General features: G+C 44.1%; 5 protein-coding genes and 1 long non-coding RNA gene across 9 annotated transcripts in view; 2 read left to right on the forward strand and 4 right to left on the reverse strand.

Moving 5' to 3' along the window:
• Window positions 1-5,609: 5,609 nt before the first annotated feature.
• Window positions 5,610-6,812, reverse strand: gjd6 (gap junction protein delta 6; the record flags this gene model as incomplete). Its single annotated transcript, XM_079662201.1, has 1 exon — window positions 5,610-6,812. The coding sequence occupies one exon, from the start codon at window positions 6,810-6,812 to the stop codon at window positions 5,610-5,612; it is 1,203 nt and encodes a 400-aa protein (XP_079518327.1).
• A 2,089-nt stretch (window positions 6,813-8,901) lies between these two features.
• LOC307027905 (uncharacterized protein) lies at window positions 8,902-10,939 on the reverse strand (the record flags this gene model as incomplete). Its single annotated transcript, XM_079662599.1, has 2 exons — window positions 8,902-10,508; window positions 10,637-10,939. The coding sequence occupies 2 exons, from the start codon at window positions 10,937-10,939 to the stop codon at window positions 8,988-8,990; spliced, it is 1,824 nt and encodes a 607-aa protein (XP_079518725.1). The 3' UTR covers window positions 8,902-8,987.
• A 1,469-nt stretch (window positions 10,940-12,408) lies between these two features.
• tssc4 (tumor suppressing subtransferable candidate 4) lies at window positions 12,409-22,527 on the reverse strand. 2 transcript variants are annotated; one of them, XM_079662260.1, is made up of 3 exons: window positions 22,392-22,527; window positions 19,498-19,576; window positions 12,409-13,885 (listed from the first exon to the last, which is right to left on the reverse strand). In XM_079662260.1, the coding sequence occupies exon 3, from the start codon at window positions 13,852-13,854 to the stop codon at window positions 12,907-12,909; it is 948 nt and encodes a 315-aa protein (XP_079518386.1). In that variant the 5' UTR covers window positions 13,855-13,885; window positions 19,498-19,576; window positions 22,392-22,527; the 3' UTR covers window positions 12,409-12,906. The 2 variants fall into 2 exon arrangements, with proteins under 2 accessions (XP_079518386.1, XP_079518387.1); XM_079662261.1 differs by lacking the exon at window positions 19,498-19,576 and having other exon boundaries at window positions 22,392-22,505.
• A 627-nt stretch (window positions 22,528-23,154) lies between these two features.
• shcbp1 (SHC SH2-domain binding protein 1) lies at window positions 23,155-45,522 on the forward strand. The gene is made up of 13 exons (XM_079662174.1): window positions 23,155-23,490; window positions 25,005-25,205; window positions 25,301-25,416; window positions 33,198-33,406; window positions 33,522-33,614; window positions 33,695-33,925; window positions 36,352-36,529; window positions 37,874-37,994; window positions 39,091-39,222; window positions 39,447-39,565; window positions 43,329-43,415; window positions 44,056-44,194; window positions 44,741-45,522. The coding sequence occupies exons 1-13, from the start codon at window positions 23,322-23,324 to the stop codon at window positions 45,034-45,036; spliced, it is 2,091 nt and encodes a 696-aa protein (XP_079518300.1). The 5' UTR covers window positions 23,155-23,321; the 3' UTR covers window positions 45,037-45,522.
• Window positions 45,523-61,220: 15,698 nt separating this feature from the next.
• LOC307026726 overlaps window positions 61,221-71,439 on the forward strand; it is a 17,934-nt gene continuing 7,715 nt past the window's right edge. The window contains exon 1 of the long non-coding RNA XR_013804442.1: window positions 61,221-61,709. This is a non-coding gene — a long non-coding RNA (uncharacterized lncRNA). The remainder of the gene's footprint in view (window positions 61,710-71,439) is intronic.
• Window positions 64,970-71,439, reverse strand: part of spg21 (SPG21 abhydrolase domain containing, maspardin) — a 19,464-nt gene continuing 12,994 nt past the window's right edge. For 2 of the 3 annotated variants that reach the window (XM_079662239.1, XM_079662238.1), the window contains exons 4-9: window positions 71,239-71,319; window positions 70,434-70,579; window positions 70,248-70,356; window positions 66,596-66,703; window positions 66,367-66,507; window positions 64,970-65,624 (exon numbers count right to left, since the gene is read on the reverse strand). In XM_079662239.1, coding sequence (XP_079518365.1) covers window positions 65,475-65,624; window positions 66,367-66,507; window positions 66,596-66,703; window positions 70,248-70,356; window positions 70,434-70,579; window positions 71,239-71,319 — 735 coding nt within the window. In that variant the 3' untranslated portion in view covers window positions 64,970-65,474. The remainder of the gene's footprint in view (window positions 65,625-66,366; window positions 66,508-66,595; window positions 66,704-70,247; window positions 70,357-70,433; window positions 70,580-71,238; window positions 71,320-71,439) is intronic. The other variant, XM_079662240.1, reaches the window with a different exon arrangement.

Genomic DNA, 71,439 nt, shown 5'->3' on the forward strand with positions numbered 1-71,439 from the left:
TAGCAGCTCAAGCCCCAAGAGCCATGGTTCCGGCTCCAGAACCGGACCTTACAGCCATGTTTCCGGCTCCAGAACCGGACCTTACAGCCATGTTTCCGGCTCCAGAACTGGACCTTACAGCCATGGTCCCGGCTTCAGTGCCGGCTCCAGTAACCATGGTCCCGACTCCGGCTCCTCGTCACCTGCTGACTCATCGGCCGACGCCAGCTCCTCGAGTCCTGTCGGCGTACCGGCCGACTCCAGCACCTCGTCTCCGGTTGGCTGTCTGTCCAACGCCAGCTCCCCGAGTCCTGTCGGCGTATCGGCCGACTCCAGCTCCTCGTCTCCGGTTGGCTGTCCGTCCGACGCCAGCTCCCCGAGTCCTGTCGGCATACCGGCCGACTCCAGCACCTCGTCTCCTGTTGGCTGTCCGTCCGACGCCAGCTCCCCATGTTCTGTTGGCGAAGCAACCCACTCAAGTGTCGTTGGAGGTCCCGCAGACTGCCTTTCTGCCGGAGGTCCTGCCAACTCCATGTCTTGTCCCGTTGGAGGTCCCGCAGACTACTCTTCTGCCGGGGGTCCTGCCAACCCCATGTCCTGAGCCGTTGGAGGTCCCGCAGACTGCTCTTCTGCCGAGGGTCCTGCCAACCCCATGTCCTGTGCCGTTGGAGGTCCCGCAGACTACTCTTCTGCCGGGGGTCCTGCCAACTCCATGTCTTGTCACGTTGGAGGTCCCGCAGACTACTCTTCTGCCGGGGGTCGTGCCAACTCCATGTCTGGTCCCGTTGGAGGTCCCGCAGACTACTTTTCTGCCGGGGGTCCTGCCAACCCCATGTCCTGTCGCGTTGGGGATCCCGCAGACTACTCTTCTGCCGGGGGTCCTGCCAACCCCATGTCCTGAGCCGTTGGAGGTCCCGCAGACTGCTCTTCTGCCGGGGGTCCTGCCAACCCAGGGTCCTGTGCCGTTGGAGGTCCCGCAGACTACTCTTCTGCCGGGGGGCCTGCCAACTCCATGTCGTGTCCCGTTGGAGGTCCCGCAGACTACTCTTCTGCCGGGGGTCCTGCCAACCCCATGTCCTGAGCCGTTGGAGGTCCCGCAGACTGCTCTTCTGCCGGGGGTCCTGCCAACTCCATGTCTTGCCACGTTGGAGGTCCCGCCGACTACTCTTCCGCTGGGGGTCCTGCCAACTCCATGTCCTGTCGCGTTGGGGATTCCGCCGACTGCTCTCCTGCCGGGGGTCCTGCCGGTCCTGTGTCCTCTTCCATGGGGGATCTTGCAGACACCGACTCCTGACCGGCCTCCGGAGCTGTCTGGTCTTCACCCCTCCTCGGACTCTGCCTACGCCCCGGGCCGTCCGCCCGAGATTCCCTCCGTGGACTCTGCCTTGCCCCCGGGCCGTCCGCCCGAATTCCCCTTTTTGAACTCTGCCTTGCCCCCGGGCCGTCCGCCCGAATTCCCCTTTTTTTAACTCTGCCTTGCCCCCGGGCCGTTCGCCCGAGACCCGTCCTCCAGACCCCCTCCACCCACCCTGCTGGATTTTTGTTTTTTTGGGACGTCTGGAATCCGTCCCTTGATGGGGGGGTTATGTCACGATTCTCATGTTATGTCACGTTTATAGTTTTGTAGGTTTGGGTGTTTTTGCTGTTTTCCTTTGGGTTATTGTCTGGTCCTTTTCCCTGTGTTTTCCTCTTGTCATTAGTTTCCCTGGTGTGTCTAATTGTCTGATTATGTTCACCTGGGCCCCTGTGTTTTCTCCTCCCTCCTCACCTGTGTCTTGTTGTGTGATTGAGTCTTGTGTATATTTAAGTTCTGGGTTGTCTGTCTGTCTTGGTCGGTTCGTCTTGTTCCCTGACTAGTTCTGCGGTGAGTGTTCTGTTTGTCATTGTATAGATATATCGTAGCCTTGAAATAAAGGAAGTTTTCAGTTTATATCTGCATTTGGGTCCTGCTTGTTTCACAAACCGTGACACAAAGTGTTCTCTCTCATTGGTTCAGGAGCAAACGAAATGGACTGGAATCTTGCCAAAAGTTTGAACATTGACACCTTACCCCAAACCAGGGGGCCAAGGCCAGCACCCCAGATTATTGTTTCAGGTCACTCACCACACAGCCTGTCCAGGTTATCATAAATCACAACTACACAGAATGAATGACATTTCATGTATTTAACTCTGCCAACACCCTCTCGTTTTAGGCTTCCAATTGTTGATAAGAAATTATCCACACATTGACGCCAGACGCACTTTCTCGTGTTTTTGATCCTGAACTCTTGGCCAAGTAACCAGAACCCATCCTTCTGCTGAACTGTGTGGTGGGAGCGGTAACCTGGCCAATAGAAACAGAGGGGAAACAAGCTAACGTGAGAGCCCGGTACCAAGCGGTTGCCCCCCAAATATAGGCTGTTTGTTCCTGTATCTGTGCATCCTCAGGTCATTCATTGGGCTCACACCCCTCGCTGCTCACCTGCCATCCAGGGGTTAAAAGAACCATGTACTTCATCAAGCAAGGGTTCTAGTGGCCAGCTATGTAAACGTGATGTCAAAGAGTATATGGCCGCCTGCTCCATCTGTGCAGGGAATGAAACCTCTTCCAGGCCCACGAGGGGTCTGCTCAAGCCACTGCCGATCCACAGCTGTCCTTGGTCTTGTGGACTTCGTCACCAGATTGCCACTTATCCTACATACACTTTAATAACGCTATTAAAGTGTATGTAGGTTGCTTTGGATAAAAGCACAATCTAAATGTGTGTGTTATGTTGCCAACAGCAGGTTGGAGAGTTCTGCCCCCGAGTGTCTGAATGAACAACTTAATGAACAAATGCTGCCTTAATCAAGCCAATAGGTTAGCCTCATATTTAAAAATAGAGAAATGAAGGCGAAGGTGATTGTTCTTCCTTCACAGTTTATGGTTTACAGACACATGTTCTGATATAATTGAGACCCACCTTACACAGTTTTTTGTAGAGTCAAGGATCAGAAGCAACGGTTCAGTTTGACGTATCAAAAGTTGTTTAGATAATCTGGATTATGTGTTTACACCCTTCCTGATTGTGTGACGGTTCATGTTTCTTGCCATGTTGGATATCTGATTTATAATATCAGGTAGAGCCTGTGTTCAGTGCAGTCTTTTCTGTCCCCCAACTGACTGCTGTTGTCTGCCTGCTGTGCTCTGATCTAGATTCTCTCTGAATGTACCTCTCTCTGTTTACATGCTCTGATTTACTGTGACACAATGCAAGGACCGTACGGCCCACTCTGTGTCAGGTAGGGGGGCTGCCTTCTCTCACTGAAACGCTGTAGGAAAAGTTGTCTGAATTGAACTGAAGCTTTAGAATTTACCTGCCACACATGTTTATGGACATGCACCTTTTTATATGTTAATATTTTGTTTTTTATTTTCCTTAGTATTACACTTTGTGTATAACAATAGTTTCCATATCAGATATGTCCAAGTCCTAGTGGTAGATTATCAGATTTATATAACCAAAGATATTCTTTTTGGACTATACTATAATGTATCCATCTCAATCATTGTAATGTAGATTTTGTATTGTTTTCATCGCATCTGAAATCAGATATGTGGGGATGCAGATGATCTCAATGTTACATCTGAGGCCTTTTTTTGTCATATCATCAACTTTAGTTCAGCAACAACAAAGAATGTTTCCTCAAAAATGCAACCCTTAAGAATTTTGCTCTGATTAACGTTCAAATAATTACCTAGTAGTCAGAACAAAAAACCTACAGTGAGAAGTGATTGTTTTTACAATATCTGCTTCTGATAAGTTTTGAAACATTTTGCAATAATGTAATCATAGCTTGTGATCATCCAAAGTAAAAGCAGAGGTGATTAGGGTTAAAGTAAATAACACAGCTTGTTTACTACAAAAACAAAAGAGCAGAGTGGTGTGTATGGCAGGAATCAGATGTTGTAGTGATGAACGAGTGCTATGGAAATGTTCATTATGTTCCGTGCTCAAACACAGTGTCTCACCACTATTGCATACTGGCAATTCATCAAACAACTTTTTTTCCCCCTCCAAAGGATGTATGTATGTATTGGGGATTTGTCTAAAGAGTTCTCGATGGAATAAATCCTTTATCTACATTATTTATTGTTTGTGAATTTAGCCAATTGCCAACATGTTTCATACATGATTCTGTTTTCCTAAATATTGTAATTATTGATTTGGATACTGGAAAGCTCTTAGCACGTGATGTCATCTGCAATGTATTCCATCAGCAGGTTGAATCCGGCATGCAGTCTTTTGAAACACTCAAACAATATTTGTCTGTCAACACTGTAGCTCTGTAACTTCGCTGTATTCATTTGACAACGCGCTCCCAGGCAAAGGCTGGGCAGTCTGAGTTTGTCTGTGTCTTTTTTCAGTAGCATCATTCATGCAAAAGGTGCTTTTTAGATGTTGTAAATTAATATATAAATAAATATATTGCAAAAATAAATGTCAAGCAAATATTGATCCTTACTCACATGTGCTTTGCTTTTGTTTTTCTTGTTAAGCACACTGTAGGACCGAAACATTGTCCCCCTTTAACGTTAATGTTACAGCCACAATCTGAGACAAGAGCAAGCTCCTAACTTTGTCAACTGTTCAGGTCAGGGCACAAATCCAGCTTCATAAAGACATCATATTGATTTATTCGTATACATACATATACTGTATACACTCAGGTTAGCATATATTTGGTACACTAGGAGCAGCTAAAAACAGATAACTGCAATCAACTTTACGTCATGAAGAGACTAATGTTCAGTTTTTGCTGGAAATTATTCACAGAGGTGTTGATTCAGCTGATGCTGAAGCTGCTGGTTCTGGAGAATTATGTTGCAATATACTGGGAGCTGCTTCTCCATATCATTTTTTGTTATTTTTGCCTACTTTTAAAGTATTAGTAGAGTTACAGACAGGAACCGAAAGATAGAGAGATGTATGACATTCAACAGGGTCCCCGGCCTGCAGTTATACAGTACGCGTCTTAACCAGCAGGCCATTGGACGACCCAGTCAACCTCACTGATATACACAGACTGGACAACACATTAGAAAACTGTAATAGTCTAATGGCGTAGTCCAGACTCAACAATCACAATATAATTGAACTAACACACTTCTCTTGAACAGTTGTAACCAAACATGAACCCTATTATCTCCATGAAGGCGGATATACTGCAGGGCCTGATAACACTGTATCTGACCTCAGAAGTCTAGCCACTCCGTTTATGTTATCCGTTACCTAGCAATGTTGGTTCATGTTTTTGTGGGCATCCAAAAATGTATTTCTAATAATCCACCAGAACCATATTTATTCTCGAAAGCAATGTGCTGGTTCTAGAAAATATAGACTAGGAAGGTTTTTATTTGAACATCTTTGTGTTAAAGAAAAAGCCTTTATAAAAGTGTTAAAACCCTAACCCTAACCCTAACTGAAATATACCACATCTCTATAATGTGAACATCACAACTTTCATTTTGTATAGCTACTTCAACAAAAAGTAATTAAAGAAATGTGTTTCTTTGTTTTTCGGGTGAACCAATCCTTTAAACTTTTACATTTTGTTCGGTTCTCTAAATTCCAAAGTGAGATCCTCTGTAAAAGAAGTGAAGGCCATCAGATCCAGACCTCGGCACTCATCTGTTTGGACTCTCTGATCACCCTCTTGCTCTTCAGTGGCTTCCTCCCCCCTCTCTTAGAATCCTGTCTCTTTGGGGGTTCCGGTCTGGTCTCTCTGACCCCCTCAGCCTCCCTCATCCTGCCACAGTTCACAGCACAGGTCCAGTCAGGCTGGTGACCCACCACCAAGTCCAAAGTGGGCAGAGAGGCGGTGCTGGTCACGTCTCTGAAGCCTAAAGAAGGTGTGAGAAAGGGGCTGTCAGGAGGGAACGTTTCATAGCCTCTCTTCATACCGGGACAGACCCCCCAGGACCCCCTCTCCCTCAGCTTCACGGCCTGCCTGATCTTTTTCCAGCCCAGGTGGTTGAGCTCTAACACGTTGAGAATTATACAGAAAACTCCCACACAAAACATAAAGAGCAAGAAGATGGTCTTCTCTGTGGGCCTGGACACGTAGCAGTCCACCGCCTGGCTGCAGGGGGGGGATGTACACAGGAAGTGGACAGGCACCTGGAAGCCAAACAGCTTCCACTGGGCCAGGACGAAGCCCACCTCCAGGAGAGCCCGTAAACACACGTGGAAGATGTAACATTTGGACAGAACTCCTCCAGAGACCACTTGAGCCTCCCCACCCCCCTCTCTAAGGGCGCAAGCTTGGGCATGGCTCAAGGGCCCCCTGTTGATTGGGCCCCCCCTTTGAAGGCTCTGGACGTTGATGCCCTCCAGCACATCTGCCAGGCTGTGACCCAGATGCTTATGAGAGCGGATGGAGCAGCTGTCGGAGTCGCAGCTCCGGTCGTACACTTCCTGTCCGCCACGGCACCCTAAGTCCGGGCCCCCCTGACCTGGGACCCCGGCTTGTGCAGGCCCCTGCCTCTGGCTGGCGTGGGGCAACTTGGACAGATTGTGCCAGGTGTAGATGATGAAGCAGAGGGATGGCGTGGACACAGTGATGATGTGGAAGACCCAGAAGCGTGGTTGTGAGATGGGGGCGAAGGCGTCGTAGCAGACGGTGGAGCAGCCCGGCTGCAGCGTGTTGCACACGAACATCTCCTGCTCGTCAGTGTACACGTCCTCAGTCGCCACAGCAACAATGAGAAGACGGAAGATGACCATGACCGTGAGCCACAGGCGACCAATCATGGTGGAGTGCTGGTGGACGGCATCCAGGAGACGTTTGAGTAGGGTCCACTCCGTCATGGTGGCCTGAAAGGAGCCGTTTGATGGGACCGATCCACCTCTGCTCCTCCTGAACCTCTACCCTGTTGGACTCAGAACTTAATCCACCTTGCAGTAAACCTGATCCGAGATACACTCATGATCTACACTGCCTTCTGATGTCTTAGCCTTAAATGATTCTAATATCTGAGGCCCTTGTGTTACCCTGCTTTCCGTCTGAATGTCCTCCAGCACTGCCTGGCTGCCTTCAGAGCCGTGGAGCCATGGCAAGAGGGAGCCACCCCATCTTTCACAGATAGGGATGTCCACTTGACATGAGTCACTTGGCACGCTCAGTTCCCTCTTGTCTTTAGGATCCATTTTAAAACCGTTAGACATCAGCCTTCCTCTGCTGGAGGACCTGCTGATAGTGCCAGCTGATAGAGCGCTCTTAACAAGGCTGTCCTCTGAAAGCACATGGGCTTTTCCTTTAATGGAGAGGCATGTTTTAAATGACGACTGGTACAGGAGAGCAAGTTCTCCTCCGATTCTGGATAGCACATACAGAACGCTGTTAAAGACAGCATGATGTTGGTGTCAGGATACACAGCAAACTCATTAAGAAATCTGATTTGGAAACAATTTGACTTTGTAGACAGTCTGGTGAGGACTTCTGAACCGAGGCTTGTTTTGACTGCTCCTCTCCAGCCACTTGCCAATTCTCTTATCTGTGTTTTAAAAAAAGACCCTTGAAAGGTCTGTTAGCATCAAATCGTCCCCAGATATAACACTGAGTGACCCCCCCTTACTTCAAACAGCCGGATGAGTCTCACAGCTCTGCCCACCTTCTATTCATGAAATGAACAGAATCATTTGGTGCAGCGTTAGCTTCAACCGTTAGACATTTAGAGAACAAAAGTAATAAACTGCTCACCCTGACCAATCACTGCCTGTCATGTTCATGTTTTGTTTTATATCCTAACACATGTTTCGGAGCTTTAACATCAACACTGTGTACTCTATGTCAAACACCCAGGCTGCTAATTCATTTATGTGATAGGGACGAAGCATGTTAATAAACCTCAGTATAAAAATATAACATATTAAAGTGCTATGCAACATTTGTTATCTGCGTAGTCTTTAGAAAAGGTAACACAAACGGAACTTTACGTGTCCCTCAGATACATTTTACACCTACATAATAAATATATTAGGGCTGTCAAACGATTAAAAATGTTAATCAGATTAATCACAGCTTAAAAAATAATTAATCATGATTAATCACCATTCAAACTATTTCCAAAATATGCCATTTCTTTATGTATATTGTTGTGGGAATGGAAAGATGATACAGTATGTATTTTTATGATAACATTGTTCTGTGTGTCAAAATGAAAGACAGCCCTGTAGTGGCAATTTCTTGTGTTACCTTATATGCTAAAACCAAATGCTTCTGAAAGCATTGTCTAACACTACTGTACCATTTCTTCATATTTGCTGTTTCCTCTGCATACTCTGAGGTTTATTATTCTCAAGCGCTTCAAGGCCACAGGTCTGATTTGGCAGACTATGTTGAAACTACTCCTTTTCACACTAAGTTTGAACTTCCATATTTTGATGACTGTTGTACTTTCTATGGCTCAAGGACACAGGTGTCCAAATAGCGATATGAGACCTTGTGAAAGTGGATTTCTGAGGCGTTCCGCCATGCTACACAAAACTTTGTCTGCCCTTCCTATCTTGTATATAAGCTTTGCTATTTTGTGACTATTGCACACACTCCTGCAGACTACTCTGTACTCTGTGAGACATGTAGGGGAGACCAGGGATAGTTGCAACACTTTTGGGGCTTTTCCCCAATAAGTAAAAAACCATTTACAATTGGATAGCCATTTTGCTATATTATGCATTATCAATATGTCAGCTACTGAAACAATGTCTTTAAGATGTTTTTATGGAATAAGTACAGGTTGGAAAATGTATTTTAAAAAAAAAACTCAACTGTTACAACTGTCCTTGTGTACAGGGACAGTTGTAAGTTAACCCATGCAGGCACAGTTGTAACATCTTAATAACGGTTACCCTTTTTCACACTATATGACAAAAAAATAGGGAAAGCTGTCAAGGCAACAAGATTTTAATGGGATTTCACACATCCTCCAACAAACAATGAACAATGAACAGAACTTGAACAGAACTTAAAACAGAACACCAGAATTAATCAGATTCACAGTTGTGGCAGGTGTAAAAGGCACTTCCATCTGTGCAGTCCTTGTGTGCCCAGGCTTTACAGGAGCAACACTGCAGCCAGATCTCCTTGGACCTGGAGTAGCTCTCCAGGCACACAATGCAGTATTGGGCCTCATCTTTATCAGATGAGGCCTGCATCTTCTGCTTCTTGTTGGGTTTGGTTTTTTGGCCGAAATTGATTTTTGTCTTCGCTTTAGACTTCTTTGCGTTAGATCTTTTTTTCTCAGCCTCGAGTTGATCTTTCATCGGAGTGTCTGTGAGGACAGCGGTTTCTCTTCTTTTTCTCCCCTTTGTGGTCTGCTTCCTTGGTCCAGCTTTTGGATGTGGACGGATGGACAAGTGTGAGAAAGGCGTTGCAGAGGATGATGTCCCAGGCTCCACACATGGCCTGACAGGGGAGGAGGCTGCGAGTAGAGGAGAGGAGGCTGTGAGTGGAGGAGAGGAGGCTGCGAGTGGAGGAGAGGAGGCTGCGAGTGTAAGAGAGGAGGCTGCGAGTGGAGGAGAGGATGCCACAGTTGGTGTTGGAGCTGCACTGGTAGAAGGTTCTGGTGGTGGGCGGTCTGTGACTTGGGATGGAGCAAAGTCGATATCATTGAAAATGTCTCTATTAAAAGGCCAAATTCCAGTGCACGCGAACCCTGCCTGGATATTTGATGGCGTTGCAGCCAGAGGAAGGGCACTTTTCACAATGCCCGGCAGATCGTAAATGGTCATTGTGGTTCCTGGATGAGTCTTCATCCAATTGTCACAGCGGCTGTTGATGTGCCTCTTCAGTGGCCCATATACAGTGCGATCTAAGGGCTGTAGTTTGTGAGAACAGTGGGGAGGAAAAGAGAGGAGGATGATCCCATGGCTCCTGCAAAAATTAATCCCCTCCACAGAAAGGTGGGAGGAGTGATTGTCCAGAATCAGCAGCACCTTTGACTCCTGTGAGCTCTTGGTATGGCTCTGGAAGTGCTTGAGGAAGACCAAAAAGTCTTCCTCTTGCATCCACCCAGACCCATTTTCTGTGCCAATACAGCCAGGAGGGCCATTGCTGGTGAAGAAGAGATGAAACTTCTTCCGGGGGAATATCATCATTGGGGGGATGGAATTCCCCAATGCATTTACAGCACATGCAAGTGTGACGAGAGTGCCCCGCTCTGCAGATGTCACACTGCCGACTTGTTTCGTCCCTTTTCTGGCAACAATCTTCCCAGGGTTTTGGACAGTTGTGACTCCGGTTTCGTCCATATTCCAAATTTCCTGTGTGACAAACTCATGCTTCGTCAGGACTGCAGACAGATTGTCAAAACACTTTTTCACATTTGTTTGGTTGAAGCTTGTAGCCCGTGAGAGACTGGTAGCCTGAGGTCTGCGTATGGAGAGGGTAGGGTGCCGCTTCAAAAACGTTGTGAGCCAGTCAGCTCTGGCCATCTCTTTCTCTGCCCAGGTTTGAGGGAAGTTGCAGTTGTAGTTCTTTGCCAATTCATAGGCAAACTTCCGCACCTAAAATGAATATACATTGGAAAATATTTCATTTGTCTGTTCACTATAGGCCTCAATGTATTTGATCACTTACTTTTATTTTGTTCAGTAGCCTATAGATAGCCTATTCTACCTTAATTATGACCTACCTCCTTTGAGCTGAGACCATAATATAGATCAGATGCCTCCATCAGGTAGTCTCTCAATAGCATCTCCTGCTCTGTTGAGAACACCTTCTTTGGAGTCCAGTAGCCTACTCTTGGGGGTGTGTGTGATCCCTGACTCTCCAACCTCAGCCTCTTCTTATGGAACCGGTACAGAGTGACATGGCATATATCCAGGGACTTTGCCACTTCCCTGAATGATTTGCCCTCCTGAAATTCACCTGAGGCCACCTGCAGCAGAGCAAGTGGCACTCCCCTGTCGGTCTTCCTCTGTCTGATACTTGGCATACTGTAAACAAACACACACACTTTATGCCTACTGTACAGTATTTAATTCTGTTTATTTTTACAGGGACAATGCACACCAATCAATGCTTGAATGAACAATTGATCATTCAAGCAAATGAGCCATCATTGTAAATGTGCCATGTTACAACCGTCCCGTTACAACCGTCCCAGAACCACCAGTCTTGCTTCACCCCCTGTGAACCTGCCTGATTGCTGGCTTGACCCATATTTAGCTAGCTATATTTGTAGCTTACAAAACAGTGATTCTAATAATACTAGTTTGGATTCCTAGACATTTTGAACTCAAGACAGTATCCAAAAAATACATCATATCATTTTAGTTAATATTTGACCTCAGAAACACACTTTTGCTGATAATTTAAGTGAGATATTCAAACGTGGCTCCTTTTTATTTCGGCGATCTTACCATCTAACTGCGCATGTGCAGAGTGAGTGTCATCACTCTAGCTTGTTTATGATTGGAGATATTGAGGGTGTTACAACCAACCCGTGTTTCAACTGTACCGGGTCTCCCCTACCTTTGAAGCTTCAAATAAATAACCAGAAGACAACGCTGCCTGCTTTCACCAGTTTATTATTGATTACTCTCATTGTACATCTTTACAGTATTGACGAGTTTAAAATATCCACAACAGCCCACACACCAATCATCAAACCGTGGGGTCTTATTTCATTACGTGTTGGTCGTATCGATGTATTTAGAGAAGCACTACAGCAAAAGCAGCAAAAGTATTCTCCGTCGGGACTTCCTGCAACAACACCACGCCGTTATCTTGATTCTGATTGGCAAGAAGACATTATCAAAGATGTTCTATTGAGAAGACGATCACTACGTGACACAAGTTTTCAAAACTGTTTCTAGTCTTCGGTATTTCCAGACAAGTGGCTACTGAAATCAATCTTACTAACTGCTGTCTGTGCAATTTACTCCGCGCGAGTTGGCGGACTTTATTTAGCTTACTTTAACATCATTTTTCATGGTGGGGCTAAGCCATTTCTTGGAATGGCTGTAGCCTATCCCAGCGTTGCCATTGGTGGGATGTATGGGGCGGGCCATTCTGCACATAGGTTAAATGCGTTAAATATTTTAACGCAATTAATTCCAAAAATTAATTACCGCCGTTAACGCGATAATTTTGACAGCATTAAAATATATATGTTCACTATCCATATTTTGTCAATGTTTGGTATTCTCACCCAAGACTTGTGATAGTCTGTGGACTCTGGCGGAGATAAAGGACGTCACAATGCTGACTGTATGTACTCGATCTACTTATCTAAAGAAACCTCAGTGACACAGTGTCATCCACCCGCAGGATCGAAACAAATTCTAGAGACATGGTCATTCAATATTTCATCACTGAATTTGGGAATAAACATATATTTGTTCTCTCATTTTCAATAAGCAATTTTTTTTGTCAAAACAGGAAAGGATGACAGAAAATATATACAAATTAATATATCTTTTTATTTAAGACTATTCCAAAATACAGAACATGCAACAAGACATTTTAAAACAACACTGAATCTAATTCCCTCCCAGGTTCAGCCCTCAGTTTAAACCCAGCCCCTCTCCATGCTTGTTTTAAAATACTTTTTGTCATCAGTCTTTTATTTTCAGCACATATATAACAGTTAATATGATACAGTCACAATGGCATTTTGATGTCAGACAGACACTGTTAACGCTCCGCTGTGGCTCATTGAGCTGATACTAACACCACGTCTGACTCTTGAACAGACAACACTTTACATTGGAACACAACAACATGAAGCCAGGAAATGAAAGAAACACTCCTCAGCCATGGGTGTAAAACTAGCCTACTTTACTGAGTGGTAAGCTAGGCCTGATGACATGGAAACAGATAGTTCACTCCAGAGCTCAGCGTTGGCTGAAGCTGGTCTGAGAACAGTAAGGTCAACACATTGAAATGAACCATGAACAGTCAGTTGTCCTCCTGTCCTGCGCTTGTCCTGTAGTTCTTACGCTTGGTCTTCCTGAAGGAAGGGACGTCCTCCCCTTCCTGCACACCTTTCTGAAATTTCTTCTTCTCCTCTGCCCCCCCCACAGCTGCCCTTGTGTCTTTTTCCTCAGCATTTCCTCCCCTCTGTTCGGTTCTCCTTGCTTCAGCCATTTCTTTCTCTTCTACGTCATCCTCTTCCTCCAGATGACTGAGGCGTGTGTCCTTCTTCCTGCACTCCTCCTCCTCCTCTTCCTCCAGGAGCCGGAGGCGGGCCTCCTTATCTCTGCCTGTAGCAGCTGTGGGTGCATCTGCAGGTTGTTCCTTTAGCCCGCTGGGTCTGGAGAAGATCATCTTGTGTTGGAGGTTTGAGTCCCCAGCACTCTCCTGCGGCTCCTTGCTCTGCTGCAGGCTGGACAGGAAGTTGTGGGCGGCCCTGGTGTTGCCCTGCTCGCTGGTCTCCGTCACATCCTCCAGGCTGTAGCGGGTCCAGCGCTCAGGGTGCACCAGGTAGTCGGGGACTCCTCTCTTCTTCGCTGGTGTTGGGGAGCTGGGCGCAGGCTGGCTCGTCTTCCTGCTGGGAGGTGGAGGCAGAGGACGGGCGAACACTCCGTCTGAAACGGGGCGGTGGTTCTGAGAGGAGGAAGAGGCGGAGGAGGAGGAGGAGGCGAGGCGGGCCACACTGTCCAGACATTCAAAGATGCTGTGGCTGCGGTTTGAGAACGCTGAGCCCCCTCCTCTCAGGCTGAATGGATTCTGAACAAAGCGTCCAGCAGGAGGAGCAGAGAGCACAACCTCCCCCCCATCTTCATCATCGTCCAGCTCGGGGTCAAATGGAGCACTGCTGAGTCCACCTTCAGGCTCAGATTCATCACTGGCAGACAGCTCGTCTAAGTCATCCTCGTGGTCACCGCCATTTTTCTGATCACTCATCTCAACTGCAAGGCTCGACTACATCAAAGACCTGCGGAGAGGGGAAGAGGTCAAACTCGAGCAGCAACCATAGGTGAGGAGTGGTGCGTTCACAGTGAAGTAGGGTCATTAACAGCACACATCTAAGCCAACTCCGTTTGTAATACGCAAAAAGACTGCAAAAGTGCATCTAAGATTATTTTTTGTATTCACACACACACACACACACACACACACACACACACACACACACACACACACACACACACACACACACACACACACACACACACACACACACACACACACACACACACACACACACACACACACACACACACACACACACACACACACACACACACACACACACACACACACACACACACACACACACACACACACACACACACACACACACACACACACACACACACACACACACACACACACAGTGTGGTTAAACTTTACCCGTCTCGATGTGGAAAATGCTCGTTGCCTAAAGTGCAATAAGAGTTTAGCATGTAGGGGCTGTAACACGAGCAATATGTCTGAACATTTAGCAAAAGTGCACCACATTCAGACGGAGAAATGCACCGGGTTCAGTGTTTCCCCTAGGATGGAGTCATAGCAACGGTGCTAAGGCACGTGGGACCATAATGTGAGCGCGGACCACGCAACATTTTTTTGTGTGTGCGCGTGCGAAGTGCGCCGCGCCAATTTGTTTCTATGGTTGCGTTCGAATAGTCCATTTAGTTTAGGAACCTTCCTAACTGAGTGAAATGACCCGGAAGTCCCTCAGTAGCAGCCATGATAAGTGCCGTTCGAATTCTCTAGAATGATAGGAAAGGAGGTTTCAAACTTCCTTTATAACCTCCTTTAGCTTAGGAACCACTGGACTTCCCTAACCGAAAGGAGAGGAGAAAATGCTGCCCCACAATGCCTTGCAGCCGCAGCATTTGACGTCACACAACAGTCGGCCATTCACGGACACAAACGATTATGACGGAGAAATTATATCATGAAAGTTACGGTGCTTATGAAGCATTTTAAAACATATGTGGTAAGTTGCCAAAGTGCTTTGTTTTGAACGTTCATCAGTATTATAATCAAAAAGAGAAATATGAACGTTAGTTTTTACTGAAATGATCAAATAAAGTCAACATTTCACTGAGCTGTGTGGGGTTTGTTCAACTTTTAAAATATGTTGGAATGTTGATATACACAGTGATAGGTGTTAAAGACTAACGTTTATAATAAATAGATTTGTATTGATTTTAAGATATTTTCATAGTTCATACAATCATAAGTATTGGGATCATTTGTATTAATGTGGACCGGAGGGAGAGGGTGACGAGCATAAGTTTCACTTTCATTTTTTATTTCAATTCCAACTTTGGTCATGAAGAATATGTTTCTCTGTTGTTCATAAAGCATAAAGCAACAGCATCAGAGCACGGTACAGAGTCTCTAGATGAGTCCGTCGTTCTTATGAAACATCCATGTTGTAGTCCATTGTATAGAAAAATGTAGTTTCCATAGTTTCCCCACAGCAGCAGACGCACACAATGACGTCCACTGGCGCATCATAAACACATCGGATAGTGAAAGTGCATTCGGATTCTCTAAAGTACCGCAGTCTCTTCTCCTAAGTCCTTTTGAATTGTCCTATCCACTATCCCTTAACCCCTTGACATTTCACTCAGAGGTCAAGAGCCGCGTTCACACCGGAGTACTTTTCCCACTTTAGTTCCGATATAGTTCCGAAATGTCGCGTTCACACCAAAAAGAGCCGGAACTAAAATGAGTTCATGAGAACCTTTTTACCCCCTTTTCCGTCCCTGGTAGAGAGCAGGGACTCTCATGCGGCTCTCTTGTGAGAAAAGAGCTATATTTCTGATTGGCTGGGCGGATTGCAAACCACGCCGCGTAAAACTCAAAAAAAGTGTTGTGAAGCCACCATTTTATTATCCTCGCATTAGCATTATTAGCATTAGCCCAGCGCAGAAACACAGAGAGACTAACTTATGGCAACACAAAATAAAACATGGGAGCGCTGGAGATGAGGAGGTGTCGGCGTTCTGGCGATTTACTCGGAAGGCTTCAGTAGAAGCTGCTGGGAGTCCCAGCAGCTTCTACTGAAGCCAGTCCCCAACTCTGGGGACTTCCGGCCGGGGATTTTGGGCGGCCGTATACGCCGTGAAGTTGTTTGCGGCCTGCCAGTAAACCCAAAGCAGAAGAAGAAGAAGTGACGTCAGCGGCTTCATTTCCCTAATCCAACCCCAGGGACTTATTCCGGTGTGAATGCGATCTGTATTTAGTTCATCAGAACTAAAGAGTTCTGATGAACTAAGTCCTCATGAACCTTTGTGGTAAAAGTACTGCGGTGTGAATGCGCCTAAGGAATAGGAGAAAGGGTTAGAACCAGTGCTTGAATTGGGCTGGTACTCACCGGTACGCAGTACCGGCACTTCTGATTTTTACCCATGTGGTACCGGCACTTCTTACTGAGTACCGGCAAGGTGCCGGTACTCAGTAAAATGCCGGTACTCAGCCGCCGGCAATATACGTATATATTGTAAACGCAACGTAGCGCAAATGTGGGTCTGACTCTGCCTCACAGAGGGTGACTGGCTGTCTACATGACGTGGCCTGCCGACATTGCCACTTTCATACAGATCATACTAATGCCCTCGATTGGTCTCTGTGTGTCATTCAAGCTCGGGAGGGTGTGTGTTGGTGTATGTGTGGCGCGAGCGAGCGAGAAAGCGCGCGCACCGGTTACGTGTATTGTTGTTAGCATCTGGTGCTAGCTAGCTGCGCTAACGGATATAAGGAGCTGTTTCAACAACAAGGTGGAGGGAGAGTCCTTTGCTGTCAGACTGAGAGGCTGAAACTACAGCTCTGGTGATGTAAATTACTCTCTGAGTCTTTAGATAGTTAACTTAGTTTAAGTTATCTCAGTGGGTCTCAAACGGTTCGGTCACCATTTATGTAAACACATATTTCCATTTGAGGGGGTAGTGATTAGTAAAAATGCATGAATAATACAAACAAAATGTTAACTAGGTGAAAAAAGGTAAGATAAACTTGTTGAGAGCTAAAACTAGTCTTTGCTGTTGCCTCAAAGAGGAGCAGGGGGGAGAGGAGGGAGACAGGAGAGGCCGATTCAGGAGCCCAGACACACTCACAACTATAAATGAACCAAAAACAAATAAATAAACAAGTTTCAATGTTTTTTCATATTGGATATTGTATGTTATTGGCCATGTACTTATGATTTTATGATTATTTAAATGTATACATTTTTGTTTCATATGGGTGTAGTCTCTTTATTTCCCCCTCAAAATGCATCAGATTGATGCATTTAAGTCCAACATTTAAAAATAAATCTTACCGGGGGAGCATGCCCCCGGACCAACCTATAGGATTTGAGGCCCGGCCCCACTGTTCCCAAATAGATTTGCAATTTTTTTTTAAATAGTAACCCATCTCCATATGTTTCTTTTTGGGTAGTAGATTTAAACAAGAGGGCTATCACTTTGTGCAGCAACGCTATTGACAAATAAATCCAGCAAAATGGCACAAAAAACTGGTAGTGGCCTCAGGGACGAGGAGTCATTTAACCAGCCAGTAGGAGTCAAGCTTTACTTTCTTTTATATCCATAAAGAAAAAGTAAATCTGTTTACAGTTGTTTCATTATGGATGTTGAGAGGTATATATCTCTTCATTTTGCTCTCAAAGTGCACCAGATTGATGCATCTAACTTCAATATTTTTTTTTAAAAATTCAGCACTTTACCACTGCACCCCCTCTAATCTCAGATGCACCCTGAGTCATTTTGTTTAAGTACAGTGAGCCTTTCTAAAATATACAGTAAAGAGACACACCCACCAGCATTATAGGATATACTATGACTTTGTGCCAAATACTTGTTTGCTGATTTAGAGTACTGGCACCTTTTTTATTCCAATTCAAGCACTGGTTAGAACGTAGGAGCTGATTTTTAAACTATCCGAACGCAAGCTATGTGTCTGCCAGCACAAGAAAGGCTCTTGGGGCCTAGTACCAGGGCCGGTTCTAGACAATTTGCTGCCCTAGGAGAGATTTTATATATAAAGAATTCAGGAAAAATCTCTACAAAAGACAAAGACACTACAAAAACAGAAACTTATTGACATAGGTAATATACGTCAAAATGGCTTCAAATGTATTCAGTATTGTATGAACATGTTTGAATTGGGGGGTGGACGTCACATCCTCTGGGGGGTCCGGGGGTATGCCCCCCCCCCGCGGAGATTTTTTTGAACATTTTAAAGTAAAATGCTTCAATTTGGTGCACTTTGAGCACACAATTACTAGAGACCTGATCTAGGGGGTACAACTCCGAAACACCCATATGAAAAAGATCGGTTTACATTTTAATAATCAAATAAGTATATGAACATAACCAATAACCTACCATAGCTACTAACAAATAAATGTAGGTTATTTTATTTTTGTTCATATCTTATTTTACCTAGTTAACATTGATTTATTCATGCATATTTTTGTATCTCTCCAACTTTAAACGATATTTTTGATTACTGTCCTATAGTATACATTGGAATGATTTCAAACCTGTTTTTATTTATTCTAATAATCATAAAGGAGTGCCTTGGAAATATGTATTTACATAATTTGTGGTCAAAACGTTTGAGACCCACTGAGATAACTTAGACTAAAATTAACTTATCTAAACACTCAGAGTCCTTTACCTTACTGAGCCTCTCAGTCTGACAGGAGAGCTCTCCTCCACCCTGGTTGTAGAAACATCTACTTCTTATATCCGTTAGCGCAGCTAGCACCAGATTCTAATAACAACAGCGCCGGTACCGGTGCGCCCTCTCCCTCGCTCGCTCTCTAACTCCCACGCTCGCACTTTGGCTGTAGGCTGCGGGCGCCTGATAAGCCAACATCCCCCACTTTCATCACTCACAGCGCCCATTGTACAGGGCAAATGAAAAAAGTGTAACCGGGGTGAAAAGGGTGTTACTTAATTATGAATGTTGTTACATCAAGACCAAAAATTTGGATTGGAACGGTCAAAAATGTTTTTTCCCTCCCACAGCTAACAGCGCAGCGCCCCCCAGATCTGGCGCCCTAGGCGACCGCCTGTGTCGCCTATGCCAAAAATCGGCCCTGCCTAGTACATACAGTGGCAATGTCTCAACGTTTAGCAAAAATACACCTTTATTGAACATACAGTAACACAAATACTACAAATCCACATAACAAACAATCAAAAATGAAAAAGGGTCGCCACTTATTATTTTAATAAAAAGTAAAAAAAATTATATATTTTTTAGATTAGAGGTAACCGAGTTATTTATTTTGTTAAAGTGTCAGCTATTCTGTTTACAGTTCTGTCATCATATTATTTAATACGATTTGTTAAAACACTTGTTTCTTTTGATGTGAAATATTATGTATTTAATTTAAATAAAAAGCAATGTTAGTTTTGTTCACAATTTGTTTAGTTAGTTTACCTTATTTTTTCCCTCCAAAAGAACCGATAAAAGTACCGTTAAAAGACCGGATCGATAAAAGTAGTAGTACCGTTAAAAACTTAACGATGCCCATCCCTAGCCTGGAGTACTGTGAAGAGTGTGTGTGCATCATACCATGCTGGTGCTGCTGTTGTAGTGTCCATGTTGTCACTGGCTCTTTATGAAACACACTGCCACTCTGTGTCTGATCAATCTGAGATTCAAAGCAAGAACATGAGAAGCCTTCAATAAACAACACACAATGAAATCAATATTCCCCCTTCACACTGCATCAGTGGCGAGCCGTGACTTTTATACCTAGGCCCTCTGACCCCCACCCCTTCCCTCAAGTTATTATGTCACAGCGTATACTTCAGCGGAATATCCAAACAACGGCCCGGGGCGCAAAACGCATCAATGAAAGCGACCCTTTACCACACAAAACAACACCTGTAAATAACCCTATTTGTGTTCTTTGAAATTGAAAAGAATATTGCATTGTGTTTGTTACTTTCGTTGCAGTTTTATGTCTTAAGTGTAATTTGGCATGCTTTTATTTTGAAGGCGAGTTAACGCTGTTGACAGGAAGTTATTGTTGCTATGGAAACAAGAAAAGTTTCACAGCGGGTGGAACTTGTCATAAAGTCCGCGATAATAACACCCACCCATTTAGAGGGAAGATATGATTGGTCAATTGACCTTTCGCAAAGCCACGCCCCTAAATGCCCATTGTCCAATCATATTCGATCACGTGCGCGGCTCCCTGTGGAAATCCGACAAGCTTAGCGTTCAAATTCATTGCGAAAATGGTGAAGCGTTGTGTTTATGGTCTTTGGAAATCGGATAGCAGATATCCCTAAGCTTAGAGGGGGGGGGTAATATTTTACCCGTTTCCTAAACCCAAAACCCGAGAGGAGAGATGCCGCCAGTGGATAAAGAAATGCGGCAGGCCCCATGCAAAGCTGAATATGGCGAATATCAACAAACACAAATACGTTTGCTCCAAGGTAAATACGTGCTAACGTAGCTAGCTAGCAAGCAAAGATTACATTCACGAATTAACTAACTCATTTAATTAACTAATTTCACTAACTAACTTTAGCTAAAGTCACACGACTACAGCTGTAAGCTGTGTGCTTCTCGGTCGTTTTGACCATGTATATCACTTGATGCATAATAATGTCTGAACAGCTGAGCTCCGTTATTAGTCTACCTGTGGTCAAAGTACAAACAAGAAAGCCAACAGGCAATCATTCATTTATATTTTGCTTTAATCTTTGTAGCATTTTGTTAATGGAAAGCCTACTGCCGACTTCCCTAATCCTGCTGCACAAGTGGGCACCCCGACCCCCACAAAGGAACAACAAGGTGGATGCAGAAAGCCACCAAGGAAACGGTAGTTAACTTTAGACAAACTACAACATTTAATGCCTCTTGTGATTGTATTGTTTTATTCCAAAATAATAATAATAATTCCGTCGAATTTGACATACAGCTCATGTGGTTTTTCACTCTTGCACTGCGACCTGTATGCAAGTGCCTCTATTGATGTTGTGCCTCCCTCTTTTCTAATGTTTATACTGTGGATATAACCCTCCATAGCGTATTGTAGCCCCTTTTTGTCGGGACCTGGAGGATATTGCTGCGTTATTGCTCCAAAATGAGTCTGTTAAGGCGACTCCGACGTTACGGAGACCCTCCATTATGGCTTTGTTTAACGCATCTGGCTCTCAGCTTGTCGGACTAGCAACAGTAACCAAGGGGGGGCGTGGCTCTGTGAAAGGTCAATTGTACTGTAATTTGACATTACTCTCTCGTTCAGTTACTATAGCCGGGCCCTCTGTGAATTCGTAGCTGGACCGCCTGGACGTCCAACAACTCCTCTCGTCACAGTAACGGCGCAGAGACGAGCTTCTTTCATTTAACCCTTCACATTCCAAAAGAAACTGAGTAGGCAGATTCGAAGGATTTATTTCTTTGGAAATGTTATTTTAAATACAATTAAATCAAGTTATTTTGGTCAAACTAATGAAAAATATAACTAAAAAATTGTATTTAAAAAAAGAAATATATATTTTTAATGTTTTTAAATATTATTTTGTAGAATATCTTAGGCCCTCACAGAGGGCCCTGACGGCTCGCCACTGCACTGCATTATAGACAGGAAAACACCTGCAAATAAGTAAGTAAGGATCCACCACCCCCCCAACTTTTTTTAGCTGATTTGAAATGTTCTTCAAAGACATATTTGGGTTATACATTTATATACACGATTCAAAGGTTTTATTGATACATGCGCTACAGTGTAGTTATGGAAATGAAAATCATCCCAGGCTCCTCCAACAATGCAACATAAATATATATAAGAATAAACCATAGAACAACACAAATACAATACAATTCAAACTGAAATAGAGTGGGTTTGTGTATCCTTCTGTATGCATTCAGTAGGAGACGCATATGACCCCATAGTGAATAGGCGTCCCTGCGTCTGATGACCTTACAGGACTTAAGATAAACAGGAAGCATCGTTCCTTTGTGTCGATGGCTGAACGAAATTCACCGATGCAAACAAGCCACACATGAAAACAGTTACGTACAAGACATTACGTGAGATGTATTTGTTTGGAAGTGTTTTCCATTCGTTTTTTACTTCAACCCGAGGAGAGACTGAAGTATGGAGACTGAGCTCCTGCAGCCGCGTGTGGTCCATCCGGAGAGACACGGGCTCTGGGGGCTAACGGTTAGCTTCAACATGTACACACCATTTTAGTGCCACCATTAATGAAATGTATAAATGATGGGTGCAATATCCAAGAATACAAAGTGAAACTGGGAAACGGATATGGCTTATTTGATACGGCGTGTGACATTAACGTTGGTTGAACGAACAACGACTCGTTAGCATGCTAATGCTAACAGATGTGGTAGGTTCCCTTTAGGCGCGTGGCTTGGCAGCAACTCCACATTTTGTTCTCAGAGACGTATTCTTTACACCAACATAAATCTGGGTTAATTTATTGATTTACCTCACTGCTGTTGTCACGAGAAACCGGTAGTGTTTCGTGCTTCTTATTTTTTTTTTCTTCCTTCTTCTTCTTCTTCTTCTTCTTTGGTGTTTTTTAACGGCAGCCGGTATCTGGTATGTTGCACTGCTGCCACCTTCTGGAACAAATGTATGTTGCAACTGACTGCCAATCAAATAAAGAAAGTACAATTCAAAAAGAACAATATGTATTGTCAATTAACATTGAACTATACAGATATACAGTAAAATACTGTGGATGTGTAATGTTCCTCTCGGGCTGCATTTAAAAATAAAATAGAGAAAATAAATAAAAATAGCTTTTGAAAATGTGTGCATCTTAAAATTGCTTAATTTTAGATAAATAAAATAAAGTATAGCAAGACATTATTATGATTACCCCTACTCTTGAAGAGTGTTATCAATGTTTATAATATTATTTTCTCTTTTTTTGAAATTATTAATGTAATGCTCTATATAATTATGGTTACTATTTTTATAAAACGTGAATTATTTTCCTATGTAATGTGTTTAAAAAGTGTATTGTCGGCAAGGTACTTGCAAAAGAATCATCTCCAATAAAGGAGAACTCAAATATACATAAAATGGCCAAGGCATGATGACCCGCCTCACTCCGATGACCCGCCTCACTCTCACTCTCATTGGCCAGTAGTCGTTGCCTTGGTTTATTGGATTGGTTATGCGGGTCATACCAAATACGCCCCTGTCAGGCCCTTGTCGTCAAATTCTCTTAGGGGTGGGACATCCTGCAGTTGTACGATTCTGGATTGGCTGATGCTCTTCAGACCGGGAACATTTTAAAAGTAACTGGGTGTGTGCAGTTTATGGATGTGTTAAGAGAACGGGTGCGCCAACGTTCGTCAAACTTCGAAGCCGATTCAAAATAAGTATTTACCTGGCAAAGTAATTCTTCATGGAGCAAGACGCACTGGAAACTCCCTCAGCTGGAACAAGCAACACTGGAAGCGACATGACGGACATCATGGTGGTGGATTTGGAGTCATTTGTTCACGTTGAACTCGACATGGAAAACAACAACGGGATTTCTGAAGTGGGAAATAATTTGTCCGGTTTGAATGAAGGTCAGTCAGTGTCCTGTTGTGTTCCAATCATCGTTTAAAACACACCAACGGTGGCTAATGTCCGTGTGTTAGCTAACTCTGTTGGCCTGGCTAGTTCTCCTGTGCTGTTCTGAAACGTCCAGGCGGACGGTGGCTTCACTTCAGATGAGATGTCCTGATGTTAGACTAACATCTACTATGAAGGTTACTTTACTGGTCGATGTGCAATACAACCAGCCGCTGATCAGTCTGGTGTTTTTGTTAACCTTTGCCATAATGTAGTTAACATTTCATGAGACACTGCGTATGGTATCCATCCCACAAAATCAAAACAGCTGGTGCATCTGGAAAGTGAGGCTGATGAAACGAACATTTTCCGCCCCTATTTTAGGTGGTTTCGGTGAGGGCTAAAACTAATCATTTCATTATAGAGGAGTCGGTGGTTTTGGTTTATATCATGTACAGTAATAGCTCAATGGGTTTTGTATGATTTGCTATGTATTATTATATTATAAGTTTTTCCTCGGAAAATGATATCAAACAGAAAACAAAAACTCATGTGTATTCTGATTCTGATATATAATGGGGAAGCAATACACAACCTAAATGATTGATATATATATCTCTCTGAGGCCCCCGATATTTAAGGCCGTAGTATATCATCTGGGATAAGGCAAGCTACTACAGCTGGAACTGGTTCCCCCTGTTAGCAGAACAACATTCTAACGCTGCTTGTGCATTTGAACTATGCAACTTCTGTTCCAAGTGCTCCTTTTATAATAAGCTCCTAAAGGCTGCTCACACACACACACACACACACACACACACACACACACACACACACACACACACACACACACACACACACACACACACACACACACACATGGGACGTGTGCATTGTTTGGTCGTGCAGAACTGATTCACTGAAAGAAATCGACCTAGTTCTGACCAAAATATCAGGCACATGAATCTGTGGATAGTTACTATGATTTAGCAGCTGATTTGATTGGCTTTTTACAAGAAACACCCTCCTGCCCCAGGAGGAGAACAAATAGAACGCGCATTTCACTTTCAGAGACAGAAACCACACACTTTGATACTGTAAACAGGGGAGATGTTAGCATCAGGGCCACAGGATCTTTAATGTCTCAAATATCTTATCTTTAGTACTCTCTACAGTGCACTGTTATGTTTGATATATTTTAGACTGGTCTACTACAAAATGGCTTTTCTATTCTTACCTGAGAAGGCAGTTCTATAAGAAGGCAATTCATCCAACAAGCGGAATTCAGTTTTCACATTAGCTTATGTTGGCTAGTGTGCAATTCATATTTTCTTTATTTGAATAATGATTAATACTGTTTTGTAGATTTCCTTCAGTCACAGTAAGGTTATTATTTTTTCCCTTTTTTTTTCTTAAAATGATTTAAGTGTTACCTTAAAGAATTAGCAAATTACTTGACTAGCATGCATAGCTGGTTTATTCAGGGGATGTAAATATTACAAAATTGAACTAAGATATCTCCCAACAGCTCTGTTTTTGAATGAAGAGGAGGATGAAGATGAGAGTGACGATGACAGCGGCACTGACCATTTTAACTCTGAGAAGTCGGGCACTCGGCTGCAGAGGAGTGAGCGTCCTGCAGGAGGGAACTCTAATGTGCCCGACACCTTCCAGACCAGCCACCTGCTGTTCTACGAGAGGTTCAGGGCCTACCAGGACTACATGCTGGGTAACCACACCCTCTGACACATCCCACTCAAACACAATACAAGAATAACTGTTCCTGATCTCAGTGCTCATTGATTTATACATGTCTGTGTGTAGGAGACTGTAAGCCATCGGAGGTGAAGGTGTTCACAGCAGACTACCTGGAGAAGGTGGTGGAGCCGTGTGATTGGTTGGCTCTTTGGTCTACTGATGTCTTTGACGTCCTGGTGGAGGTGAGTCCCTCTTTCAGAAATGTATCCGTTAATATCATGAAATAATTGCACTATTTTTCACCCCATGTGACCCTGATGTCCCTCTTGAGTGAGAGCAGAGATTTGGATGAGCTTGTGTAAGTTATATATAAGGCTGTTCCTAATGACTCGTTTCTAGGGATGGGTACCGAGAACCGGTACTAAGTAAATACCGGTACCTGATTAGACGGTATCGGTATACCGTTAAGTAGTGATGGCAGTTTGACACTGAAGCTTCGAACGGAGCTTCAACCCTGGACTTCCTATTCCATAGAAGCAGTGCTTCGAAGCTTGCTTCAAATCACGTGACAAGTGACGTCCGAAGCAGCAACTGCTTCAAATCACGTGACATGTGACGTCCGAACCAGCAACTGCTTCATTTCCTGAATGAATCAACTCACTGGTTCGCCGTCCAATCAGGTGATTCAATGCACTGCCTCGTCTCGATTCTGACAGGTGACAGGTTGAAACAGTTTCAAATTTGAGCGTTTCAACACTTTATAACCGCTCTAAACAATACGCAATGTGTGGGTTGTTGTCGTAGTTTGCATTGTTGCTTTTGAGTTGTTGTTGGCATTGCATTTGAATTGGATCATTATAGAGCAAGCCAGGAAGAAAAATAGGTCGTTCTGGCTTGTGAAACACTTCGAAATGTGGAGAAGTTGTGAACAAAAAGACAATGAGTAATATAAAAACACTCTGATGGTCTAAGGCAGTGGTTCCCAAACTTTTTGGGCCCAAGGCACACCAAAGGACAAGTAAAAATCTCAAGGCACACCTACCCTAAAATAGCCCTTATAACACGTGTTATCACTCATATCATGTAAAATATCTGTAAATGTGCATACTTATTTACTAATGGCAAATAAAATGTGACAAAGACAACTATATTACTCATGAAATATTTATTTACGAAACATTTTTAAAATTAATTTATAAATATAAATATATATATATATATATTATATATATATATATATTATATAATTTATTAAACTTTAGCAAATTAGGCTTCATCAAAGCAGCAACACACTCATTTAAACCAGACAGGTCACAAAATTAAAAATGAGGCAACGGAAACTCAGCAGAAACTCAGCACAGAGAACTGTCAATGCAAGGAAACATGGTCCTGAACTACAAATTATGAATATAACATTTCACCAATCAGCATTGAAACATGTGCTATTTTAAAATTTGCCTATTTACAGATTAATGGGATACATGTGCCTGTCGGGGCGCGCAGATTTTTTTAATCCTCGGTGGCACTGAAGAGAGGGCAACTCGCAAGTCCTGTTCAACAGACAGCCGTGACCTGCTGTTGTTCTTCATATAAGTCAGAGTAGAGAACGCCAGCTCACACAGGTAGGTAGTGGGAAAATGAAGTAGTTGCTCAATCGCGTGGTGGGAGATGCTTGGGTACTCCGATGCAGAAGCCAACCAAAACTGATCCAGTGGGAGCTCACTGAATTTGAGTTTCAGTGTGCGGTCCACACGGAGCTCTGCGCACTCCTCTCTCTCTTTCATGGAGAGCTTCTCTGTGGAGGATTCCTGGTGGAATGGGTCTTGGATCCAGTCATAGTCCTCGATGTCAGCCACACGTGGAAAATACTGCTCAAACCTCTCTTTTAAGGTCTGAAGGTGTTCCGCATACACAGCGCGCTCCTTAGCTGCCTGCGGCGCAGCTGATGTCAGCGGGAACATGTCCATGGAGCCCTGCTCCAAAGCCTCCTGCCACAGGAGAAGTTTGCCCATAAACCCCCGAATCTTATCTGTGGACGATAAAATGTTTTCATTCCTTCCCTGAAGCTTGGCGTTTAACTCGTTCAGATGCCCAAATATGTCTGCGAGGTAAGCCAGCCTGGCGCACCACCTCTCATCCGCGAGCTTATCTTTATGTGGGACAGCGTTTTCACCTGAAAACTCCAAAAGCTGTTCCCGAAGCTCATAAAGACGGGATAGGACTTTCCCCCGTGACAGCCAACGTACCTCTGTGTGCAGGATCAGGCTTTGGTGGTCGGCTCCCATCTCGGCGCACAGCTGGGAGAAGAGGCGAGATTTCAGGGGCCTTGATTTTATGTAATTCACCATCTGCACGGCCTGATTCAGCACCTCAGTCAACTCCGGGGGCATGGTTTTGGCAACCAATGCCTCTCGGTGCAGAATGCAGTGGTTTGTCACGATATGTGGGTTTTGTGCCCTCACCTTAGCAATGAATCCTTTCACTCTCCCCGTCATGCTCGCCGCACCATCTGTGCAAAGACCGACGCACATATTCCAGGTCAGACTGTTCTCTTTAAAATAGTCATTAGTTACCCTGAATATTTCCTCTCCCGTGGTGTGGCTTTCCATTTCTTTGCAGAATAAAAATGTCTCTTTGATGGAGTCAGCATCAACATATCTGACGTTTGCCAGAAGTTGGGCAGCCCCACTGATGTCCGTAGATTCATCTATTTGGAGGGAAAATCTGCCGCTCGCCTGCAGTTTCTCTGCCAAATGTTCCTCAATGTCTTCGGACATGTCGTCGATTCTTCTTTTGATCGTATTATCAGACGACGGCACTTTCGATAGCTCATTTGCGGCATCTGGACCCAGCATGACACCTGCAAGTATTTTGCAAGCAGGGAGGATGAGTGTCTCCGCTATTGTGTGAGGCTTCTTCTGCTTTGCAATGAGCTCCGCTAGCATGTAACTCGCCTCCATTGCCTTATCAGACACTTTCACAGAATCCAACAAACGTCCTTGCTGCCTCTGGTTCAGATCCCGCGCTCTTCTGAAGTAGTCCAAGTTACTGTGAACATGGGCGGGATGTTTGGTTTCCAAGTGCCTCTTCAGCTTGCTTGGAACCATGTTAGCATTAGCTAACTTCTCCCGACAGACGACGCACTCGGGCTGAGGATTGTTCACATCCCCGGTCCAAATGAAGCCATAAGACAGATAACTGTCATGGTACTGTCTGCTGACAGTTTTTTTCCTCTTCTCTTTCGGTGGTGGGTTGTCTGCATTATTGCAATAATAACGTATGTTTGTCACAAAATCCCACGGCACACCTGGACATGCCTCACGGCACACCAGTGTGCCGCGGCACACCGTTTGGGAACCACTGGTCTAAGGAATTGATAGCCCAATGGATAGAGCCGGCGGCCAGGATGCGGCGATATCCTCCGCGCAGCTGGTTCAAAGCTCGGAATAGTTAAACTTTTAATCATTGCTTTTCAACTTTAATACTTTAATAACTGATAAAAGGCCATCTCCGCCCCAAAAAATGCCAAGCACTCTCTAATCTCTTCTCAATAACCCAATACACACTATTATCAATCTTTAATTGCAAATAGAACATGATATTCAGTCTTTGTGTGTGTGTATCAAATATTTTTCAAGGCAAAGATACGTTAAACCCACTGCAGCCTTGCACTTCGCCAGGAGAGGTCGCTGTACATGAAGTTTCGAGAAATTAACCTATTTCCGACACAATTGTCCAAGTGGTTCGACGCTTCATTCAAAGCTTCATTTTGCCATCACTACCGTTAAGCCACTGGACAAACGGTGCTGCTATCGGTATATGTGTTACGTCTACTTCCTTAGTTTAACTTTAAACCATTCTGGTTGGTTGGGAACCCTCATCCCGTGTGATGTATCCGGTTTGAGACCCCTCTGATTGGCCACTGTAAATGCCACTCGTCATCTCTCTCAACAGCACTCTTATTATTGTTGAGACTAGTGATGGGAATTCCGGCTCTTCTTGGTGAGCCGGATCATTTGACTCGGCTCACCAAGAAGAGCCGGCTCTTTCGGCTCCCAAACGGCTCTTCAGTGTACCACATATTATAACTTTTATAATTAAATCAAATGTAGCCCTGTTTTGATGTGTATAGGCCTATGTGTACACATATATCACTTAAATTAATCAATACATCCTTTATACTGAAGTATTCAAAAGTAAAAATTACATAAATACGTAAATGATTTGCTGTGGCCAAATGTTTTCATTGCATTTACAGACTCTTGTAACTCTCTGATACCACCCCATGAATGCACTGACTTGCTTGTAGAACCACGCTACACAAATCAGATAGCAACACCTATAAAAACTATTTAAAAAAGGGGCTACTGTATCCAGTGCTTGAATTGGGCCGGTACTCACCGGTACGCAGTACCGGCACTTCTGATTTTTACCCATGTGGTACCGGCACTTCTTGCCGGTACTCAGTAAAATGCCGGTACTCAGCCGCCGGCAATATACGTATATATTGTAAACGCAACGCAGCGCAAATGTGGGTCTGACTCTGCCTCACAGAGGGTGACTGGCTGTCTACATGACGTCGCCTGCCGACATTGCCACTTTCATACAGATCATACTAATGCCCTCGATTGGTCTCTGTGTGTCATTCAAGCTCGGGAGGGTGTGTGTTGGTGTATGTGTGGCGCGAGCGAGCGAGAAAGCGCGCGCACCGGTTACGTGTATTGTTGTTAGCATCTGGTGCTAGCTAGCTGCGCTAACGGATATAAGGAGCTTTTTCAACAACAAGGTGGAGGGAGGGTCCTTTGCTGTCAGACTGAGAGGCTGAAACTACAGCTCTGATGAGGTAAATTACTCTCTGAGTCTTTAGATAGTTAACTTAGTTTAAGTTATCTCAGTGGGTCTCAAACGGTTCGGTCACCATTTATGTAAACACATATTTCCATTTGAGGGGGTAGTGATTAGTAAAATATGCATGAATAATACAAACAAAATGTTAACTAGGTGAAAAAAGGTAGGATAAACTTGTTGAGAGCTAAAACTAGTCTTTGCTGTTGCCTCAAAGAGGAGCAGGGGGGAGAGGAGGGAGACAGGAGAGGCCGATTCAGGAGCCCAGACACACTCACAACTATAAATGAACCAAAAACAAATAAATAAACAAGTTTCAATGTTTTTTCATATTGGATATTGTATGTTATTGGTTATGGCCATGTACTTATGATTTTATGATTATTTAAATGTAACATTTTTGTTTCATATGGGTGTAGTCTCTTTATTTCCCCCTCAAAATGCACCAGATTGATGCATTTAAGTCCAACATTTAAAAAAAAATCTTACCGGGGGAGCATGCCCCCGGACCCCCCTATAGGATTTGAGGCCCGGCCCCACTGTTCCCAAATAGATTTGCAATTTTTTTTAAATAGTAGCCCATCTCCATATGTTTCTTTTTGGGTAGTAGATTTAAACTAGAGGACTATCACTTTGTGCATCAACGCTATTGACAAATAAATCCAGCAAAATGGCACAAAAAACTGGTAGTGGCCTCAGGGACGAGGAGTAATTTAACCAGCCAGTAGGAGTCAAGCTTTACTTTCTTTTATATCCATAAAGAAAAAGTAAATCTGTTTACAGTTGTTTCATTATGGATGTTGAGAGGTATCCATATATCTCTTCATTTTGCTCTCAAAGTGCACCAGATTGATGCATCTAACTTCAATATTTAAAAGAAAATGTTCCCGGGGGAGCATGCCCCCGGACCCCCCTAGACTAGAGGGTGTCAGGTCCACTCCCCACTTATAAAAATAGCACTTTACCACTGCACCCCCTCTAATCTCAGATGCACCCTGAGTCATTTTGTTTAAGTACAGTGAGCCTTTCTAAAATATACAGTAAAGAGACAAACCCACCAGCATTATAGGATATACTATGACTTTGTGCAAAATACTTGTTGCTGATTTAGAGTACTGGCACCTTTTTTATTCCAATTCAAGCACTGACTGTATCGACATTTTAAAATTATATTTAAAGAAAAGGCCGATTCTGTGAGCTGCAGCTGACCACGCCCCCCTGCAGGAGAGGGGAGCGTGCTCTGAGATCAGCTGCTGGGCTCTCAGAACAGGGGGAGAAAAAGAGATCTCCCTCCTCCGTGTTTTATTCTTTGAAGTAAGAGAAGCAACGGAGCAGAAACCCTCCTTTTTACGCAGCGGTCCAGACATAGACATCAAACGGCGACTCAGTTGATATTTACTTTGACATTAGGGCAGGGATATCTAGATACTTTCCAAGGTTTGACATAATGAATTGTGCTACTTTTAAAGCAAGCAATGATGTTTTCAAATCTGTAATCAAAAAGCTCCTCAAAAACACTATTGAAGCAGTTCCTGCCGTTGCTACGTTAGTTCAAACGGTAACAACAGACTATTTGTCTTTAGCAATCAATAAAGTAATCTTCTAAATCCATAAAAGCATTTCAATTAATATTGGGAGTCATGCCGTTACTTTGTTGAGAATGTGGCCATGTAATACGCGGGATAATGTGCACATTGCACATTGCATAATGTGCCTTCATACCGATCTAGATCCCTCCGCAAAAAAAAAGAAGAACCGGCTCGTTCGCGGGCGCGAACCGGCTCCCGTCGTTCACTTAAAAGAGCCGGCTCTTGGAGCCGGCTCGTTCGCGACCGACACATCACTAGTTGAGACTCCCGCAGGCATGGCGGACAGAGCGAAGCGATCGAAGGTCTGGGTGCACTTTTAAAAAATGTAGTGGCGATAGTGCAAGGTGCAATCTACGTACTCAATTAGTTGCTTGTCAAGGAGGTAACACAAGCAAATTAACGAGACCTTCATTGAATCTAAAACGGTGCTAGCGATGCTGCTAGTGCTAGCGGGCTTCAGCCGCGCCGTGTGTAAATGTGACCTAAGCGAAGGCTCGCAGCTGTGTTCGTTAGCTGCTGTGCACGGGTAATATGTTTTGTTTACCTGAGTGAAGTCTTGCAGGCACATCGCCTTGTCTTTTTTTAGTTTATTAACACTGACAGTGTATTAATGTGAGCTCCTCAACCTATAATAATTTGGGATTTCATTGAATGCTTTATAAACCAGTTAAACTTACAGATGTCATTGTGAATTGGAAAACTGCATTTAAATGTTGTTAAAGGTCAACGTTTCAATGTATGGTTCAGCAATTGTTTGTCGTTTACTAGGAGTTGACATATTTTAAGCTCAAATACGTTGTTCTTTGTTTAAACCTTCAGACACATTTTGACGGGTTTCAGTTCAGCACATAATTTATTTTGTGATTTAAAAGTACAATCCAGAATAATATACGTACTCGCCTTTATCTTTTTGCCATCTTAGCCTTTTGACCAATTTCTTCGTATCACAGTTTTGCATGATGTCACTGTAGGACAATGTTTTAAGGATCTCTTGTCGAGCTAGGTTGTCAGTTTGAAATGTCTGGATAAAGATGTAAATGATTTACAAATGTTAAAAAATGTTTTAAAAAATGCCTCTTTTCATCCTCTGTCTGAGGGAAAACCCCAAAAAGCATGATAGGGCGAGCCAGGCACCTTTAAGTTATCTTATTTATTTGTGTCTGCTTCGGAGAAGCCAATGTATAAGTTATACAGTTATTTCTGCAAGAAAATTACAATAAAATTACTGTTTAATCTTCACATCTTGTATTCATGTCTATAATTTTGAGCACCAAATTATTTAAAAGTATCGAAAAATACCGATGAGTAGTACCGGTATCGATAAAATCCTAACCATACCCATCCCTACTCGTTTCCTTTTAGTTTAAACTTAGTTTAGTTTTTCTAAATGTAAGAAAACCATTAGGGCCGTAACGTGAAACTGCACCACTTAAAGCTGTGAATGCAAACACAATGCAGAGAGTATCATGAGGTGGTTCTAAATCGTTTCCAACAGCTCATTGATTCGACACACAGTTGAGCAGCTGCCTGTACCCACAGAGAAAGTGGATCCAAACATGTTTACAGAGAACGGCTGTTCGTGGTTTCAGGTGTGTGACGTGGACTTCAAGGATCTGAAGGCCTGTGTGCGGCTGGTGCTGCCTCTGCAGTGCGACACCCGGGGCTGTGACCTCACTGAGGAGGCCATGAAGGTCCTGCTGGGTGCCTCCGGAGACAAAGTCCCCCTGCAGCAGCTGCAGGTGGTCTACGAGCTCTCTGGGGACTTTGATCAGACCGCCCTCGCTGTGGAGCACCTCAGGTGGGACTTCTGACTTCATCCTCGGTCCCAGTTCACATATTATTCTTTGTCCAGTTCTAAATGGTTTGACACTTTACTGAGTAGTTGTGCAATCCTCTTCCTCTTCTTCCTGCAGGTTTTTCTACGAACACATCTGGAGGCAGTGGGATGAGGAAGACGAAGATGACTTTGACTACTTTGTTCGTTGTGTGGAGCCTCGTCTCAGGCTGTAAGTAAACTTTGTGTCTGGGTGATGACTTCATATTTTATTCCCACAAATTGTTCTTTTGAAAATGTGTATACTTTCAGATATTACGACATCTTGGAGGACAGAGTGCCAGCCGGCCTGGTGGCAGAGTACCAGTCCTTGCTGCAGAGCTGCTCCCAGTGCTTCCAGCAGTTCACCGTGCTGCGCAGCGGCCTCAGCACCGACTCGGACTCAGAGCTGGACAACGTGTCCATGGTGGAGGGCCTGCAGCTTTACGACCAGCTCGAGACGCTCAGACGCAAGCTGCACATCTTCGAGAACCCCCTGCTGAGGTGAGACGTGGTGTCTCATACAGTGTGTGAAAATCACACACAGTTTTTTTTAACTCAACCAAAACATGATTGTTTTTATTGTACCAGGCTGTACACATGTTTATTTATGTTTTAAAGTTGGGCGTGTTAACAAGGGGATCTTTTAGAGTGGTGCAGTGATGGAGTTCCGGCTGACCCAGAAGTTGGCTTTGCTCAGGCTCCCTCATGAAAAGTGTTGACGTATTGTTGTGGCCATTTAGCACTCACAACAGGAAAGAATGAAACGGAGAGGAATCAATAAAACATAGATATAGTTGATCAATTATTATTTCGTTGTACAACAATCAATAATAATGAGGAAACATTACCTTTGCTCTCAAGCAGTCTACAGTAATGCTCCAACCCAGTAGAATTGTACAGAGACCAGGGTGTCCGCGGGGTCTTAAAAAGTATTAAAAGTTGATAAATCAATTTAGCGAAAATTAAGGCTATTAAAAAGTATTAAACGGCATTTTCAAAGGTATTAAGAAGGTCCACAGCAACGACAACATGAAACAGTGAAACACCCTTTAATTTACTGAAACGACATGTCGGGAAACCCCCAAAGGCGGCCTCATGCATAGCGCGCCGTAAAATGCTGCTTATTATTTTAAGTTTCGTTGCCTTGCTCCGCTCTGTGGGGGGGGGGAACTAAGCGACTACAGTAACGGGTCCCAAGGTGGGTAGACCGGCATACGCAACGCTCTGGGGGTCCAACGGCTCCGTGTGTAAGCCCTATATCATCATTTTCTGATAACGATGAAATAGCCCGCCTCCCTCTCCCCGCGTCTCCTGCTGCTGCTGGGCTGTCAGAAGAGGGGGAGGAAAAGAGGCAGGCACCGTTTATTAAATATTATTATATTATTATACAGAGAACAGAGTCGTTATCAATTTGTTTGAAAGCTCAATAAATAACATAGAAGACCTCTGACCGGCACTTTTCTAATTTTGAAAGGAAGATTTAAACTTTAACGGACATGTTGACCGGCGCAACATTTTTTTTACGGAAACTGCCGCACGGTCCCCTCGTTCCTTGGAAGAGGCGGTGAGGTGGGTGTTTTTCATCTGCTGTGGACTACCGGAGAGATATACAGCAGGAGAACACGCCGTCCACCGCGGAGAATAAACAGAAGGGCAACCATGCTCCGGGGTCTTCTTCACTGCTTTTGGTGTATTTCGGGAGGCAGCAGCGCCACTTACAGGCCTCGTTTCCAGCATTTCCAGCGGTCTAGTGTGAACGGACACGTTAATGAATCGAATGCGTGTGAACGGAAGCCTTTTTTGCGCTTGCGTATGCGTTTTACCGTATGCGTCCTCGTGGGGCCGGGGTCTAAGCCAAACTATATCCGGTCACAGAGATCTGCTATTTTAAAGTAAAGTCAACACATATCGACCCTAAATATAGTCTATATTAAGAACGAAAAAAATCATAACATATACATCCTTTTTTGTAAACATATGACAAATGTGTGAGGGGGATGACGTCAGAGCATCTTCCTATGTGACAGGGCTTAGCCCCGGACAGCCCCAGCCCAATTTAACCCCTGGGTATTTGAGAGGGAGCTCCTATATGGCATTACCCCGCTGAAGCTCACCAAAGTTTAACATATTTCATAGTTCAACGTTTTGTCAATTGTTTTGTTTATTGGTCAAATACTGGTTTCTAATGGTTTCTGAGGAGTTTTACTGGAATGAAAGAACACAGTCTACAGAAGCAAAAAAGCAGCATACTGCATTAAACCTGACCTTCACAGAGAGGTTGAAGTTCATGTGGAAAAGAGGCTTCAGTAGTCTGTCTGCACTCTGTTTAGTTTTGCTATCTTACTATCAATATAGTAAACGTGAGGTAAAGTGTGTTGCCAATGTAACCGGTTAGAACTCAAAGTTGGAATGAGGTCTTAAAATGTATGGAAAGGGTCTTAAAAAAGGTCTTAAAAGGTATTAAATTTGACTTCAGGATTCCTGCATATACCCTGAGAGACATATATATATATATATATATATATATATATATAGGACGTCTAAAATGACGCACACACATTTCCTTTACATGAACTAACACACGACATCGCATGTTTTTCCCTCTGAATGCCACACTAGTATATCAGAAGGTCATCATCTCATGACATCTTTAGGAGTCATTCATTAACAAAGACTTAACTATATTATCATCTTTAGAGCCTCTTCGCACTTCCTCCAACCTCGGCATCAGCTCACTTGAATTTGTATACATCTACTGATAATTAGCAAACTAATTCTGGAAACCAAACTCAATAACACATTTGTATAGCTTATCATGTGACCAGACATAAGACTGATACAACAGTATTTCTATGTTTTAAGCAAAACTTCAGCTATATCACCTTTTTGTTATAGCCTTCAACTAAAGCTCCACCCCTCCTCTCCAGGTACGTGCTGGGCTACAAAGGGAACGTCCCCCAGCAGTGTGTGCAGAGCCGGGGGCCGCGGGCCTCAGGAGTGAAAGGGGTGCATGTGGTCACAGCCTCCTGCAGCAGCATGCAGCTGCAGAGCCTCCTCTCTGACAGACTGCTGCCTCTGTGCTGCTCTGAGGACACAGAGATCCAGGTCAGTACACACACACACACCAGTCTTTGTACTGGCACAGATTCACAATACATTTAGATCACTGCTCTTAACTCTAAACCTAACCCATACTTACCCGATCTTACCCAACTTTAAAAGACTTAAAAGTGAGCGCTGAAGAACCAGCTCATTCTTTGGGTCAAAGTGTGTGTGTGTGTGTGTGTGTGTGTGTGTGTGTGTGTGTGTGTGTGTGTGTGTGTGTGTGTGTGTGTGTGTGTGTGTGTGTGTGTGTGTGTGTGTGTGTGTGTGTGTGTGTGTGTGTGTGTGTGTGTGTGTGTGTGTGTGTGTGTGTGTGTGTGTGTGTGTGTGTGTGTGTGTGTGTGTGTGTGTGTGTGTGTGTGTGTGTGGACTAATTTGATAATCGATTAATGAATCGATTATTCGGATCGTTAAGGTTTTAACTGTACTACTACTTATATCAATACTGCTTATCGATCCGGTCCTTTTAACGATAGTATTAACTGTTCTTTTGACAAGAAATAAGGTAAACTAACTAAACAAATTGTGAACAAAACTAACATTGCTTTTTATTTAAATTAAATGCATAATATTTCACATCAAAAGAAACAACAATGTTTTAACAAATCATATTAAATAATGTGATGACAGAACTGTAAACAGAATAGCTGAAACTTTAACAAAATAACTCAGTTACCTCTAATCATTAACCTATGTTTTTATAACTGAGTTAACTCTGTGTTGCTGCTAGCATACATAACACCTGACGTGGAAACGTTACTCGTGGACGGCGCTACAGAGCTACTAGAAAGACTGTGGAACCCGGTGCATTCCTCCGTCTGAATGTGGTGCACTTTTGCTAAATGTTTAGACAAATTGCTCGTTTTACCGCCTTTATATGATAAACTGTTATTGCACTTTTGGTAACGAGCATTGTCCACATCGAGACGGCTAAAGTTTAACCACACCTCGGAGCGCGTTCTCTCCGCCATCTCCTGCGTGTGTGTGTAAACTGCCCCGCCCCCTCGCAAGCAGGCGGGGGAGAGATCTCTCGTCTGAATTGGGAAGATCGAAAATACATTATAGACGCATTTTGTAGTCATATTGCATATTAGAAACTGAGTTGGCGACACTAAGACTGCGATATAATGTTTATGTAGCAATAATACATATGACATATGTTTTTAAATCTCTCCTGTACCGATAAAAAAGAGCGATAACGTTGGAGCTTAACGGGGTGTAGAACACATTTGATGACGTCACCAACGAATCGACGACTGAATTAGTTGCCAACTAATTTGGTAATCGATTAAGTCGATTAGTTGTTACACCCCTAGTGTGTGTGTGTGTGTGTGTGTGTGTGTGTAGTTCCATAGAGACCCCCTGTCAGCGGTGGAGGTGTGCCATGAGGGGGACGTGGTCATTGTTCTGCCAGGGGTGTACACTGTCAGCTGCTCCATCTTCCTGCCAGACTCCATCACTATAGAAGGTAAAAGTGAGCACCTCATCTTACATGTTTCTTACACTAAAGAAATGATCCTCTAAAAGACACAGATTGACTTCACACATTCATTAACATGTGCAGACTCATACACAGCCCCTTGGATGCATTTCCTATTTAAGCTCATTATGACATTCAAAGATTCCTCTGTATGATAAAACCTGATGTGTGTGGAGTAGGGCTGTCCCTTTCTTTTTTTTTTATACAGAAGCGCAGAAAGAGCATACTATTACGATTTATATTTATTTATTGTCTCAGTACTCGCATACATTAAAACTAAATGTGTCCTCTGCATTTAACGCAGCCGCAGTGCAGCGGCCGGGGACCAAATCTGGTTCCAAGTTCCGTCTAATGTTTTACAACCTGAAGATACAAAACACATATTTCTGTTTATAAAAACAATACTTTTAATAACATAGCCGTAACAGTAGGCCTAACAGTGTAACACTTGTTACCGATCCAGTAAACAGTATTTAAATAAATGAAGAACGAAAAATAAATGAACGAACTGTATGCCAATAATTGCCTCCACCATGAGATGCTGCTGCTACAGCCCCGGCCACCGTGCCAGGAGATTCCACTAAAGTAGGCAGACTCAAAACCTCCTGTTCAACTAGTCCAGTTAGCAAAGTAGCCTTGAGTTCACTTTTAACAAGAGCAGAGGCGACAGAAATGTGATAATGGTCAGCAACTAACTGCAAATCAACCTTCCTGCACCCGACTGAGTGCCTGGAGGAAGGACTGATTCAGCCCAGCTAGACACTCCCCTATCTAAACTGAGGAAGCTTTTAAACCACAAGGATTTTTTTAATTTTTTTTAAATTTTAACAGCCAATGCTACCAAACACAATATCAACGCTAAACCGCAAACAGATACTCACTTTGTCTCAAATTATCCCGGACGAGCCCCCATTTTTTCTTTTGTGTGAAAAAAACGAATATCCGAATAATGAAATTGAAACCCGAATAGTTGGCCAACTAACGAATAGTCGAATATTCGGGTACAGCCCTAGTGTGCAGTTCCATCTAACAACACAAACCTCCCCTCATTGTGCTGACTGCCGGTTGTTGTGTGCTGTGCCAGGCTTCGGGCTCCCTGATGAGGTGGTGATTGAGAAGAGAAACAAGGGCGACTCCTTTGTGGAGTCCACAGGCGCTAACGTGAGCCTGTCCAACATCAAGTTCATCCAACACGACGCTATTGAGGGAATTCTGTGTGAGTACATGACAGGGCCCCCCTGTACATCTCTGTACCCCCCCCCCCCCCCCCCCTCTAATTTGACTTCATTCAGCAACAAGGTTTCTCAGATTAGAGCTGTCTGTCCCTTCTGAGTCACCCCACAATAACTATTCTCATCATAACCATAATTATAATTATTCCAATGTCTCCTTGCACTCATGTTGCTGTGAGGCTGCCTGCTGACTCCTATTGTGTATCAGGTGTGCGTCAGGGCACAGTTCACATGGAGAACTGTGTGCTGCAGTGTGAGACCACCGGAGTGATCGTGCGGAACTCTGCCCGCCTCACCATGAACATGTGTGACCTCTACGGCTCCAAGGTCAGTACCACGCATGCAATAAATGCACAAACACATTGTTTGTTTATGAATCCTCCTAAGATATTCCATGCTTGCAAGAATGGCGTCCTCCTAGTGAGTGAGCATGTGATGAGCATCATCATGTAAGGGATAATGTGCAGCGACTTGGTCATTATGGGGAAAAGAACACCGACAGGCTGATCAGGAGCCCGACGCAAAGCGGAGGGATCTTGAACGGCATCAAGGTGTTATTTTCCCCATAATGACCAAGTCGCTGCACATTATCCCGCTTATTACATGGCCACATTCTCAACAAAGTAACGATATGACTCCCAATATTAATTGAAATGCTTTTATGGATTTAGATTTTTTTTTTTTATTGATTTAAAAAAAATAGTAGGCTATTATTGATTTAAATTGACATGCATCCGCTAAGAAAAATAGTCCGTTGTTACTGTTTGAACTAACGTAGCAACGGCAGGTACTGCTTCGTTAGCGTTTTTGAGGAGCTTTTTGATTACAGATTTTAAAACATCATTGCTTGCTTTAAAAGTAGCACAACATTTTTTTTGAGAATGTGAACAACTTTTTGGAAGTAATCTCAGCTGCTGCGTCGCAGCATTCAGAGTAATTTGCTCACATTGGGTTCAACGCGTCATGGATGAGAGGAATACTACGAGAGCTGGTCACAGGGATGCGTTCAAATTTAGTCAGTAATTTGAGGAACTGTCGAAATGGCGAACGCAGATAAAGTTGAGCTAGAAAATCCTCCAGCATCATTGAAGTCTCCAGTTTGGGAACATTTTGGTTTCGCAGTTACGTACAAGGATGACGGACAAAGACAGGTGGACCGAACCAAAGCAGTTTGTCGGCATTGTTCAACTAAAATTGGTTACGCGGCTGGCAATACATCAAACTTGCACACTCATTTGAAAAGGCATCACCCGAACGCGAATATCACCGGTACCAAAAGAAAAAAGACTGAAGTGCAAACCCAACTCCCGCTAGCATTTAAGCCTCCACCACTCGCAAAAAGTTTAGACCGAGCCAAAGCTATTACAAACGCCAAATATCCTTATGTTGCCATGTTAGCAAAGCGCTACCTGGCTGTATCTGCTACCTCTGTTCCTAGCGAGAGGGTGTTCTCCACAGCAGGAGACATTGTTAGTGCCAGCAGATCTGCCCTTTCGGCAAGCAATGTGGACAAGTTCATTTTTCTTTAAAAAAACATGAAAATACAATGAAAAGCCAGTCATAATGTCAAACTGGCTGCTTAGATACTAGTACAGTTCAAATACAGATTATTTCAGTTCATCGAAATGCTGCACCTTAATGTTTCTTTTATTATATTTTGTATTTATTTGAGTGAATATTCACAGTTTAATAATAATTAAAACCCCAAAACGAGTAGTTTGTTTTGTGAGTACTGGTACAGTAAAGTTCAAATACAGAATATTTCAGTTCATCGAAATGCTGCACCTTAATGTTTATGTTATCATATTTTGTATTTATTTGAGTGAATCCATTATTCACAGTTTAATAATAATAAAATAAAAAAATTATGTTTTGTGATAATTTGTTCTGCTGTACCGAAAACGTACCGAACCGTGACCTAAAAACCGAGGTACGTACCGAACCAAAATGTTTGAGCCGTTACACCCCTACTGAATATGTGTCGCCGTTTGATTTCTATGTCTGGACCGCTGCATAAAAAGGAGGGTTTCTGCCCCGTTACTTCTCCACTGTTTTCTTGTCGCTCTTGTCTTGTCAGTTAGAAAAGCTTTTCGGCCAAACTGTACACAGTTAAATCAACCGGACTTCTTTGTGCAGATGTGAGCGTCCTTAAAGAGCAACTTGCAGGTTAGAGAAACCAGTGAATAAATGTGTAGGAAAATGATGAATACACTAGATTTTCAAAAAAATATACAGAAATATACACTACAGTGACATCTGGCGTCGTTTTTGTAAGACATTTTTTCTTCCGCATAAAAAAAGCCTCCGCACGTGACCTCCCGCATGTGACTTAACATGGGGGAGAGCGGCCGGTCTAACGTATGAATAAACATGGATCACAATGCTAGTTTTGACACAGAAGAGGTTGAAAATATATATATTCGAATGCATATGATTATAATTATGAGCCTGCTAGGCGTCCAAGAGACCAGGAGCAGCCAAGGATTAGAAAAAAGAACGGCCATCGGAGAGAAATGGAGCTTTGGTGTGAGGAGAACCAGTGGAGAACAGAGCAGCTGTCTCGGTGAGTGACCGGCGTTAGCTACAGTTAATGTTAGCTTACGCCAGTCACATCACAACATTGTAAAGTTAGCAATCATATATCAGGCTATAACTAAAGTAGTATTGATAATATAGTAACGTTACTGGCAGGACTGTTGATACTGATCCATAACAGAAACTAATGCGCAAGTATCAGCCGTATCTCGCGTTACCTAATGTAACTCCACACTACGTCTTACGATGCTGTGTACCGGAGGAGAGACGCGAGATAAGGCTGATACTTGACGATCTGGCGGAGAAAGGTTGTGGAGCCTCCGTTGATATGCCGTTGTAAATGGCTTGATGGAAAGCAGGTGTGTAGTCAGTGAGGGTGCACAGCTGATTGCAGCAGTTGAGTGGAGGTTGAGCCGGGAGCCAGGAGTGACAGCCACCACGCCCACAAACAACACAGACAGGGGGAAACAAACAAACACAAAGGAGACGGCTGGAGGAGTACAACCACCACAGCGTTACCTAATGCAACTCCACACTACGTCTTACGGTGCTGTGTACCCGAGGGGAGAGAGAGAGAAGAACGAAGGGAGGGAGAGAGATGTAATATGGGTTCCTGATAAACGTTTTGTTTGATAAGCTTCAGCTGTGGAGAGTATGTGCTGCAGGGAGGTGGATGCACAACGCACCCAGGAACGAAAGCTAGCTCCGGTCCTTTTCCCGTGAGGGAAACTGTGGACTCGATGTCATGACAGGCTGGCGTTTGTGCAACCTGCACAAACACAAGCTCACCATGATTAAAAATTGTGAAATGCAATGTAAAAATACCAGCTCACTAAATCACAACCGGTCAAACCAACTACAAACTACTACTGCGGATTGGGCAGAGAACGAGTCCGAGAAAGTTGCTCCCCCATGTGATGTAATATGACGCGTTTGACATAATAAGTTACAAAAAAGCAGTTTTTAGTAGCAGAGCTCAAAACTGCTCCTTTCCCTCTGAATTCCTGCCCTTATGTCTTGTAAAACATATCAAATCCTGCATTAACTTTTTTAATTGTAATTTTCACGCAAGGTTAAGCATAAATGTAGTAAAAAAAAAATAAAAAAAACCTGCAAGTTGCTCTTTAACAACAGTCAATAAGTCCTTGAGAGCGGTTTGTCTGTTCTGGATTAACAACGTGTCACGTGTTCTGAATTGACCAATCAGAATCGACTATTCAACTAAGCCATGTAATAAATGACTTTTAATTATACTTTTTTATCAAACGTCTCCATGCTTGAACAAAGAGGTGTGGGCTCATCAGAGGTTAAGTTGGTATATAATCACAGTTTATCAAAGGATAACACTGATCACCTCATTTTCCAGTATAACAAAATACATAATGTATAAATATAAATTTGCTTGTAACACACACTTTCAAACGCACCAATGGTCTTTCTCTACTAGGAATGATTGATTAGTACTTGAAGTGATCATGTACAGATCAGCAGATACGGTGTTGTCAGTTTACAGGAAGTGTTTATGTTAATATGACTTCCTGTGTGTTCTCTGCAGGGGGCTGGTGTGGAGATTTACCCCGGCAGTGTGTGCAGTCTGGTGGGTAACGGCATCCATCACTGTAAAGACGGGATCCTCATCAAGGTGACAAGCACTGTCCTGACATCCCCTGAGCCTTTATCCTCCTGATCAGTGTTTATGCCAGACCAGGGCTGAGAGGGCGTCCACCCGAGAGCGGGGGGGGGGGGGGGGTTTGTGACGTCACGTGAATTTAATTTTGAATTGAGCCGTCCCTTTTATAGATACTATCTCTTTGCGTATTAGTGATGGGAATTCCAGCTCTTTTTAGTGAGCCGGATCATTTGGCTCGGCTCAATAAGAAGAGCCGGCTCTTTCGGCTCCTAAACGGCTCTTCATGTTACCACAGTTTACCACGGAGCCTCAGTTTTGCCGCTGCGAGGCTCCGGTGCTCGCAGTTCACACGCGTGCTCCACTAGCACCCCCCGTCAATGCTCGCTGGCAGTACACTTTCTGTCACAGGAACACGCTTTGCTGGCGGCGAAAAGAATCCCACCAGACTCCTTTGCCCCACCAACAGAGGGATGTCCTTGTCCTTTTTCCTTTTCCTCATTTCAAGCGATAAAAACTCTCAGTCTTCTCTCAAATTATTTATTTTTGTGGACGCCCTCGGCTCGAGTTCAAAATGACGGCAAGATGCCCCCCTGGCGGAAACGCTGCTCCTGATGTTTGAACACACGTGACAATGTGTGTTTGGTGTGTGCAGGACTTTGCTGATGAGCTCGATGTGATGCCGTCCATCACCATGGAGAACAATGTGATCCACAACAACGAGGGCTACGGGGTGATTCTAGTGAAGGCCAACAGCGGAGAACAGCAGGGAGTCCCTGCGGACCAAAGTGAAGGTCTGTGGAGCTGTCAGTCATTTACATGTTCTATGTTTTCCAAGACGGTAATAACCACACAAACGGTAACACAGTACAAGGAAAACAATTATCGAGGGTGGCGGAGGGGTTGCAGTGTCTATATATTTAATGCATTTAACCCGTAGTGTAACCATAGGAACACATGCATGCAGTATGGCAACAGTACAGGGTTTATTTCCACATATAGAGATACTTTTGGAACATGGACGTAGCTGCCTCCTCCCTGTCTTATCCAGAGAGGGGGGGTGAACAGGTTGTGAGTTACAGTAGGATCATCACCTAATCAAAGACATTATTGGACTCAGAATATTCTCTCTGGGCATCAATACCAACTCCTGGGGTGAGTTTTGTGAATCTAATATGGAGAATCCTACAGGAGTCAGAACAAATGAAGTTATGATAATGAAAGTGTATACACTATATGTTTTGGGGTCAGTAGAACTTTAACAGACGCACATGTGAAGGCAGGTTGTTTGTAAGAAGCTCTCCGCAGCGCAGCTTCAATATCGACAATTTTTTCCCCAGATGAACCCGCTGGCCCTGCAGACTCTCAGCCGGGGGGGTCTGCTGCTCTCCTCTCCTCCAGCTCTTCCGCACAGAGCGAGTCCACTGAGGCTCGGCCCGACTCGGAGAGCAGCGGCACCGAAGCAGCCTCCAGCTCCGGCAGGAAGTGGCACTTCAGCCGGCAGCTGAGCAGGAGCAAGGAGCCGTCGTGCAGCCGGGCCGTGCAGGACCTGATGCAGCACCAGATCTTCGTCTCCATCCAGGGGAACCAGTTCAGGCGCAACGGCATGGGCGACTTCGGAACTTTCTTCTACTGACAGACAGCTTTGTTTTTAAGATTTTTTTTATTTTGTCATGAATTAAATACTGCTGACTCACACTGCCCACGGAGGTGTTCTGCAGAGATGGAGATCATGCTCCTGCGATCCTTCAGAGTTTTTAAAAGCTCTCTGACTTCGGTCTGTTTGTAAATTGATCCCCATGTTTGCACAAATGCTTTTATCTTATTTATTCCTCGGACTAATGACGCCTAATATTTTTAACATTGTTAATGGAAGTTCACTTGTCACTTTGAATGCAGTTGTGTTGGTTTCACCTCAGACCTGATACATGTTGTTACCTTGAGGTGGTGGCTTGGTGAAGGCAGTGCACAGTTTGAGTTAACACAGGTTCCTTATTTTCTTTTGTACACACGTGAGATTTCCACAAAGTGCCTCGCTCTTTTTTTAAACTTTGATGTATTTTATGGTTGTGCGAAGTCCAAAGGATTACAAGCTGTGGTATTAAAAAATCATGTTTTAAAAGAGGCCCTTTATTTTCTGGGAGAACTTAAAACGATTCACAAACTGCATCTCAGCTCTGTTGAAGTAGACTCCTGTCTGTCATCTGAGTTTCAAGTGGTTTTCTGAGCATATATATATATATATATATATATATATATATATATATATATATATATATATATATATATATATATATATATATATATATATATATATATATATCTATCACCTCTGCAGGGGGGTCCGCGGGCATGCTCCCCTGGGAAGATTTTTTTTTTAATATTGAGGTTTAATGCATCAACCTGGTGCATTTTGAGAGCAAAATGAATGTAAGGATACATCTCTCAACACCCATATGAAACAGAACTGTAAACAGATTTTATGGATATTTTACAAATCACTCTCTTTTAAACTGTATTCTTGGTTTACTGTCATAGTATTTCATAACTGTTTTTAATTGTGTGTGTGTACTTTAATACAGCTACACCATTGTTTGGTTTCCATGGTAGCGCGTTGCTTTAGCAGCGCGCGCAACTCAAAGTCTGACAGGGTGAGGAAGATGAAAACTGAACAAGAATCGACAACTCGACCCTCTGATCACTCCTTTCCTGTAAAATACAGGTCCAGCCCACACATATGCTCCATGGTGCCACAGGCATTGCCCTTACAACTACAAAAAGCATGCAAATGTTAATCTACAGCTCCGGCGATCCACTAGCAGCGGAGTCTACACCTGCAGACGCAGCCATCCCCTACTGTAGCTTCACCTTGGATACGAGTCTAAACAACTCACAGGCCAGGGCGCCCTTTGAGCATCAGATCTGACGACGCTGATTGGCTGAAATTATGTTTCGGCGGCATAGTTTACAGATAGCAACAGTCAGCTTGTTGGCTGCAGCTGCTCTGGCTGAGGGCTCTTTTCTACTGCCCGGATGAGAGAGGGTAATGATACACGCTGCGGCCAGGCAGGAAACATGTGACTTATCAGTAACTTTAGACATCGTAAAACAATTTTAAACGAGATTTTATTGTAGATTATACATTTTACTGATACCAACTATATAATATTTACCTTGTTCTTTAAAAATAAAAATAAAAAATATTTATTTTTTTTTGAATTTTTTTTTTTTATATTTATTTTTAATTTTGAATGACAATCAAACATGTGGGAAGAGGGGGGGGTGGCGCCCCTATGGGCCGGCCGCCACTGCTTACCTCACTGACCTGTAGTTATCTCTCTCAGTCTGACAGGACAGAGCTCTCCCTCTCCTTGTTTTAGAAACAGCTTATATCTGTTAGCGCAGCTAGCTAACCAGATGCTAACAACAACAATGCAAATAGTGAGTTTGGTAGAAATATACTGTATTAGTAAAGTTATTGAAGATGATGCCATATTTATTAAAGATTTTACATTATAAATATTCCCCAATATTATTCAAAAGCATATTCTTCCAAACTCCTTGCTGTAGCATGAGACTATTGATCTGTGTAGTGAGTTTGGTAGAAATATACTGTATATAATAGTGAGTATTATTGTAATTCTCTTTTTTCGGAGTTGCACTTTGCAGACGGTCCCTGAGCACTCGTTTCTTCTCCGGCTGCGAATAGAGACCAATGTAATGTGTCCAGCTCGGAGGGCGGCGCGTGTTGGCTTTTTTTGATCAGAATGTGATTGTAGATCGTTGTCAACCTTACCACGGTACTTAGGAGATGTCATTTGTGTCTGAATAACGTTTTGTTCATGAGTTATTGATCCGTGAAATCAGAATCTCCCAATATCGTTCCAACTTTACTGAACTAAGCCAGACCGTCTCATTTCATATCGGTTTGCTGTTCCTTCACTTTATTTTTATATACATTTATTTTGGACGAAAACTTAGCGTGAGGAAAGGCAAGTGTGGCGTGAGTGCGTGAGATATGAGTTAATTGCATGATTCTCACGCTCAATGCGTGAGGGTTGGCAGCGCTGTATGTAGCCTATATATATATTTCACCTGCCCCTCTGGAGAGAGCATGAGTTTTTTTGTTTTCTATTGTGGCCGAATCAACATGATAAGCCCACAATTAGTATTGTAGCGTCTCGCTGCGATAAAACAACACAACTCAGCGCTGTCACGTGACTTTGTTTACAATCTGACAGCTGGAAGCAAAGAAAATCCCTCCAAGTCCGGCCTCATATGGCTATGGAGATCATACCAAATCCCTGCCTGGCGTTAGAGTATAGGGGACAAACCAGGGGACGCTAAGTTTGTGCACAGATGGAAGGCTGACAGGCAGGTAGGCCATCCAGTTATTTAAGCCAAGCTTTTTACAGTACTAAGGCTTCCACAGATGACATTTTTGTATGGATTTTTTGTCAAAGCACTTAAGATATGCATTGCTATCGGGATGTTAAGAGCATTCCATAGACAAAAAGTGTATCTCGAGCCGGTTTCTCAAACTTACCTACCCCACCTTTAAGGTAATTATAGAAGCCCTATTTTATCAGTAGGCTATGTCTGCACAGCACAGCAGTTACAATGGTAAAACTACATTAAAACAGAATAGTCCCCATTGTTTCTTTACAGTTTTTCTCGATTGCTAACACACTTTCTTTTTTTTTAATTGCTCAGTTTCTCAGAACACTAAACACAATTCACAAAACCCAAAGTGCAAAACACCTAATCTCTCCTGCTAAATGAAGAACTGCACTCAAAACTACATAAACACTTACCAAATGCAAACGTATGTATATATATGTATATATATATATATATATATATATGTATATATATGACCAAGGGGGAGGATGTAGATGATGAAGAGGAGGGGGCCGAGTACTGAACCTTGGGGAACACCTTGGGTGACTGAAGCTGTGGTAGAGGAGTGATTGTTGAGGGAGATGAAGTGGGATCTGTCGGAGAGGTAGGACTGGAGCCACCTGAGTGCAGTACCTTCGATACCGATATCCCGGAGTCGGGTAAGCAGGATGGTGTGGCTCACGGTATCGAAGGCTGCACTCAGGTCAAGGAGGATGAGGATGTTGAGGGAACCGGTGTCAGCAGAGGTGAGGAGGGAATTGAGGACTTTGAGTGCCATTTCTGTGCTGTGGTGAGGACGAAAACCAGACTGAAGGGGTTCAAAAAGGTCATTTTTTTGGAGATGGCGGTGGAGTTGTTTGGAGATGATGCGTTCTATTGTTTTAGAGAGAAAGGGGAGGTTGGAGACGGGGCGGTAATTACTGAGGGAGGAGGGATCCAGACCGGGTTTCTTGAGGATGGGAGTGACAGCAGCAGTTTTGAAGGCAGAGGGAACGGTTCCTTGGGACAGGGAGGAGTTGAAAAGATTGACAATGTAGGGGCAAAGGACGGGGAGGCAGGACTTCAGAAGAGGGGTGGGTAGAGGGTCAAGCGAGCAGGTTGTGGGTTTGAAGGAGCTGATCAGTTGGAGTATTTCAGGGGGGGTAACCAGAGTGAACTGGGAGAGAATGCCGTGGGGAGGAGGGCTCGGGAGGTCAAGGGAGATGGAGGGAGGAATTGTGGCGGTGGATGTTGGGGGAGATGTTTGTGTGTCAGATGAAGCGGATAGGGAGTGATTAATGGCAGTGATTTTTTCAGAGAAAAACTGGAGGAATGAACTGCATGTGGAAATGGAGGAAGAGAGGGTGTCAGCACGGGGTTTGAGGAGCTTGTTGACGGTGGAGAAGAGGGTCCTGGGGTTACGGGAGGGGTCGATGGAGATGGTGGAGAGGTAAGCAGATTTTGCGGCATTGAGGGCGTCCCTGTAGTTAGTGAGATGGAGTTTGTAGGAATCATGGTGAACTGTGAGGGATGATTTCATGGTTAGGCGTTCAAGCTGGCGGCCGGTTTGCTTCAGTTTACGGAGTGCAGGGGTGAACCAGGGTGAGGAGGTTTTAAAAAAGAAATTTTTCCTTTTGAGGGGGGCCAAGCTATTGAGGGAGGCGAGTAGGGTTGAATTAAGGTGGTTGAGTTGATCATCGGGTGAGCTGAGGTTCGAGTCCAGGGGGAGAGTAGAGGATAGCAGGTCGGAGAGGTGCTGGAGATCAACAGAGCGTAAATTACGGAAAGTGATGTTCTTGGATGGGGGCGGACGGGGGAGGCGGTGGTGAACTGTATGAGTTTGTAGTCAGAGAGGGGAAAGGGGCAGGGGTGGAGGTCGAGTACTGTGAGGTTGGTGGAGCAGACAAGGTCCATGAATCCTCCTAAGATATTCCATGCTTGCAAGAATGGCGTCCTCCTAGTGAGTGAGCATGTGATGAGCATCATCATGTAAGGCAGTGGTTCCCAACCTGGGGATCTTTGGCGACCCCCTTTGGGGGTCGCCAAAGATCGCAGGGGGAGCGCCAGACCTCAGATGATTTGAGGCCTAATATCATATTTAGAATAAAAAATAAATTAAAAAATGTACATATCATTTTTTTTTTTACATATCATTTTCTTTACATATTGTAACGCAATACATGATTGGCGCTAAAAGCCTTGTCTACATTACAATAAAATATAGAAATTAATTGATTAACTAAAATTAAAATTCAAAAAATTCATCTGATACTCCTCCGATTGGCGCCAACATTGACATTACTGTGTCAGCTTTCATAATAATAACAGTTTGCTGCGCTTGCTAGCTAGCGACCGACTTCATAAGGTGAATATTTTTCGTCTAAAAATGTCTGAAAAACGTAAAGGAGATGACAGCTCATCTGCAATCAAAAAGAAAATGAGGACCTACCTAGAGAGCTATCTTAACTTCGGTTTCATGGAGGGAACGGACAAAACCCGCCCAGATTGTGTGATATGCAGAGAGAAGCTAGCCAACGAAAGCATGAAACCCAGCAAAATGAAGAGACACCAACAGACCATGCACCCAGAAACAGTCGGGCGTGATCGGGACTTTTTCATAAAGAAACAACACCTTGCAAAGGCAAACAAGCCAATGGATATTAGAACAGCATTTGTTAGGGCTGGCAGCGAGGCCTCTTTTGAATGTGCACTTTTAATAGCAAAGGCAAAGAAACCGCACAATATTGGCGAGCAGCTCATTAAGCCAGCTTGCATTAAGATGGTTGAGAAACTGTGCGGCCCGCAGGTGGCGGAGAAGCTAAAAACTGTACCACTGTCAAACAATACGGTGAAAGACAGAATTGACAAGATGGCAAGTAACTGCGAGCTGCAGCTGCTCGAAAAGCTTGGAAAGGGGCCATTTGCCATACAACTTGATGAAACCACAACTGTAGCAGACGAGGCTGTGCTGATCGTTTATGTGCAATATATCGATGGGGAAGATTTGAAGCAGGACATTCTTATGTCAGTCAACCTTACCACTACCACCCGGGGTGAGGACATTTTTACTGCAGTGGATTCTTACCTCTCTCATCCCACAATCTTTCCTATGAGAATTTAGTTGAATGTTGCACAGACGGAGCTGCCTCTATGATGGGGAAAAACAAGGGATTTAACAGTCGCTTGAAAGAAAAGGCCCCACACTGCACAATATTTCACTGTGTGATACATCGCCAGGCCCTGGCCAGCAAGAAACTGTCAGAAGACCTCAGCGAAACACTCTCAACTGTTGTTAAAATAGTAAATTTCATCAAAGGTCGCCCCACCAACAAGCGTCTATTCGCAGACTTGTGCGAGGATGAAGCGCACCAAATCCTCCTCCTGCACACCGAGGTGCACTGGCTCTCACGCGGCCGAGTGCTGGCACGCTTTGTAGAACTGAAGGAAAAAATTGAAGAGTTTCTACAAACTCGTAACCGCGCACTGTCAGAGCAAGTGACTGAGTCATTCTGGATTAAAACAGCATACCTGGCCGACATCTTCGGTCTCTACAATGAAACAAACAAGCGTCTGCAAGGCGTGGGGTCCAACATTCTCCAATGTAAAGAGGCGCTCGATGCATTTGTGCGCAAACTTGAGTACAGGGTCGGGAAAATGGAGAGGGGGGAGCTGCAACAGTTTCCACTACTGCTGAAACAATCCTGAAACGGTGTCTGTACGTCGCGAGTTCATCCGCCATATGAACGCACTGCAAACGGAAATGCAATCACGGTTCGCTGACATAGACGAGTATGTCTCCAAGGAATTGTGGGTTTTAGATCCCTTTATTGCCAAAGTTGAGGATGTGGAATACCTGGATTGCGAAGATGAGCTCACCGACATACAAGCTGACTCGCTGTCAAATAAATACTTCCAGGAAAAAGGATTTTAAAAGTTTGGGATTGTCAAAGGACCAAGCCTCGCTCCAAAGATCACACTGCATGCCACGACCAGGATTATACTTCCATTCAGTACGACATATCTATCAGAAACAGCCTTCAGCACACTTTTTGCCATCAAAACAAAAGCACGCAACACACTGGACGTTCACAACGACTTTAGACTGGCTGTCACTCACATTACACCGGACTTTCCATCCCTGGCTGCGGGCGTGCAAGCTGCAAGCCCAAGGTTCACATTAATGAACCTACTTGAACCTCGTCTTCTCTCTGCTACCTGTTCCATGGCAGACAAGCATTTGATTTACCTGCTTAATATGCCAGTTTTTCATTTTTGTTTTATACAGGCCTATGCAACCATATTACCATTTTTTTATTAGACATAGTCTATTCTTTTGAAGTGTCCTGTTCTTCGACATTTGAAATAATTATGATGCATACTTTTGCAAGTTAGTAGCTAATAAAAGCATACAAAGACAGAAATGTATAATTTTTTTCTTTAATAGAAATGTTTCTTCTGCGCGTAAAGTGTCGATTTCAGTTGGATTATTTGTCACAGTTGCTCCGATCAGATCGGTCTCCTCCATTTTGTAGATTATTTACGATCTTTGAATCCACATAAATACATCGCCAAAATCCGGCTTACTTTGAGCATGTGTTTTAAACAGTTGAATCCCTTTGTGAATTGTTTCCACTTGCGTCGTCCTTTAATTTCTTCATACAGTGGGCATCCAAATGAATTAATCCTGAGTCCAATAATCATCAAAGTCACTCCAATTATAGTGCTCCTTAATTACGCTTTCATCCTCTCTCCCAAATGGAGCTTTTCCCTCTTCAAGCTACCTAATTTCACTCCTTCCACCTTTGAATTCCATGCCGTCACAGTAACCCATCCTATACAATTAACCATTGTTGTTCTCTACCGTCCACCAGGCGCCTTGGGGGACTTCTTGGAGGAGTTAGATAATCTCCTCTCACACATCCCTGAAACTGGCCCTCCCGCTGTACTTCTCGGAGATTTCAACCTCCAGACAGGGAAGATATCTGAACTAACATCTCTGTTAACCACCTTTGCTTTCTCACTGTCTCCATCCCCACCAACTCATAAAGCTGGCAATGTCCTTGATCTCATATTCTCAAGGAACTGCTCTACTTCTAACCTCTCTGTAAACCCGCTCCACACATCCGATCACTTCTTCATTTCATTCTCTCTACCCCTTTCCAAACATAACAACCTAATCTCTTCTAACTCTGCTCCTGTCCGCCGTAACCTCCGTTCCCTCTCCCCCTCTACCTTTGCCTCATCGGTGCTCTCAGCCCTCCCTTCCTCTGACTCATTCCAACTCCTGCCTCCAAACGCTGCTGCAAAAACTCTCCTCTCTACTCTCTCATCCTCTCTGGACTCTCTCTGTCCTCTCACATCGCGGCCGGCTCGTCAGTCCCCTCCTGCTCCCTGGCTAAATGACGCACTGCGTGCTAATAGAACCATCCTTCGGGCAGCAGAGCGGAAATGGTGGAAATCCAAACACCATGACGACCTCCTAACCTATCAGGCTCTCCTCTCCTCTTTCTCTGCTTCCATCTCTCAGGCAAAAAGCACTTTCTTTCAAGATAAGATCCAATCTTCCTATTCCAATCCCAAAAAACTATTTTCTATCTTCTCCACCCTCTTGGACCCTCCCAAAGCACCTCCCCCCTCCTCCCTTCTGTCAAGCGACTTTGTTAACCACTTTGAAAAAAAGGTTGATGATATTCGCTCTTCCTTTTCTGACTCACCTTTACTCACCGCTGGGTCACCAGACCCTCCCTTCACCCACACACTGACCTCCTTCTCCCCTCTCTCTCCAAGTGAGGTTCTTACCCTCGTTACCTCTGCCCGTCCTACCACCTGTTCTCTGGACCCTATCCCCTCAAACCTCCTTCAGACTATCGCTCCTGATATTCTACCATTTCTCACCCATTTCATCAACACTTCTCTAACTTCTGGTCACTTTCCAAACAGTCTCAAGGAGGCAAGAGTAAACCCTCTCCTTAAGAAACCCACTCTCAATCCGTCTGATGTTATTAACTACAGGCCCGTCTCTCTCCTCCCGTTCCTGTCTAAAACACTTGAACGCGCTGTCTTTAAACAACTCTCCTGTTATCTCCATCAGAACAACCTTCTGGATCCGCACCAGTCTGGTTTCAAGGCAGGTCACTCAACAGAAACTGCTCTCCTTGCTGTCTCTGATGAACTGCACACTGCTAAAGCAGCCTCCCTCTCCTCTGTCATCATCCTTCTGGACCTGTCTGCTGCATTCGACACAGTGAACCATCGGATCCTCCTTCGCACTCTCCAAGAACTTGGAGTTTCAGGCACTGCACTTTCCCTCCTCACCTCATACCTCAATGACCGCACCTACAGGGTTACTTGGAGAGGGTCCGAGTCCGACCCTTGTCAATTAACTACAGGGGTCCCTCAGGGCTCGGTTCTTGGTCCCCTCCTCTTCTCCCTGTACACAAACTCGCTCGGGTCTGTCATTAGCCCGCATGGTTTTTCATACCACTGCTACGCTGACGACACCCAACTAATTCTGTCCTTTCCCCGCTCAGAGACCCAGGTCGTCGCACGCATCTCTGCTTGCCTAGCAGACATCTCTCGGTGGATGTCTGCTCATCACCTCAAGCTCAACCTTGACAAGACTGAACTGCTCTTCCTTCCGGGAAAAGATTGTCCCACTCTTGACCTAACAATCAACATCGGCACCTCTGTTGTTTCCCCGACTCAGACTGCAAGGAATCTGGGTGTGGTCCTAGATAACAAATTGTCCTTCACTGCAAACATCGCTGCTACAACCCGCTGCTGCAGATACACGCTTTACAACATCAGGAGGATACGTCCCCAGCTGACCCAGACATCAGCGCAGATTCTGGTCCAGGCTCTCGTCATCTCACGCCTAGACTACTGCAACTCCCTCCTGGCTGGTCTACCTGCATGTGCCATCCGACCTCTGCAGCTCATCCAGAATGCAGCGGCTCGTCTGGTCTTCAACCTTCCCAAATTCTCCCACACCACACCGCTCCTCCGCTCCCTTCACTGGCTTCCAGTAACTGCTAGAATCCACTTCAAGACACTGGTACTTGCGTACCATGCTGTGAATGGATCTGGCCCTTCCTACATCCAGGACATGGTTAAACCGTACACCCCAGCACGTGCACTCCGCTCTGCGTCAGCCAAACAGCTCGCTGCACCCGCACTGCGAGGGGGACCCAAGTTCCCGTCAGCAAAAACACGTGGGTTTGCTATCCTGGCTCCAAAATGGTGGAATGAGCTCCCCATTGAAATCAGGACAGCAGATAGCTTACACATCTTCCGACGCAAACTGAAAACTCATCTCTTTAGACTCCACTTCGAGCGATAGAATTACTAACAAAGCACTTATATACTAATAAAGGGCTGGCTTTCTAAATGCCAGTTGAGTAGCACTTGAAATGTTTGGCTCTATGAAACCTGATGTACTTATATGATTCTGTTTTCTTAAAGGTTGTATCTTCCTGGTTGAATGCACTTATTGTAAGTCGCTTTGGATAAAAGCGTCAGCTAAATGCAATGTAATGTAATGTAATGTAATCCTCCTTTAACGAAATACTTCACATTCATCCAGTTTGTGACAGTAGTTGTAGCATTTTTGAGACTTTTAAACTTGTGTGTGTGTGTGTGTGTGTGTGTGTGTGTGTGTGTGTGTGTGTGTGTGTGTGTGTGTGTGTGTGTGTGTGTGTGTGTGTGTGTGTGTGTGTGTGTGTGTGTGTGTGTGTGTGTGTGTGTGTGTGTGTGTGTGTGTGTGTGTGTGTGTGTGTGTGTGTGTGTGGGGGGGGGGGGGGGGGGGGGGTTGGTAACCGCTGTTACCAGGCACGGCTGTCACTACCCGATCTGCCCCCCTGCCCGATCTGTACTGCGCATGTGCGAGATGGTCCGCCATACTGGACAACTACATACGGCAACTCTAATAGGACACTTCACAAAGTGGCGTTTGGCAAAGCAGAAAAAGAACACAAAAAAACGGGAGAGATTAGTTATTGTTATTACAACGGGACTTCACTATTATTTAACAACTCTTTTTATTGGGTTCTTTTATTTGGGGTTAAGTACATTGTCAGAATAAGTGAGACATGGATTTAACTTCTGTTAGACAGCTATATGCCATACATTTTTGCATACATTCACAGTAAATATTTATTCAGTATGATAGCTGCCAAACAGAAGTTAAATCCATGTCTCACTTATTCTGACAATGTACTTAACCCCAAATAAAAGAACCCAATACAAATAGTTGTTAAATAATAGTGAAGTCACGTTGTAATAACAATAACTCATCTCTCTGTTTTTTTTTGTTTTCTTTTTGTGCTTTGCCAAACGCCACTGTGTCAAGTGTCCTAGTTGGGTTGCCGTACGGAGTTGTCCAGTATGGCAGACCATCTCGCACATGCGCAGTACAGATCGGGCAGGGGGGCAGATCGGCAACAGCAATAATTAAAGTTTCAAAGTTTTGGGGGGTCGCAAATTCCAACAGGAGTCATTTGGGGGGGCCCTGGGTGAAAAAGGTTGGGAACCCCTGATGTAAGGGATAATGTGCAGCGACTTGGTCATTATGGGGAAAAGAACACCGACAGCGGAGGGATCTTGAACGGCATGTCATTTTCCCCATAATGACCAAGTCGCTGCACATTATCCCGCTTATTACATGGCCACATTCTCAACAAAGTAACGATATGACTCCCAATATTAATTGAAATGCTTTTATGGATTTAGATCTTTTTTTTTAATTGATTTAAAAAAAATAGTAGGCTATTATTGATTTAAATTGACATGCATCCGCTAAGAAAAATAGTCCATTGTTACTGTTTGAACTAACGTAGCAACGGCAGGTAATGCTTCGTTAGCGTTTTTGAGGAGCTTTTTGATTACAGATTTTAAAACATCGTTGCTTGCTTTAAAAGTAGCACAACATTTTTTTTGAGAACGTGAACAACTTTTTGGAAGTAATCTCAGCTGCTGCGTCGCAGCATTCAGAGTAATTTGCTCACATTGGGTTCAACGCGTCATGGATGAGAGGAATACTACGAGAGCTGGTCACAGGGATGCGTTCAAATTTAGTCAGTAATTTGAGGAACTGTCGAAATGGCGAACGCAGATAAAGTTGAGCTAGAAAATCCTCCAGCATCATTGAAGTCTCCAGTTTGGGAACATTTTGGTTTCGCAGTTACGTACAAGGATGACGGACAAAGACAGGTGGACCGAACCAAAGCAGTTTGTCGGCATTGTTCAACTAAAATTGGTTACGCGGCTGGCAATACATCAAACTTGCACACTCATTTGAAAAGGCATCACCCGAACGTGAATATCACCGGTACCAAAAGAAAAAAGACTGAAGTGCAAACCCAACTCCCGCTAGCATTTAAGCCTCCACCACTCGCAAAAAGTTCAGACCGAGCCAAAGCTATTACAAACGCCAAATATCCTTATGTTGCCATGTTAGCAAAGCGCTACCTGGCTGTATCTGCTACCTCTGTCCCTAGCAAGAGGGTGTTCTCCACAGCAGGAGACATTGTTAGTGCCACTGCCAGCAGATCTGCCCTTTCGGCAAGCAATGTGGACAAGTTCATTTTTCTTTAAAAAAAACATGAAAATACAATGAAAAGCCAGTCATAATTTCAAACTGGCTGCTTAGATACTAGTACAGTTCAAATACAGATTATTTCAGTTCATCGAAATGCTGCACCTTAATGTTTCTTTTATTATATTTTGTATTTATTTGAGTGAATATTCACAGTTTAATAATGATTAAAACCCCAAAACGAATAGTTTGTTTTGTGAGTAGGCTACTGCATAGGCGGATTTTGCGGGGGGGCAGGGGGGGCATTGCCCCCCCTGGTGGCTGAAATATGTTATATCATTACTAAATCTAAAACTGTTCCAATACGAATATTTTGTATATATAAATATTTTAATAGATGTAATAACATGATTGTTACAATACAAATCTGAATAATATCATGTTTTGTTTGAAATAATTTCATTTTTGAGCAGTCGCATGTTGTGACCATAGACTGTATATATAAAGGGTTGTGACGTGTGTGTGTGTGTGTGTGTGTGACGTGTGAAGTTAAGGACAAAAGTTCCCTCACTTCTTTTTGTATCCAAGTGATTCAGCTATTGAATTAGCAGTAATGGATATTCGGCGATTTTTAAAACGTCCAATTTCGTCTTCAGCTTCAACAACAGAAGAGCCACCGACTGAGCCTAACTTTACCAACCAGCAGCCGTCACAATGTCAAGTGGCAGACACGCAAACGAGCAGCTCTGGATTAGCTAACGTTAGCCCCACAGCGGAGAGCTCTGGATTAGCAGGACCAGCTAACATTAACCCCACAGCAGGGAGACCACCGGCACCGGGGCCGTCAGTGGGTCATGATGATCTTGGGGAAAAGCACAGCTGTCCCAAGCAGCCTACTTTATCCGATTTCCCCTCAAAAATGTTTGGGAAAACGAAACGATCATTTTCCACGTACTATTACAAGAACTATCCCTGGCTGGAATATTCAGTACGAATTGATGCCGTCTTCTGTTTTTCATGCCGCCACTTCCAGACTGACAGCGGTGTGGAGGATTCCTTTAGAAAGGGCCTGAGTGACTGGAAAAAACTAAGCAGCAAACTGGAGAAACATGCACAATCCCAGGCCCATCTGAACTGCATGGTTAAATGGGATAACTATAAAGTGACTGCATCTTCTGGATCTATTGCAGCGAAACTTTCCCGAAGCCACAAAGATTCTGTTGAGAAGAACAGATCTTATTTGTGCAAAATTGTTGATATTGTGAGGCTGTTGTCCAAACTCGGATTGCCTTTTCGTGGGCATCGGGAGGGAAGCGAGTCAGAGTCGCGTGGAAATTTTCTTGAGGTTTGTGGATTTTTCTCCAAGTATGATTCTGCTTTTAAAAACATGCAGTCCAACTATTTCAATGCTACTAGCCCGGATTTCCAGAACGAAGTCATTGACATATGCGCTAACTTAGTTTGTGCAGAAATTGAAGAGAAAGTGCAGGATACTGGATTTTTTTCTATAATTGCAGATGAGGCCAGGTCTTGCAAAACGGAACAATTATCAGTATGTATCAGATATGCAGAGCAGCTTGAAATCAAGGAGCGTTTTTTGTGTTTTATTGATTGCTCAGCATCTCGCAACGCGGCTGGGATTGTGGAAGCAATAAACAAAGGACTTGAGATGTGTGGACTGAAACATATCCCAGTTGTTGCCCAGAGTTACGATGGTGCCTCCGTCATGTCTGGTCACGTTTCTGGTGTGCAGCAGCGCATCAAAGAGACCCACCCATACGCAGTGTACGTGCACTGCATGGCACACAAACTAAATCTGGTGCTTATGGAGTGTTGTGCTGTCAACCGCAGCGTGAAAACATTCCTGAACGTCATTGACAAACTCTACTCTGTATTTGCAGAGCCGTCAAACCATCATCGATTAATTGAAATGCAGAAATCACTGAATCTGAAACAAACTGAAATAATACAGCCAAGTGAGACAAGATGGGCGTACAAGTGGCGATCTGTGAATTCCGTTAAAACTCACTACTCTGCAATTATAGGGTGCCTGAGAGAAATGAGTGACGAGGGAGACAAGTGGTCTGTGGAGGCCAGTGGCCTTTATGCCCACATGACCAGAATGTCTTTCATTACATGTGTTATTGTATTGGAAGACATACTGCGTGTGATTCATGTTACGCACAAGGCCCTACAGTCCTCCAGCTGCACACTCTCCGAAGCTGCAGCGCTTACCGACAACCTGAAGGCGCACTTCAAATCTCAGAGACAAGCAGATACGTGGAGCAATATGTGGGGATCAGTGAAACAGTTCTGCCGGGACAACAACGTGCCAGTACCTGGGGATGCAGATGTTGAGTGTCAGACTCCGGGTCCCCTTGCACCCAAAAGAAAACGGGTTACAAAACCCCCGACCTCCCTCGACAGTTTCCTGGTTACAACTACTTTGGGCCAAAGAGAAACTGATGAAAGTGGCGCACAAATGTCACAGAGTGATACAGCTGGATATCAGCAGCACCTCTATCTCCCTGTGCTGGACACCCTCATCAACGAACTAGACAGACGATTCACGGGAGAGTCCATAGAGCTGGCACGAGCATGTGGAGCAGTGTTTAAATGTCAGAAAAAAGGAATTGAACCTCTCGTACAAAAATACGCACAGCTGCTCAAAATTCACCCTCTCCTTCTTGGAGCAGAGATGGACCTTGTTAAAGCCTCTGCTGTCGCACCTGTTGCACTTGAGAATCTCCGAAAGACTGTTAAAAAGGAGAGCTATCCAAATCTATACAAGATGCTCCAGTTGGCACTGACTCTACCTATCGGATCTGCCACCTCTGAGAGAAGTTTTTCTGCAATGAGGAGAATTCGGAACTGGCTGCGGTCAACGATGGGAGGAACAAGATTTTCCTCACTTGCGGTTCTTCACATTGAGGACGACATAACCGCACAGCTGTCACCTGAGGGGATAGTGGACGTATATGCGGAACGTAAAAAACGGCGTCTACTTCTGAACTAAGGTAGGACACCAAGGGATATAGTAGTTATCAAATAAGTATAAGATATGCACAGTTTTGATACGTTTTTTACAGTTATGTAATGCACTGTTGTTGGGGGAAGTGACCGCCCCTTCCATATGAGTGTGTGTGTACGGCGGGTATGAGGCGTGCATGACGGGACGAGTTGTGTTCGTATGTGGAAAAGTCATACTCAGTGCGGTGAGCACGAAATAGTTGGGACTGTGTACTGAGTGACGTCAGTAAAAAAGGTTTGCCCCCCCAAGCGCAAATGTCAAACTCCGCCTATGGGCTACTGGTACAGTAAAGTTCAAATACAGAATATTTCAGTTCATCGAAATGCTGCACCTTAATGTTTATGTTATCATATTTTGTATTTATTTGAGTGAATCCATTATTCACAGTTTAATAATAATTTTTAAAAAAATTATGTTTTGTGATAATTTGTTCTGCTGTACCGAAAACGTACCGAACCGTGACCTAAAAACCGAGGTACGTAGGCCTACCGAACCGAAATGTTTGTGAGCCGTTACACCCCTACTGAATATGTGTCGCCGTTTGATTTCTATGTCTGGACCGCTGTGTAAAAAGGAGGGTTTCTGCCCCGTTACTTCTCCACTGTTTTCTTGTCGCTCTTGTCTTGTCAGTTAGAAAAGCAAACTGCATGCAGTTTACTTTTCGGCCAAACTGTACACAGTTAAATCGACCGGACTTCTTTGTGCAGATGTGAGCGTCCTTAAAGAGCAACTTGCAGGTTAGAGAAACCAGTGAATAAATGTGTAGGAAAATGATGAATACACTAGATTTTTTTTTAAATATACAGAAATATACACTACAGTGACATCTGGCGTCGTTTTTGTAAGACATTTTTTCTTCCGCATAAAAAAAGCCTCCGCACGTGACCTCCCGCATGTGACTTAAAGGCCCTGTGAAGTGTGCACCTGTGCATGATCTGTTATGCTAATACGTATAGTAATGACCAAAATTGTCCATTGGAACCCATATCAAAAAATGTTGGAATAGCAACAAATTTGACGAGTTTTGAATTTTCCGGGGAAATCTGCAGTCGACCTTCGCCTTCGTGGGCGTGGCTTGCGATCTACTGCGTGACGTCACGAGATGGACGCCGCCGCACTGTTTACATTCACCACCGTTCGTTTTTTCTCTTTTTCAAAGTCGAATTTCTCAACGTTTTTGAGCTAGTATTTTCCTGGAAAGTGTGTCGGAGTCGACTGGAAGTGATTGCCAATCGAGAAAACCTGACAATGGAGGCGACAGTGAAGAAAGAGGGATGAAAAACACAGGGGAAACGATGCATTGCCGCTGGCTGTAGTAATGTCAAGTCTGCCGAAGTGGCGATGTTTCTGTTCCCAAAAGATGAAGGTGAGCCTGGCTGGTGTCATTGTTTCGTAGATTATTTGATTGATCATGATAAATAAAGGCCAGTGGTCGATTCGAGAGAGAGAGAAAGAGAGACTGACAGAGTTACAGGGTTGTTGTTAGCATCTGGTGCTAGCTCGGAGCTAACGGAGATTAGCTGTTTCAACAATAAGGAGAGGGAGAGTGCTCTCCTGTGGGACTGAGAGAGATAACGTCAGCTCAGGGAGGTAAACTGTAGCCTAAGTTATCTCAGTGGGTTTGGTCATCTATGTAAACAAATATTTCCATATATGTAATATTAGTTGTATAAAATAGGTTAAGAAATCCTTCCAATGTTTTTTGATTATTGAAATATATGTTTCATATGAGTGTTGAGAGCTGTATCCATAAATCTCTTAATGTTGCCCTCAAAGTGCACCAGATTGATCACTTTCCTCATCTATCCTGTCCGAAAAGCTGTCCAAATCAATCATTTCTCTCACACTAGTATCACTTTCCAGAGTCTCCGCCATGTTTACAATCGCAACTGGGTACATCTTGTGACGTCACAGCCACTATCGTCTGCAACTTCCGTTAGGCTCAGACGGCAAAATTAATAATTCATTAATTCATTAATTATGAATTATTAAAAATTATTTTAGCCATGAACAGGCACAATGATATGTAAGGAATGAAACTGCCATTTCATTTTGGTGCAAAAACATGCACTTCACTGGGCCTTTAACATGGGGGAGAGCGGCCGGTCTAACGTATGAATAAACATGGATCACAATGCTAGTTTTGACACAGAAGAGCAGAGGCGCGGGAAGGTATTTTGAGTGGGGGTGCTGAGATGCTGGACTCCAGTGAACACTATTACGGGACTATTAGAGCACGCACAAAAAAACTCCCCACACGCAAACACACAGTAAACCCGCGACTGTTACAATGAAGGCTCGATAATCAGCTCACGGCATATAGGCCGCTCCCCACTTTACGAGTGGGGAGCGGACCTCACCTCCTCTAGGGGGGTCCGGGGGGATGCTCCCCAGGGAAGATTTTTTTTAAATATTGAAGTTAAAAGCATCAATCTGCTGCACTTTGAGAGCAACATTAAGAGATCTATGGATACATCGCTCAACACCCAGATGAAACACAACTGTAAGCAGATGTTCTTTTTCTTTATGGATATTTTACAAATCACTGTATTCTTGTTTTACTGCCATATAGTATTTCATAACTGTTTTTCCTTTATTCTCTTATTTTTTTTATAACTATAATGATCATATGAAGGTGTGCCGCGGAAATAATCTTTTGAATAATTTTTGACCAAACCGTTTGAGACCCACTGAGATAACTTAGACTAAAGTTAACTATCGAAACACTCAGAGAGTCCTTTAGCTCACCTGAGCCTCTCAGTCTGAGAGGAGAGCTCTCCTCCAGCTTGTTGTGGAACAAACAGCTCCGTATGTCCGTTAGTGCAGCTAGCTAACCAGATGCTAACAACACGGTCCCTGCTGCTGGCACCGGTCCCTCTCTCTCCCCCCCTCTCTCACACACAGTAAATGCGCTATTTCCGCACACACACAGAGCCGCGAGCTTGAATGACACAAGCACACTTTTATTTCCATGAAACTCTCTGATTGGTCTGGTGTCTTGCCTCTGTTGCATTCACTGAACACGGGAAATTACAGTCCTGCCGTCCTTTCTCGTGTCTTGATGAGGTTCACGTAAAGCACGGTTAATGTATTATATTATTGAGGTAGAATTGTCCGGGGCTACAGAAAAAACATTCGGGGCAGGCCAAAATATTATTTTACCAACAATGTGGAATTTATTGGCTACATATTACACAGATTATGCACAGCGGGAGCAGCAATAACCGTCAAATAATAATTCAGACAGGGGAGCTCCGCACCCCCTGCCTGCCGCTAGGGGGTGCTGCAGCGCCCTCAGCACCCCCCTTCCCGCGCCCATGCAGAAGAGGTTGAAAATATATATATTCGAATGCATATGATTATAATTATGAGCCTGCTAGGCGTCCAAGAGACCAGGAGCAGCCAAGGATTAGAAAAAAGAACGGCCATCGGAGAGAAATGGAGCTTTGGTGTGAGGAGAACCAGTGGAGAACAGAGCAGCTGTCTCGGTGAGTGACCGGCGTTAGCTACAGTTAATGTTAGCTAACGTCAGTCACATCACAACATTGTAAAGTTAGCAATCATATATCAGGCTATAACTAAAGTAGTATTGATAATATAGTAACGTTACTGGCAGCACTGTTGATACTGATCCATAACAGAAACTAATGCGCAAGTATCAGCCGTATCTCGCATTACCTAATGCAACTCCACACTACGTCTTACGATGCTGTGTACCGGAGGAGAGACGCGAGATAAGGCTGATACTTGACGATCTGGCGGAGAAAGGTTGTGGAGCCTCCGTTGATATGCCGTTGTAAATGGCTTGATGGAAAGCAGGTGTGTAGTCAGTGAGGGTGCCTACCTGATTGCAGCAGGTGAGTGGAGGTTGAGCCGGGAGCCAGGAGTGACAGCCACCACGCCCACAAACAACACAGACAGGGGGAAACAAACAAACACAAAGGAGACGGCTGGAGGAGTACAGCCACCACAGCGTTACCTAATGCAACTCCACACTACGTCTTACGGTGCTGTGTACCCGAGGGGAGAGAGAGAGAGAGGAACGAAGGGAGGGAGAGAGATGTAATATGGTTTCCTGATAAACGTTTTGTTTGAGAAGCTTCAGCTGTGGAGAGTATGTGCTGCAGGGAGGTGGATGCACAACGCACCCACGAACGAAAGCTAGCTCCGGTCCTTTTCCCGTGAGGGAAACTGTGGACTCGATGTCCTGACAGGCTGGAGTTTGTGCAACCTGCAATACTGGTTTGAGTATAGGTATATGTATATGTATATATGTATATATATATATGTGTATATATATATATATATATGTGTATATATATATATATATATGTCTATATATATATGTCTATATATGTTTAGCACATTGTTTTGCGTGTGGATGGTTCTTCATCACATGGCATGATCATATTTTATTACATAAAGGTAAACTAAACAGTCTGAATGAAGTGTGTTCAGGGCTGAGGAGACGCTGGACAGATTGCTACACTGGAGGGAAGTTTACAACACATTCTAAAATTCTTCCACGATCGACAACCAAATGAACATCCACTTGTTAGAAAGTCACCAAAAGGAGAGAACATGTTTGATGGTGTGTAGAGGATGTGTACATGATCTCTTATAAAATGCAGAGCACATCATTTTATTTTTTTTCAAGTGTTCAGGAGCAGAGAAAGAGTGTAACATGTCTGTAGTTCAGATTTGAATAAACATTGTGCATCTTTCTGAAGCTTCACATTTCAAAATCATCCAGTGACCTTCATGTTTCAGTGGCTGAAGCCTTGGCAGTTGAACACACTCCTGCTGCTCACACCGTGGAAACTCAGTCCATCAGCACGCTGTCCATCTCTGCTCACAGGGGACCAGTTCACCGCTGGCTGGTACCCAGTGTTTATTTTTACACATAGACATTAACAGTTCAGGCAGTTTATGAGTGCAACAATTATCATTTTCATTCCACGTAAGGCAAATTATTGTAGGTTTTTAAAGCAAAGCGGCAGAGTATAATTTATATACAATTCATTATCAAAATATTGCTGCATCTGTTGAATAAAAATATTCTCAGTTGACTCGCTCCATAGAAAAGTGGAGAACGTCCTATGAAAGGATGGAGAGGAAACATCCTTTCCTCTCATTGGTCAGCTTGCAGGCAGGAATCCTCTGATTGGTTGTCGTCCTCATGCTGAGAAAGCTGGCTCTCCTGCACCTGCAGCTCCTCTGCGCTCACCATAGACGGACTGATGGCGGCGTACCTCGTCCCGTGAAACTGACGTAAGTGGATCTGTGCAAACAAACAAGCAGCGTCATACAAAATAAACTAAAGACAAATCAATCAAAACCAAACGGCACAGCAGACAACCACTGTGTCTGCAGGTACGCGTGTGTGGTTGTAAATGTTGGATGTAACCCTATGACTCCTATGATTGGATCACCACCATCCGATCATGCGACCAAAAATATCAGTCAGTCCACCTGAGGACTGCACACCACCAGTTCCACCACTTCTTAGATTATTACTAGATTCTGTTAGGTCAATTTGAACTTTCAGCTGTCTGCTATTTATCTATAGCAGACCATTGCTAAGGACGCTTGAGCTGGAGGACAGAGAAACCAAGAGAAGACAGACAGGAAGTAACACTGAAGGGAACAGCAGAAAGGAGACAGACAGGAAGTAAACACTAATAGGAACACGGTATGGGCTCGGCGGTGTTTAAAGACTGGTTAATGGAAAATAAACTGAACAGACTTGGACAGTTAAAGAAAAACTTGATCAGTGCTGCCCTCATTTTAAGTCACGTTGCTGTCGCCGCAGTTTAACCGTTGATGCACAATGGACTATTTTGTCTTAGGGGAAGCAATATGATCATGTTTAAATCAATGAGTTGTGTGAAATTACTGATTTATTTATTAAGTAGCTGTGTAGTAAGCAGGCTAATGTGCAGCGAGTTGATCATTATAGTGTAAAGAACCCTGCAGTGGATGGCAGAGCAGTGGATGACGGAGGATTACAGAGCAGAGCGTACCTGTATGTAGAGGTTGACCTCGGCGCTCCTGCACAGGTAGGGGAAGTTCCCTCCTGTTTTCAGGTGAGCTCTCCTCGCATTAGGGTACAGTTTATACATCTCCTCCTTGGCCTCCAGTGACAGAGCGCTCTGATCAAACACCTCGACATTCAGAGACACGCTTTTAGGTTATTGCAGTAGAAATATGCACGAATGGACAGTGTAAGAGTGAGACACGCTCAAAACTTACATCTATGATGGTCACAGCGACCTCTTTTATTTTGTGCGGCTCCACATAAGAGTTCTGACAGTTGAGTGTTAGCCGCGATGCTAACTCACTTTGGTTCAGACTCTCCAACTAGAGCACACACACACACACAACACAGGGAGGCAGAGGGAAACACAGAGACGTTACACACTTCACAGGGACACAATGGTCGCCGTGCACACTGTTGTCACGTGACGAGGATTAACCAATCACAGCCGGCAGATATCTTTCCTTTATTCCCTGAATATCAGCCTTTGCTGAATATAAATAATTTGAACCTTTCAGTGCAGGGCTATCCTTACCCCTAAACATCTGCTCAGTTGTTCACCAAAACATTTTATGAGTGCAGCTAAAATGTCACATGATCTTTAAACAGGTTTCAAGTAATGTAGAGATGAGACAAAGAGCCCTTTCTAGGGAAAACACAGCTGTACTATGGGCTATATTTTAATACACACACAAAAAGGCCAGATCAGCTGGTCTGGTTAGCTGGTTATGGTTGCTGGGAGAAATGTGTTGCATCATGTGTATGTCCCCTCTCACAGTCTACACCAGAGATGGGCAACTGGCGGCACGCGGCCACCACCCTCACTTTGTGTGGCACGCGAGTCAATTTACAAAAATATATTGGTTTCACAGTTGTAAACAAGCAAATCATTTGAACCTTGTAATTCATAATATTCACCGCTAGAAGGCGCTCCCCCCAAATTCAGGGGGCATGCAGCCAATTGTAGATTGTCTTCTTCTGTTTACCTCGCGGCCTTCCTCTTCTGGGAGGAAAAGAAACACGAGCGCCCAAAAAAGAAAACTGGACCAAGAAAACTGTGTCTTTCAACCAAAATGGCAAACAGATTATCTGTTTACAGGATTCAAAGGCAAACTTATGTGTTTGGTGTGTCTTGAAACTAAATCGGCAATGAAGGATTACAATTTAAGTCGCCACTACAACAGCACCCACAAAGACAAATATGACAAGTAGGGCCGTCGTCAATGACCTAAAAAGGGAAAATATGCCGGCAGCAGACTTTTTTTTACCAGAGCCACGATTACACAGGAATCGTCTCTCAGGGCTTCTTATGCCATTTCCTTTGAGCTTGCTAAAGCTAAGAAGCCCCTGTCGGACGGCGAAATGGTGAAGAGGTGAAGAGGTGTGCAGTCCAGATGGCTAAAGCATTCGGAGATGACAACATGGCTACTAAAGGTTGAAACCGTCAATTTGTCCCGTCGGACAGTGACTCGAATAATATTTGACATACAAAATCATGTTGAACAAAAAGGTAAAACAAGTCATGCATGACTGTGCATACGTTAATAAAGCTAAATCCAATTTCATTTTGATATTGCAGGAGGCTCTGTGTGCCAAATCAATGAACTTCAGCCATGTCATGGATTTAGTTACCAAGACTACTAATCTCATTCGAGGAGGGAACCGGTCTCTCAATCAAGTTTATAGCCTTTTTGGATGAAGTGAAGGCCGCGTACGGTGATTTACAGAACAGGGGGAAGACCAAGATGCAGCAGTGCAAATGTCTTCCACTGTCATTCCTCCGTGCAAAGCCGTATAGGTTGAAATTCCTCTGGTGATGTGCGCTTTGATGTTCTCCGGGGGATCCACCCCAGAGGAGACATACGCCTGTGACACAGCCTCACACAGCCAGTGTGACAGGCGCTGTGCAGATAGAGGCTGCCCTATTGAGCGCTCTCTGTAATGCACAAACTGGGAACTGGGTAAAGCAGCTGTGCGTGCAATATAGCATGACAGCGCGCGCACGGGACAGAGGAGATGAGATGTGGCTTCTTCCTCTGATGTGTGAGGAGGAGGAAAGAAGCCATCCAAGGTGATCACTCTTGACCTAAAAGAGCTTGTGATGACCTTTGGCATAAAAGCCGGGTTAGGGCGCAAAACAGCTGAGCTGCCATCTCCTTGGATCCGGAGACATGACGGAGCCACAAAGAGAGCAGACAAATCATTCACCCTTTTAGCTGATGTCAGAGCCAAGAGCAGAGCTACTTTGGCTGACAAAAACTTCAGGGGAACCTGCTCTAAAGGTTCAAATGGAGCTTTACTCAGTGCGCGTAACACTAAAGCCAAAACCAATTGAGGCGCCAAAGCGCGTGACACAGGTCTGAGTCTGGCAGCAGCATATGTTTTGATCGTGCTATAAGCCAAATTCCTGTCCAGCAACAGCTGGAGGAACGACAGCACGAGAGGCAGGGGGCACGTAACGGGGTCCAGGCTTTTCCCTACACACCAAACGGAACATTGTCCACTTGGCTGTGTAGGATGCTCTGGTGTGTTCAGCAGCTGCGCTGATCGTACACCTCCCTGGCGATTTATGTAGACCGCCGCTGCTTTGTTGTCTGTTCGAATCAACACATGTTGATTGTACAGCAACGGGGCAAAGTGTTGGATTACTTTCCATACGGAGAGTAATTCCAGCACGTTTATATGGAGAGACATGTGAGCCGGCCACTGTCCCCCCCACTGCTTGCGACATGCACGTTCCTCTGCTTAGGGGCACCCCCACTGACAGGACGTGGAGATTTTTCCAGTAGGTTAAATCCAAACCCACGGCCGGAGGAATGTACACCATGCGTCTCCTCTGACGCACGGGTTCGATACGCAGGCGAATAAACCACCTTTGGAGTCACCTAAAACTGTGAAGGAGACCCAGGGGAATCTCCACGTGACCAGCTGATATCATGTCCAACAGCTGCATCACGGAAGGGCTGTCACCGCCCCGCGGGGTGTGTCGCGCCGGAGGAGAGCTGTCAGAGCTGCCTAAAAACCAATAGGTTTTAAAGACAGCCGACACACCGTGAGCTCCGGTCGTAACTCTTGTCGGGTTGACACCGGGCCACCGCCCTGTCTCCCCTGTCTGGAGGAGAGGGAGGATGGGGCCAGGGGAACCACCAGGAATGTTTGCTTTCTAGTAAACAGCTCTGAAAAGAGCTTGTGCCTGTACAGTGCTTCTGCAACGGAGTGCTGAAGAAAAGTGGGAGCAGATTGTAGGGAATACTTCTTATTTATACGGAAGTGAGTCCGTAGGGGGGGCCCACGTCATAGGTGGGCGTGGATTAAATCTGTCAGTGCTGCACACGTGCAGTGGGATTACCCAATAGCGATAGTCTTAGAGGGCGAAGCCTTATATGATATAGAACTTCTCTACAATGAAGCACATCAAGTGAAGGGAGAGAAACAGACTGACACTGTTCAATATCATGCAAATCAGATGTACAAATGTTGATATTGACATTCAGTCTATTGTGCAGCAGCAGGAGAGGCCAAACATATCTCATTAAGATGTACAGCTTACTGATCCAGCTGTGGGTGAAGGTCAGAAAAATGCATATGTTCACGGTTTTATGTAATGTAATGTGAGGGAAGAGTAGAAACACAATACAAAGATGAATATTAGTTGTTAAACTCAGTGTTGGTGTTTGGTACAATAAACGTTTATTGCCAGTATATATCTAGTTCTCTTCATTAAATTAGCTATTCAAATGTTGTGGATATAGTATCCTGCCGATGGAAGTGCATGGTCACAAAGTGGTAGTGAGGAAAAAAATGTTTTGGCCCTCACTATCCTCAAAGTTGCCCATCCCTGGTCTACACACATACATGTCCTCTTACCCTGTCCACCATGAAGTCAATTGCATCTGCCATTTTGGGGTCCACAGGTCCTTTAGCAAAGTTCCCCAGAACAATCTTCTTCAACATGAACGCTGGCATCAACCAGAAACTGGAGGGACATGCAGACATTAATATGAATGAACTTAAACACGGAGAGGTAGGTGTGTGATGGAATCTTTAACGCACCTGTTTGCTGTCCACATCTGGTTAAAGATGGAGGTGTCACTGAATGAATTACACAGGATGAGAGAGTGCACTCTGGGAGACTTGTGTGTGCACTCTGCAAACTTCTGAGCCAAGAACCCCCCCAGGGACGCTCCGAACAGATGGACCTGCAGAGTCAGGGGACACACCATCATTAGATAAGAGGGGTGACTAACCTGCGTTATTTACAGTCCTATAGAGAGCTACAAGAATGAGTCCCAAAACTGGGAAATGAGTCAGCATTTTAGCTGGTTAACATTTTTTTGATGGTGAATGTCTAAAGCCTTTATGTTTCTTGTTAAAAGCGGTTGCTATCAAATGTCTAAATAAGACTACTAAAGTTCATCATACTGAACTTTAGCCTCCTTGTGAAGTCACGTGACCTTGCTGTAGTTCCTTTATAGCCTTACGTTAGCTTTTTACTTCAGAAATCATAAAGTGGTGTTAATATGTGGAGATTATCCTGCTGAACTCAACTTGTAAGTATCATAAACATGTGTTTGACACAGAGATTATGTACAGCAACTATCCAAAATCACATGGAAAAATCCTGTTGCCAATGGTTTGTATTGGCTTGTAAGCAGCGGGCAAACAAAGAACCCCTCTGAGCAGTGTGGCCCCCCTGACTTTTTATATGTCAGGATTTAAAGTCCACTTTCAGTGTGTCCCTTCTGCTGTTCTGGTGTGAGTGTGTCTGTTTCTTTATCTGTGCTAGATCACACACACATTAACAATCATGGGTAAAGAAAATAATAATGCTCAGCTCTGAACGAAAACAAAGACTTACTTTATCTAACTGCAGGTGATCGAGAAGCTTCCGGAAGCCGTCACAGAACTCCATGAGATCCCAGTACACAGGATACTGCAGCTGGAAGCACACACACAACATATCAACACCAGACATTTACACACATCTATCCAGGACAATATGCTAACTAATAATTCAAATAATCAATGCGTTTATAGAGTGGTGCAGTGATGATGTGTA

The sequence above is a fragment of the Notothenia rossii genome (genome assembly GCF_949606895.1).
Source record: "Notothenia rossii genome assembly, chromosome: 2".
In the NCBI taxonomy this organism is placed as follows: domain Eukaryota; kingdom Metazoa; phylum Chordata; class Actinopteri; order Perciformes; family Nototheniidae; genus Notothenia; species Notothenia rossii.

Coding starts and splice junctions, on each gene's coding strand:
- tssc4 (XM_079662260.1), bottom strand. CDS start 13,854: ATGAGTGATCAGAAAAATGGCGGTGACCACGAGGATGACTTAGACGAG.
- shcbp1 (XM_079662174.1), top strand. CDS start 23,322: ATGGAGCAAGACGCACTGGAAACTCCCTCAGCTGGAACAAGCAACACT. Junction 25,206..25,300: donor CTACCAGGACTACATGCTGG/GTAACCACACCC, acceptor GTCTGTGTGTAG/GAGACTGTAAGCCATCGGAG. Junction 37,995..39,090: donor AGACTCCATCACTATAGAAG/GTAAAAGTGAGC, acceptor GTGCTGTGCCAG/GCTTCGGGCTCCCTGATGAG.